Raw genomic sequence first — 72,089 nt, 5'->3', positions numbered from 1 at the left:
AAAACTCTCCAGAGATTGGGCATAGAGGGAACATAACTCAACATAATAAAAGCCATATATGACAAACACAGAGATAACATCATACTCAATGGTGAAAAGCTGAAAACATTTCCTCTAAGATCAAGAACAAGACAATAATGCCCACTCTTGCCACTGTTATTTAACATAGTACTGGAATTCCTAGCCACAGAAACCAGACAAGAAAAAGAAATAAAAGGAATCCAAATTGGAAAGGAAGAAGTATAACAGTCACTGTTTGTAAGTGGAATGTTACTATACACAGAAAATCCTAAAGATGACACCAGAAAACTGAGAGCTCACCAATGAATTTGGCAAAGTTGCAGAATACAAAATTAATTTACAGAAATCTGTTGCATTTCTATACACTAACAATGAACTATTAGAAAAAGAAATTAAGGAAAAAATCCCTTTTACAATCACATCAAAAAGAATAGAATACCTAGGAATAAACCTACCTAAGGAGATAAAAGACCTGTACTCAGAAAACTATAACACTGATGAAAGAAACTGAAGATTACACAAAAAAATGGAAAAATATATCATGTTCATGCATTGGAAGAATTAATATTATTAAAATGACCATACTACTCAAGGCAATCTAAAGATTCAATGAACTCCCTATGAAAATATTCATGACATATTTCACAGACAAGAACAAATAATACTAAAATTTGTATGGACCCAGAAAGTACCCCACATATCCAAAGCAATCTTGAGAAAAAAATAAATAAATAAAGCTGGAGGTATCATGCTCCTTGGCTTAGACTATAATACTAAGCTATAGTTATCAAAACAGCATAGTACTGGCACAAAAACAAACACACAGATCACTGAAACAGAACAGAGCCCAGAAATAAACACACAAACTTATGTTCAGTTAATCTAAAACAAAGGAGACAATATTATACAAAGGGGAAAACACAGTCTGTTCAATAAGTAGTGCTGGGAAAACTGAACAGTTACATGTAAAACAGTGAAATTAGAACATTTTCTCACACCAAATAAAAAAGTAAATTCAAAATGAATTAAAGACCTAAATGTAAGACCTGAAACCTTGAAACTCCTGGCAGAACACTCTCTGACATAAATTGTAACGATTTTTTGAGAGGATCTGTTTCCTAAGGCAGGAGTCCCCAACCCCCAGGCCGTGGACCAGTACAAGTCCACAGCCTGTTAGGAACTGGGCTGCACAGCAGGAGGTGAGCGGTGGGTGAGCAGCGAACCTTCATCTGCCACTACCCATCACTCCTCATCGCTCGCATTACCACCTGAACCATTGCTTGCATCACTGCCTGAACCATCACTCTCATTACTGCCTGAACAAACCCCTGCCCACCATCCATGGAAAAATTGTCTTCCATGAAACCAATCCCTGGTGGTAAAAAGGTTGGGGACTGCTCTCCTAAGGCAAAAGAAATAAAAGCAAAAATAAAGAAATGGGACCTAATTAGACTTAAAAGCTTTTGCACAGTGAAGGAAACCATGGACAAAATGAGAAGACAACCTACTGAATGGGAAAAATTATTTGCAAATGATGTGACCAATAAGAGGTTAATAACCAAAATATACAAACAGCTCATACAACTCAGTATAAAAAAATCAAACAACCTAATTAATAACTGGGCAGAAGACCTGAATAGAAAACATACAGATGGCTAACAGGCACATGAAAAGATGTTCAACATAGCTAATTGTCAGAGAAATGCAAATTAAAACCACAATGAGATATCCCTTCTCACCTGTCAGAATGGCTATCATCAAAAAGACAACAAATAAGTGTTGGTGAGGATGTGGAGAAAAGGGAACCCTAGTACACTCTTTTAGGGTAATAAATGGGTAAAACACTGTGGAAAACAGCGTGAAGTTTCCTCAGAGAACCAAAATTACAACTTCTATATCATCCAGCAATTCCACTCCTGGCTATATATCTGAAGAAAATAAAGCAGTAATTCGAAAATATACACATACCTCAATGTTTATAGCAGCCTTATTTGCAGTAACCAAGATATGGAGGCAACATGTCCAACACCATATGAATGGATAAAGAAGATGTGATATATGTATATATACATACATACACAATGGAGTACTACTTAGCCATAAAAAATAATGACATTTTGCCATTTCTAAAAACATGGATGCACTTGGAGGGTATTATGCTAAATGAAATAAGTCAGACAGAGAAAGACAAATACTCTATGTTATCACTGATATGTGGAGCCCCAAAAAACAGAACAAACTAGTGAATATAACAGAAAGGACTCAGACTCACAGATATAGAGAACAAACTAGCAGTTTTCAGTGAGAGGAGCAGTATAAGGGTAAGGTATTAAGAAGTACAGACTACTATGTATAAGATAAATAAACTACCAGGTTATAATGTACAGCATAGGGAAGATAAAAAATATTTTGTAATAGTTATTGAAGGAATATAATCTATAAAAATTTTGAAACACTATGTTGTACAGTTGGAACTAATATTGTAAATCAATGATACCTCAATATAAATAAATAAATAAATAAGAAAATATTTAAAAATAAGTTTACCAAAAAAAGTACTACTTTCTTGTCCCGAGGTTGACTTTAATTAGTTTCCTGAGTCTGGGCAAGTCACTTTTCCTGTGTCATCCATTCATTTAACACTTTTTCTTGAAGGCTTCCTTGTGGATCATGGGCCAGAAACAAGATGGACTGTGGAACAAACACACCTGGCCCTAGCCTTCATGGAACTGATTTTATAGTGGGTAAGACAGATACTAAATAATTGACTGAACACAGAAATAAATACATACACAGATTGTGTAAAGTGTAATAAAAAGGATTTGATGTGAAAGGATATTTAAGATTTGGGTCCCTGGTTTACTTCACCAGTCCTAGAAGAAGTCTTCTAGGAAGACTAAGGAAGCAAAATTTAAGCTCATACCCATAATATGACAGAATATTATGTGCAAAGAGCAAAAAGGGAAGTATAACAGGCTTAAGGGCTTCCCTGGTGGCGCAGTGGTTGAGAATCTGCCTGCCAATGCAGGGGACACAGGTTCGAGCCCTGGTCTGGGAGGATCCCACATGCCGCGGAGCGACTAGGCCCGTGAGCCACAATTACTGAGCCTGCGCGTCTGGAGCCTGTGCTCCGCAACAAGAGAGGCTGCGATAGTGAGAGGCCCGTGCACCGCGATGAAGAGTGGCCCCCACTTGCCGCAACTAGAGAAAGCCCTCGCACAGAAACGAAGACCCAACACAGCCATAAATAAAATAAATAAATAAATAAAATAAAATGAAATAAAAATAAATAAATAAACAGGAGCTGTTGTTTAAAAAAAAAAAACAGGCTTGAGGTTCTTAGTATGGCTGGAATGCAGTCAAAGGGGAGAAGGGTAAAGAGTGGAACTTAAGAGCTAGACACAGCCCAGAGGTCTGAGGTCTTATAAACATGTTAAGAATTTTGATATGTATCCTAAGTGAAATGAGAAAATTACCAAAAAATATTAAGCAGCAGAATGACATAATCAAATTTGTATTTTTAAAGTTTACTTGGGCTGCAGTATGCACAGTGAATTGGTAGAAATAAGATGCAGCAGTCAGAAAAAAGAGACTAGATTGTACACACTGAAATGTAGATAGATCTCTAAAAACCATAATATTGAGTGAAAAAGAAAAGACAAAATGCATTCCATAGCAAAATGTCATTTATATAATGATGGTCCGATCAGAACACATAAATTTTGGATACATATTAAACACCCTAAATTGTTGCTCTTGAAAGGCTGCATAGGAATGGTGAGAGAGGGAGGGGGTTAAGGGAATAAATAACTGAATAAAACAAAACAGGGGTCTCACATGGACCAGTGATGATAGAAAATTATGAGTATGATTAACAGGAAACCCTGTAACTGAGTTCCTCCTTTGGCATGCACATAGGGAGTAGTATTTGAGATGAATCTTAGTGGATGAGTAGGGTTTAGATAGAAAAGATGAAAAGTGTTATTTCTGGAATAGCATGAATAAAGCAAATATTTGCAAAATACAGTGAATGAGAAGAGAGTTTCAGTTTAGTTTGGCTAGAATATAATTTTAATAATAATAAAGGGGAGAGGAAAAAGATTGTAAATAGGTTGAGTGTAGATATTGATAACTTTGCAGCCCTAAAGAGTTGAACTTCTGTTTAGTGATAAATTGTACACCATTGATTTGTAAACAAGAAAGTGATTGAAAATTTAAGAGTGTGTTACATTTAAAAATTGCATAGGACAGATTGAACAGGGAGAGGGTAGGGGAGGAATTGAATGTAAAGACACCAGGTAAAAGATTCACATAGTAGTCTAGGAAAACTTAACCAGACAGAAAACTAACATAGAAGTCCAAGATAAAGATTATAAGGACTTAACCATAATTGGAAAAATCAGAAGTGAGACTGTGGAAATACCATTATCAGGCTTGGCTAAAAACAGGAGGTGTTGAGGTGAGGGAAAGGACAAAGCCAAAGAACTCATAACCAAGGGAATTGAAATCTCTTTAACAGAAAAGAAAATTAAAATATGTAGATTGAAATTCAAATTTGCACATGTTGACTATATAGTGCTAGAAGAATATCCAGGTAAATGTATTTAAAGGGTAAGGGAAATACAAGATGAGAGTTAATGAACCAGAGATGGAGAGGACAAATATGAGAGATAATAAAGAGTAATTGGTAAGATCACTGGAGTACATCAAACTTGCATTTAAATTGGTGGCAATGGGACTTCCCTGGTGGCGCAGTGGTTCAGAATCCGCCTGCCAATGCAGAGGACCCTGGTTCGATCCTTGGTTGTGGAAGATCCCACATGCTGCAGAGCAACTGAGCCCATGCACCACAACTACTGAGCCTGCGCTCTAGAGCCCGCAAACCAAAACGACTCAAGCCCACGCACCGCAACTACTGAAGCCCATGTGCCGAGAGCCCATGCTCCACACAAGAGAAGCCACCACAATGAGAAGCCCACGCAGCAATGAAGAGTAGCCCCCTCACCACAACTAGAGAAAGCCTGCACATAGCAACAAAAAACCCAATGCAGTCAAAAATATAAATAAATAAATAAATAAATTTATAATAAGTAAATAAATTGGTGGCAACAATTTTGCATTGTGTGTTATAGCCTTTTATAAACTGTTATCAGTTTATCCACTTAATAAATATAGGTTGTTTTAGCACCTATTAAATGTAGGACAACACCAGGAGCTGAAGATGAAGGAGTGAAGAATGAAACAGTCACTTTTATAGTTGGAGGTTTTTGCATTCAGTATTTATTGAGCACCTCCTTTGCTGTGCAGAAGGACTGGGCATGGGTAGATGAATAAGATATGCCCTGTGCTGTGTCATGAGTGCAAGCAGAGTGCTAGGGACATCGAGAGAAAGGAGACCCTAGAGAGAATACTGGAGCTGGACTTTGAGGAATGATTAGAAGTCCATCAAACAAAGTATATTCCTATATATTAACAGTTCCTTTCATTCCAGTCTCAACTCCATGAGTGTCAAATAAATAGCACATGTTAGAGGTGAGCTTTTTAGGGTATATTTTGAGCTATCCAGCAAGATGAGTAAAAGGCTAGTTTGGTAGCTCTGTCAATCCTTGTGTTCCTTTTCCTAATTTCACTGCTTTGTTTGAAGTATGTCTTTTTATTTAGCTCTTGGTGGAAGAACAAAGGTATCCCTTGAGAATATTGATTTTTCAAGAGTGTTAAGGGTGTGAGGTGTTGTGTTTGCCAAACAAAATACATGATTTCTAACACATTACGACTAATTCAGGCAAATATATTCTTCAAAGATAAGTTTTCATTTCATTCTGTCTCTACAGAGGTGGATTCAGTAAACAGGTTAAAACAAACGTCCTCTGTCAACTAATTTTTCAACAATGTTTTAAAGGGTGGCAAACATTCCTTTTTGACAAAAAAGCTTCCACTGTCTCATACGCTAATGAATATAAATGCACAAGAAAAACTTTTTTACTTAGATTCATAGTGTTTGATATTCATATACTCTAAAGGATTTAAATTTTAGCTGAATTTAAAACTAACAGTCAACATTTGAAAATAAAGTATTACTCCCCAAATTAAGTGCTTTAGTTTGCATATCATGCATCATGCTTCCTAAGAAAACAGGCATTTTATTTTCTACTTAATTATCTACTTCTTCCTGTCGATCAGTGTTGGTAGCTCATCAAAAATAAGTCAAATTTTTTTTTAAACATCTTTATTGGAGTATAATTGCTTTACAATGGTGTGTTAGTTTCTGCTTTATAACAAAGTGAATCAGTTATACATATACATATGTTCCCATATCTCTTCCCTCTTGCGTCTCCCTCCCTCCCACCCTCCCTATCCCACCCCTCTAGGTGGTCACAAAGCACAGAGCTAATCTCCCTGTGCTATGCGGCTGCTTCCCACTAGCTATCTATTTTACATTTGGTAGTGTATATATGTCCATGCCACTCTCTCACCCTGTCACATCTTACCCCTCTCCCTCCCCATATCCTCAAGTCCATTGTTTTCTACAGTGTTTGTATCAGTTTACATTCCCACCAATAGTGCAGGAGGGTTATCTTTTCACCACACCCTTTCCAGCTACTGGGCATATACCCTGAAAAATACATAATTCAAGAAGAGACATGTACCACAGTTTATTGCAGCACTATTTACAATAGCCAGGATATGGAAGCAACCTAAGTGCCCATTGACAGATGAATTGATAAAGAAGATGTGGCACATATATACAATGGAATATTACTCAGCCATAAAAAGAAACAAAACTGAGTTATTTGTAGTGAGATGGATGGACCTAGAGTCTGTCATACAGAGTGAAGTAAGTCAGAAGAGAAAAACAAATACCGTATGCTAACACATATATATGGAATCTTAAAAAAAAAAAAAAAGGTACTGATGAGCCTATTTGCAGGGCAGGAATAAAGATGTAGACATAGAGAATGCTGGGGCGAAGTGAGAATAGCTTTGACATATATACACTACCGAATGTAAAATAGTTAGCTAGTGGGAAGCAGCAGCATAGCACAGGGAGATTAACTCAGTGCTTTGCAATAACCTAGAGGGGTGGGATAGGGAAGATGGGAGAGAGGTTCAAGAGAGAGGGGATATGGGGACATATGTATGCATATGGCTGATTCACTTTGTTGTACAACAGAAACTAACACAATATTGTGAAGCAATTATACTCCAGTAAAGATCTACTAAAAAAAAATGAGTCAAGGACACCCTGCTTTGGTATCCATGCAAATAGGATTCAGTTATGTCCAATGAGTTTCCAAAACTTGCATAAGTCATTAATTTGAAAAACATGAAAATTAATGCCAGGGAATTTGGAGCTGATGTCAAAGACATTTAAAAATTAATCCCATTAAAACTTCAATTATTAATACTCAGAAAATGCCTAATGCAGCTAATTTTAACTTTGAACCATAATTTATACAATAAAAACACAACTTGTTAACTTCATTATTTTATTTCTAGTATAATTTTGACTAAAAGTTAACATTTCTTTAGATTAAAATATAACTATATTAGACAGCAAATATGACTCAAATTAAATATGCCAGTAAAGTATGCCTAATTTATCTCATTAAATGCTTTACTCCCCTCCAATTCATGTTTTGTTTGTGAACATATAAGTAGAGGCTCATTCTCTACATGCATGGGGCAATTTCTTCCATTTATTTGGAAAAGGTTTAGCTGTACCTGTCCACACAATTACATAATTATTTATCTTATGCCTTCAAATATTTAAAAACTTTTATTTATCAGTATCAAAGGCCAGTTGATCATCCATTAAATTCAAGGCCCTATACAAGTCATTGGGTATTGAAACATGTCAGTAATCTATGAACTTGATAAGCTCATAATATATAAAATATATTTTATTTGTATTAACAATTATCACTATAGGGAATTGATCACTTATGATGCTAAGTGTTTATTTCTTCCTTTTTATAAATGAAATAATCAATTATATTTATTACAGACATTCTCTTCTCCCATCTTTTTATAATTCCTCTTACATTTGTCTCTCTGTCCTATCACTCCATCAAAAATGCTCTTGTCTATATTAACAATGATCTCCACCTTACCAAATCTACTGTTGAATTGTCAAGCCTCATCTTTCTTGACCCAGTTGCAGCATATGACACAGTTTATAATACCCTCTTCTTTAAAATACTTTATTCAGTTCACTTATATTCCAAGCCTTCATATTTTCCTGAGTTTTTCTGTAATCCCCTGGCTGAGTCTTCCTCATCTCCCTGACTACTAACTGTTAAGATGATGCAGTTCTTTCAGTTCCTAAACCTTTTTTTTTTGTTTTGTTTCTCTTTCTATATTCACCCCCTTGGTTATTTTATTTACTGTTAGAGTATATATACATATACATATATACATTTGATGATTCTCAGATTCATATCTCTACTCTTGAACTCCAGCCGTGTATATCAACTATATATTTAATATCTCCACTTTTCTGTCTAGTAGAAGTTTCAAACTTACCATGTTCATAGTAAGCTTTTGTTGTTTTCTTTTACCTTCCCCTCAAAGAAGCCCTCCAGTTGTCTCCCTTGTCAGTAAATGACAACTTGATCCTTCTATTTCATCCAGTAAATTCCTTGGAAACATCCTTGACACTAAGATTTCTCTCAAATGTCACATCTAATCAATCTATTAGCTATACCTGCCTTTAAAAAGACATGTAAAATCTGAACTTTTCTTATCTCCTCTATTTCTACATATCTGGTCTAAAATGGAATCATCTTTCTTCAGGATTTTTGCAATTTGTTTCACTCTATTTTCATCTCCATCCTCTATTATGTTCTACTTTCAAATCAGTTAAGAGTTATTCTTCTAAAATTTAGTCAGATGATGTTGCTGATCTACTTAAAAGCCTCAGGTGGCTCCAGAGTTCATTCAGTTAAAACCAAAGCCACTGCAGTGACCTCAACTTCTCCCGCTCTGCCTCAACATCACTCTTCTCCAACCTCACACCAGGCTCATTCCTACCAGACATATACCACCTGTGTATTGGCTCTGTCCTTTCTGCCTGGAATGCTTATCCCCAGATATCAACATGCTCTACTCCTTACTTACTTCAGGTCTCTGCTCAATGTCTTGCTGAACCAGAGTCAAAGATAAATGAAGCCAGCAGTAGTTAAAGTGGTAAGGATATACTTCAATCAGTAAAAGACTATTACAATAGGGAATGGAGTCCAGTGTGAACTGAAATCAGCTTTGATTTGTACAGAGTTGACTGAGCATTTCAAAGGGAGAATGGGGGCAAAGGTGGTGATGGTGGTGAAAAGGGCCTCAGTAGAGTCAAGGAAGTTAAAAATTATAGAAAAAAAAATGGAAGGAGGGGTCAGTCTATGTGAAACTCCTCTGGGTTCGCTAACTGATGTTTCTAGAGTTTAGACTCCCACCCGCTCACAGAGGCTGGAAAACAGGGTCACACTCTTCAAGTGTTGGTTGGAAGGAGCAGTAAATCTTTTGGTAACATTAAGTTTTCTTAGGCAGGCACTTTAAGAGGGGCTAGATTCACCAAAGGGATGAGGCCTTGAGACTGTTAGAAGGTATGTTAGTGTTTCGTTTAAGTCTTTAGAGGCCAAGGTTGAGGCTTAGTCAAGAAGGGGGCTCAGAGGAACCTGGCTAGAGTTTGGTGAATAAGATAATCTTGCCACCAGTGCTGTCTTTAATCTAGGGATGATTATTATCCACTACTGAAGCAAGATACGTCTGAAAATTCTACTCCCTAAAGTTTCTACCTGGAAACTCTCTCAAGGAATGGGAAATCATTGTACTCACCTCATTTTTCTCCAGAAAGTCATGGATCACTGTCCTTAAGTTTCAGATGTCCTATCTTGAAACTATTATTTTGTATACCCTGTGTTTGTGTATATTTGTCTCAGGGAGGAGGGTAAATCCAGTTCCTGTTAGTCCATCTTTGTTCTACTCCTTGTTCTTAAATCTCTTTCATGTGATATTATTATAGCCAGTTCAGCATTCTTTTGATTTGGCATTTGCATGATATATTATTCCACCCTTTGGTTTTTTGCTTCTGTACCTGTAAACCCCACTCATGCCTAAGCCCCACCTCCACAACCAAGGCCTTTTCCTGGCTTTTTTTTTTCTCCTCTTTTTTGCTGTTGTGGTTCTGTTTTACCTTCTGGTTGTTGGTTCATCTATATTTTTATTTTTTCTTTTTTCTAATATATCTGTTAGTTTTCTAATATTATTTTATTTTTTACTCTTTGTTATTGTTCTACTCCATTTTTTTCCCTGCCACCCTGTGTGGTTTGTGAGATCTTGGTTCACAAGACAGGAGTCAGACCTGGGGCTCCTGCTGTGGGAGTTCAGAGCCCAAACCACTGGACTAACAGAGAACCTCGGACCCCAGGAAATATTCATCAGAGTGAGGTCTCCTGGAGGTCCTCTTTTCAGTAGCAAGACCCAGCTCTACCCAACAGCCTAACAATTCCAGTACAGGAAGCCTCAGGCCAAAAAACCAGTAAGACAGGAACACAGTCACACCCATCAAAATAAAAAATGAGATGACAAAAAATATGTCACAGATGAAGGAGCAAGGTAAAAACCTACAAGACCAAATATATGAAGAGGTAATATGCAACCTACCAGAAAAAGAATTCAGAGTAATGATAGTAAAGATGATCCAGAATCTTAGAAATAGAGTGGAGGCATGAATCAAGAAAAGAGAAGAAATGTTTAACAAAGATGTAGAAGAACTAAAGAAGAAACAAACAGAGATGAACAACAAAACAACTGAAATGAGAAGTACACTAGAAGGTATCAATAACAGAATAACTGATGCAGAAGGACAATGACGTGAGCTGGAAGACAGAATGGGGGAAATAACGGCCTTGGAACAGAATAAAGAAAAAAGGACAAAAAGAAATGAAGACAGACTAAGAGACCTCTGGGACAACATTAAATGCACCAATATTTGAATTATAGGGGTCTCAGAAGAAGAAGAGAAAAAGAAATGGTCTGAGAAAATATTCAAAGAGATTAAAGTGGAAAACTTCCTTAACATGGGAAAGGAAATATTCACCCAACTCCAGGAGGTGCAGAGTCCCAAATAGGATAAACCCTAGGAGAAACACACCAAGATACATAATAATCAAACTAACAAAAATTAAATTCAAAGAAAAAATAATAAAAGCAACAAGGGAAAAGCAAAAAATGAATACAAAGGAATCCCCATAAGGTTATCAGCTGATTTTCAGCTGAAACTCTGCAGGCCAGAAAGGAGTGGCAGGATATACTTAAAATGATGAAAGGGGAAAAACTACAACCAAGATTACTCTACCCAGCAAGGATTTCATTCAGATTCAACAGAGAAATCAAAAGTTTTACAGACAAGCAAAAGCTAAGAGAATTCAGCACCAAACCAGCTTTACAACAAATGCTAAAGGAACTTCTCTAGGTGGGAAACACAAGAGAAGAAAAAGACCCACAAAAACAAACACAAAACAATTAAGAAAATGGTAATAGGAACATAAAAATCAATAATAACCTTGAATATAAATGTATTAAATGCTCCAACTAAAAGACACAGACTGACTGAATGGATACAAAACAAGACCCATATGTATGCTGTCTAAAGAGACCCAATTCAGACGTAGGGACACACACAGACTGAAAGTGACAGGATGGAAAAAGATATTCCATGCAAATGGAAATCAAAAGAAAACTGGAGTAGCAATACTCATATCAGATAAAATAGACTATAAAATAAAGACTGTTACAAGAGATAAGGAGAGACACTACATAATGATCAAGGGATCAATCCAAGAAGAAGATATAACAATTATAAATGTTTATGAACCCAACATAGGAGCACATCAATACATAAGGCAAATGCTAACAACCATAAAAGGGGAAATCGACAGTAACAAAATAATAGTAGGGGACTTTAACACCCTACTTACAACAATGGACAGATCATCCAAACAGAAAATAAATAAGCAAACAGAAGCTTTAAATGACATTATAAACCAGATAGATTTAATTGATATATAGGACATACTACCCGAAAGTGGCAGAATACACTTTCTTCTCAATTGCACATGGAACGTTCTCCAGGATAGATCACATCTTGAGTCACAAATCAAGTCTCGGAAAATTTAAGAAAATTGAAATTGTATCAAGCATCTTTTTTGACCACAATGCTGTGAGATTAGAAATCAATTACAGGAATAAAACTGTAAAAAACACAAGTACATGGAGGCTAAACAGTGCGCTACTAAATAACCAAGAAATCACTGAAGAAATCAAAGAAGAAATAAAAAATTACGTAAAACAAATGACAATGAAAACACGATGACGGAAAACCTATGGGATGCAGCAAAAGCAGTTCTAAGAGGGAAGTTTATAACAATCCAATCTCACCTCAAGACAAAAGAAAAATCTCAAATAAACAATCTAACCTTACACCTAAAGCAACTAGAGAAAGAAGAACAAAGGAAACCCAAAGTCAGTAGAAGGAAAGAAATCATAAAGAGTAGAGCAGAAATAAATGAAATGGAAATGAAAACAACAATAGCAAAGATCAATAAAACTAAAAGTTGGTTCATTGAGAAGATAAACAAAATTGATAAACCTTTAGCCATCTCATCAAGAAAAAAAAGGGAGAGGATGCAAATCAATAAAATTAGAAATGAAAAAGGAGAAATCACAAATGACACTGCAGAAATAAAAAGGCTTATAAGAGACTAATACAAACAACTATATGCCAATAAATTTGACAACCATGAAGAAATGGACAAATTTTTGGAAAGGTACAATTTTCCAAGACTGAACCAGGAAGAATTAGAAAATATAAACAGACCTATCACAAGTAATAAAATTGAAACTGTAATTTAAAATCTTCCAACAAAGAAAGTCCAGGACTAGGTGGCTTCACAGATGAATTCTATCAAACATTTAGAGAAGAGCTAAGACCTATCCTTCTCAACTCTTCCAAAAATTGCAGAGGGAGGAATACTCCCTAATTCATTCTATGAGGCCACTATCACCCTGATACCAAGAGCAGACAAAGATACCACAAAAAAAGAAAATTACACACCAGTATCACTGATAAATATACATGCAAATATCCTCAACAAAATACTAGCAAACAGAATGTAACAATACATTAAAAGGATCATACACCACGATCAAGTGGGGTTTATCCCAGGAATGCAAGTATTCTTCAATATATGCAAATCAATCAATATGCCACACCATATTAACAAATTAAGGAATAAAAACCATACGATCATCTCAAGATGCAGAAAAAGCTTTTGACAAAATTCAACACCTATTTATGATAAAAACTCTCCAGAAAGTGGGCATAGAGGGAATATACCTCAACATAATGATGGCCATATATGGGAAACCCACAGAAAACATCATTCTCAATGGTGAAAAACTGAAAGCATTTCCACTAAGATTAGGAACAAGACAAGGATGTCTGTCCACTCTCACAACTCTTATTCAACATAGTTTGGAAGTCATAGCCACAGAAATCAGAGAATAAAAAGAAATGAAAGGAATACAAATTGGAAAAGAAGTAAAACTGTCACTGTTTGTAGATGACATGATACTATACATAGATAATCCTAAAGATGTCCCCAGAAAAATACTAGAGCTAATCAATGAATTTGGTAAAGTTGTAGGATACAAAATTAATGCACAGAAATCTCTTGCAATCCTATACACAAACAATGAAAGATCAGAAAGAGAAATTAAGGAAACAATCCCATTTTCCATTGCAACAAAGAGAATAAAATACCTGGAAATAAACCTACCTAAGGAAGCAAAAGACTTGTACTTAGAAAACTCTAAAACACTGATGAAAAAAATCAAAGATGATATAAATAGATGGAGAAATACACCATGTTCTTGGATTGGAAGAATCAATATTGTGAAAATGACTATACTACCCAAAACAATCTACAGATTCAATGCAATCCCTATCAAACTATCAATGGCATTTTTCACAGAACTAGAACAAAAAACCTTACAATTCATATGGAAACACAAAAGACCCCGAATGCCAAAGCAGTCTTGAGAGAGAAAAAAGGAGCTGGAGGAATCAGGCTCCCTGACTTCAAACTATACTACAAAACTACAGTAATCAAGACAGTATGGTACTGGCACAAAAACAGAAATATAGATCAATGGTACAGGTCTGAAAGCCCAGAGATAAAACCACTCACATATGGTCACCTAATTTATGACAAAGGAGGCAAGAACATACAATGGAGGAAAGACAGCCTCTTCAATCAGTGGTGCTGGGAAAACTGGACAGCTACATGCAAAAAAATGAAATTAGAACACTACCTAACACCATACACAAAAATAAACTCAAAATGGATTGAAGACCTAAATGTAAGACCAGACACTATAAAACTCTTAGAGGAAGACATAGGAAAACACACTTTTATATATACCACAGCAAGATCTTTTTTGATCCACTTCCTAAAGTAATGAAAATAAAAACAAAAATAAACAAATGGGACCTAATTAAACTTACAAGCTTTTGCACAGGAAAGGAAACCATAAACAAGATGAAAAGACAACCCTCAGAATGGGAGAAAATATTTGCAAATGAAACAACAGACAAAAGATTAATCTCCAAAATATACAAACAGTTCATGGAGCTCAATACCAAAAAAACAAAAACCCAACGAAAAAATTGGCCGAAGATCTAAATAGTCATTTCACCAAAGAAGACATACAGATGGCCAACAGGCACATGAAAAGATGCTCAACATCATTAATCATTAGAGAAATACAAATCCAAACTACAATGAGGTATCACCTCACACCAGTCAGAATGGCCATCATCAAAAAATCTACAAACAATAAATGCTGGAGAGAGTGTAGAGAAAAGGGAACCCTTTTACACTGTTGGTGGAAATGTAAATTGATACAGCCACTATGGAGAACAGTATGGAGGTTCCTTAAAAAACTAAACATAGAACTACCATATGACCCAGCAATCCCAGTACTGGACATATACCCTGAGAAAACCATAATTCAAAAGGACACATGTACCCCAATGTTCATTGAAACACTATTTCCAATAGCCAGGACATGGAAACAGCCTAAATGTCCAAGGACAGATGAATGCATAAAGAAGATGTGGTACATATATTCAATGGAATATCACATAGCCATAAAAAAGGAACAAAATTGGGTCATTTGTAGACATGTGGATGGACCTAAAGTCTGTCACAAAGAGTGAAGTAAGCCAGAAAGAAAAAAACAAATATCATATATTTATGTATATATGTGGAATCTAGAAAAATAGTACAGATGAACCTATTTTCAGGGCAGGAATAGAGACGTAGATGTAGAGAACGGACATGTGGACACATGGGGTGAAGGGGAGGGTGGGACAAATTGGGAGATTAGATTTGACATAAATACACTACCATGTGTAAAATAGATAGCTAGTGGGAACTTGCTGTATAGCACAGGGAGCTCAGCTCGGTGCTCTTTGACCACCTAGATGGGTTGGACTGGGGCGGGTGGGAGGGAGGTCCTAGAGGGGTGGGGATATAGGTATACATATAGCTGATTCACTTCATTGTACAGCAGTAACTAACACAACATAGTAAAGCAATTATACTCCAATAAAAAATAAAATAAAATTCATCTCTTGTAGACAGTATATAGCTGCTACATATTTTTTCCCTCCAATCTGACAATTTTTGCCTTTTAATTTACATGTTTTAAACCTTGTTGGTATTTTTGAATATATATTTGTCAATTTTTTTCTAGTCATTTTCTACTTGCTCCATGAATTCTGTGTAGTTGTTCATTTTTTTCTGCCTTGTTTTGAATCAGTTAATTTTTATTCAATGGTTTCATTTTATTCCTACTCTAGGCTTATTAGTTATACCACTGCTTAATTTTTTTTTAGTTATTGCCCTAGGGTTTACAATATACATCTTTAGTTTATTACTACCCAACTTTAAAAAGACATTATACCACCTTATTCACAATATAGAAAACTTACTTTTTTAACTCTGTCTCCCATTGTTTTCATTGAGTGTGACAACATTTTTATTTACATTCATTAAGAACATGTCATTATTGTACTATTTGCAACTTAAAAATCAAATATCATTTCAAATAATCAGGGAGAGGAAAAATATCTTTTATATTTACCTTCATTTTAATCATTTTTGAAATCATTATTTGTGTAGATTCAAATATCTGGTACACTCTTTGTTCTGCCTAAATAACATATTTTCACATGTACATTATGCAAGTCTGCTGACAACTCTATTAGATTTTTTTTATCTTAAAAGTATGTATTTCACTTTAATTTAAAAATAATTAATAGACTTTGTTTTTAGAACAGTTTTATATTTCAAGAACAATTTCAAAAATACTACAATGAGTTCTTATATATCCCATTCCCAGTTTCTCCTCATTAACATATTACATTACTGTAGTATATTGGGTACAATTAATGAACCAATATCAATACAGTATTATTAAACAAAATCCATAGTTTATTCATATTTTCTTAGTTTTTACCTAATGCCCTTTTCTGTTTCAGGATTCATTGCAGAATATCCAGAATATCGCATTGCATTTAGTTGTCATATCCCCTTGGTTGTGACTTCTTTTTCAGATTTTTCTTGTTTTTGATGACCTTAAAAGTTTCAAGAAATATTGGTCTCTTTTTTTTCTTCTATGGGAAGTAAAAGACTTTTGTTTCAGAATATAAATATATATATATGTATATATATCATGAAGTATATATCACATATTTTATTTCAGAATATATACATAATGAAGTAAGCACTCTAGACTTTTAAAATTAAAGTATTTGAATATGAAAAACAATGTCTTCATTCATTTGAAACATACTGAAAATTATACATAGTGTAGTTGATAGAGCATATATTAAAGTTGATAGGATAATATATGTCAGGTGATACAATTTGTCTTTAATGATGGAATGAAATAAACCTAGAGTTATGCCTTTCAACATTCCTTATATAATCCCTGAGAAACTACTATACAATGGATGCTAAATAATGTTTACCATTTAAAGTTATGATATATAGTATATGGTCTCAAGTCCTTCACATATAGTCTAAAAGAGGAAATATACATAGACCTATGATTATGACAGAGTATAGTGATTCCACATTAGAAGTTAAGTACAAAATATAGTGACAACCCGAAGGAGGAAGTAACCAACTTTATTGGAGGTGAAAGAATCAAGATTAAACTTTAAGGTCTTGAAGGATAGATAGTTGGTTATTAGGCAAAAAGTGAATGAGTATTTAATGCAGAAGATGCAGCTTGCACAGAGTGAAGTACAATATGTTTGAAAAATTATAAGTAGTTTGTTGGAACCATATTAGTGAATTTGGATTTTAACACCATTAGGTATTGAGGTATTGAAAAATTTTAGTAGGGGATCGCATAGTTGATTTACTCTTCAGGAAGTCCACTAATGGAAGATGACTAGGAGGTAAAAGATACTAGAAAAGAGAGCTCCCCAGGAACCAAGTGCAGTATTCCAAGGAAAAGATGTAAAAAAGCCTGAACTAGAGCCCTGGTGCTGGGAATCAACAGGTGAAGATAGATGTGAATCTCCTTAAAGCACCTTAAAAGGTAAAACTGACAGGACTCAGTACTTTATTAATTGTGTAAAGCTGAAAAAAAAATAATCTAAGATAACACCCAAGTTTGTCTCAAACTGAATGGTTGGTAGTTCTAATAATTAAGAGAAGGGACCTGGGAGAAGTAAAAGGGGGAGGAAGAAGAGACATAAGAGGGAAAATAATGAGTTAGATTTTTGATGTGAAACACTCAGCTCATGTGAGGTTGACATTGTGTATACAAGCCTGAAGAGCTGATGCCGAGTCAGGATTAAACATATAACCTTAAACTCTTACAGAAGTTACCTATTTCAGTCTCCTATCTGATGTGCTCATATTCTCTACCTTAGCTCAGTTTACCTTATCTATGTAGGTGAGCATTTGCTATCTAGTTTCAGTCCCAATGCTGTTGAATGGCTAGAGCTAGAAGACACAATAGCACATTGGAAAGTGATTTTCGAAGCACTTCTTTTTTTTCAAAGTTGGAGAAAGGAGAACATCACTAGACTCTCTGTTCATCCATTTTTTCTAATTTCATCTACCAGTGACATCTGAAGCTCTGAGGAATAAGGGTGTCAGGATTTATTAAGCATAAGAATACATGATGCTATGACAGCTCTATATCAACTTTTAGCAGGTATGTTGCTGCCCTGTAAGCTGGAGCTACACAGGATTTGGTTCTCTCCCAAGTAGAAAGCAGATTAAGCAATTTTCAGACTTGGGCAGATGGTCGTGTTGATTACAACATTCGGTTTCCATGCCAGTCTCTCATTGTTGTGACCTAAGTTGCTGGCCAGCATGCCCTTGCTGCAACTCTGGATTCCTGATCTTCTTCCTGTATCCTCTTCTTTCAGTTTCTATGAACTTCCAGATGTTTTGTTTTCTGCTTTGTTTCTCTGAGTTTGTGTGCTCTATATTCATGTCATCCTTCCCTGAACTGACCTAGAGAACATGGTGCTCACCCATACCTAGTCTCCACCGTAGTACTCAGGTACTGCCTAGCAGGCAAGCGCTCACTAGGTCAGTTCTCTACTTAGGCCACACCTCATGAAAAGACTATGATACCAATTCTAAGAGAAGCTGAAACTAGATGGTAGTGAAGAATGGGAATATGGGTGCAGTAATGTCAGTTGTTAGAGCCACAATTGCTTCTGGGTCACCACATTTCTATTTCATTTTTCATATTGCCCATGGAAGTATTCAGTTCTACTTCTTTTGTCTAATATATAATTTTCCAGAAAAAAAAATCTACTACCTCTAAGAGAAATTATCTGCAGAAGTCATCGTATGAGTTGAGAGAGGTCTGACCCCTAGGGGAATACATTCCAAGTTATATTAATAAAACTGCAAATATAAAATGCAGAAATCCATAAACCCAGAAGTTTGATTTGGTATAGTAATATCATCAGAGTCACCTGTGGGTATATATTATACTGTATTATTTGTTAAATTATAACATTTTGCTGAACATGCATGCAATGCAGGATACTACCTTCTTACTCAGACATTCCTCTCACTTAACTTCTTTCTATGTCCATCATATTTAGCTTTTCCTAAAGTTTTTGGTTTTCCTAGTGTCCCTCTTCCTAAATTTTGCTCCAAATTAAATATAAGATGCAACACGTATTCCGCATTTGAGGTCATTTTATTCAAAAACATATACAATTAAATTATAGTATTACGAAGTGTTGAGGTATTTAATAGTTTTAGTAGTATTAATAGTTTTAGTATTATCATGTAATTTCCAAAGCATGTTCATACCTTTTCTTTTGTTTGATTCTTACAATGAAAAAAGTGAAATCTAGAGAATTAGAGATCACTAGGTCTACTAGGGCTGAATTCTCTGGGGAAAGACATCTGTTATGCATGTTTCCTGGAAGTCTAAGCCTAGCTGCCTGGAATAAACATACTTGGCTATTCTCTTTTCTTTTCCCCATAATAGGGTCAGTGAGATGAGATCTTATTTATAGAGGAAAATGGTTCCAGGTAATTGAGTAGGTGGTTATAGTGGAGTTTGCTTGTAACCTTAGCCAAAGGTTTCACGTTTTATTCTTGAAGAGAGAGAGAGGGGGATACAGAGAGAGAGGGAGGGAGATTGATTTCTTGCATTATTTCTTCCTACCTATATCTTCCTACCAAAAAATTGACATTATCTTTCCCTTAAACCATATTCTCATTTGATTCAGATATTAATTAATGTTTTCTTTTTATAAATTTCAATCAATTCTCATATGTGCTTTTTAAGGGACTGTTTTTGTATTGTGACTGATTTATATGTGTTACTAATTGTGATGAATAACCTGTCAAGAACCATTCATATACAATACATGACAGGCAAGCAAGACATTTTTTAAGTAAAAGGAAATCTGAGCAATCGATAACATTTTAACATTTAGTGGCTTATGTAATATTTGGATGAAGACTGTGTGTGTGTGTATGTATGTGTGTGTGTCTTATACACATATGCACACATATACATATACATACACATATACATAAATGTATATGTGTATTAATCTAAAGCCCTGACACTATAATCATCTGTTAAATCATTTGGCTTATGAAATTCTTTATGCACTATTATGCCTCTAATTCTAAAATCTCAACATCAGTGAAATATAATTAAGCAAGAGGGTATTCAGTAACTCAACTTAGTAGTCAGGGGTTGGATGGCACTGAATGTCAGTGGAATGTCATTCCAGCAACATCTGAAAAAGTCCTATTCTTTGAACCTATGTCACAAGTGGGCAATACTGTTTATGGAAAATTCAATCTCAAACAAGAAGTTTGACAAAAGAGAGAAATAAAAATGATCCACTTACCATTGGCATATTCCTGATAGTCTTTTTGTATACAAATGTAGCATATGAAAAATATTACACATTCCTGACACACAATTGTAACTCAATAAATTAGAGTTAGGGAGGAGGATTTCACAGCAAGTGTGTATGGTCAGGCCACTCAAGATGGCTGTTCTCTCACTCTCTGTACATCTCCTGCCCAACCAGTGCCTGCTTCACTTATACCCTACTCACAGGACTGATCTTCCTACCTCCCTGCCCCAGGCCCCAGCTAGTGATTGTTCTTATCAAAGGGGTGGCAAGGGGCATGACCCTCTGCTGCTTTCCCTGGTAACTAATAAGCCAACCTGACCTAACTCCCCCTAAAACTGGCAATCTCCCCTTCCACCTGGGAGCAAAGACTGCTGCCATGTGCTGCTGGCCATTCATTGCACACAGTGGGGTGTTGCTCCAAGACTTTGCTTCAGGCAGGTAAGAGGTCCCATCCATTAAACCAGTGATGTCTCTGTTGCTGACTCTGGGCTCTTTCTTCAGTCTTAAAGCTGGACAAGTGCAGGCCTTAGAGGCCTGTGGTGTGCAGCCCAACAAGGAGCACAGGACTGTGAGTTAGATGAAGGTAAAATCTCAGTTTCAATGTTTATTAATTATACAACTTTGGGCAATTTATTTAATCCATCTAATGTCTTATTTTTTCCTCTGGAAAATGATACTAATAATGTCAGCCTCACGGATTTATTATAAAAATGAAATATTGAACATAAGTCATTAAAATCTTTGGGTCATAAAGTGTCTCTTCCATCATCATCATCATCACTATCACCATTATCAGTATTTTTTACCTTTCTTTTTTGATCAGGTATAGTCAGAAATCAGTTAAAAATGAAGAATACCAAAATTGAGATACTTAAAAAGGGCATTATTAGAAAGCAAGATCAAGTTACCATGCCAGAGTCAGAAACATAGGAAGATTAGGATATAATGTAATCAAGGAGATAGAAAAAGACAGACTAGGAATATGGGTGAACACTGTTGGAAAAGGTAAAAAGAAAATAAAGTGGGGACTCCACAAACTATAGGCAATGGCCATTGGGAGGCATAAGGCTTACATATCTAAAGTATTTATATGCAAAGACTATAATTCCCTTTTTGGTTCAGGCATATACCTTCAGTCGCTTTGTCTGCCTTCCTAACTAGCTAAGTAATTTTTAGAAGCAGTAATATGAAATTACAAAAAGGGTAGAAAAATTAATTGCAGGAAATAGGAGGGAAGGATACTCTAATGAATGAAGACAACTTGTTCATTCAGTAGTGTTCTACATTACATGTTACAATACTAATATGTAAACTCTAGTTGCTAGTACTTAAGCTTAGGGTTTGGAAGAGAGGTGTACATTTTATTAATATTCACATATATTATTCATATATATATGAAAATGCCTCACATACTACTAATGTATTCATTTTGGCCTATTTATATGCAAATGTAATATCTAAAGCTTGCAAATATATATGGTATAATACATAAACATATTCCTTGAAAATAACCATATGGCCTGTTCTTTTCATTGACAATATGGAGTGGATAAGTCATTGAATTGAGTAAGCTGTTTTCTCTGAACAAAAAGACACCAGTAGGGTACATACTCCCAAATCTACACTATGGTGCATAAATAATTTAGATAGTTCTATGCTAACCAAAAAAATGGCCGTAGTTCTAACCATTCAAAACCAGACCTCCTAGAGTTAATCTCTAGGACATTACTTCTATCATGTATTCCTATGAAAATTTAGCACTGAGCCAGGCACTTTACAGTTGTGTGATTAAGGGAGAAATGTACCCTTAAAGTAGGAAAATAGTACAATTCAGCCAAGGTAAGAATTTTTCCTTTTTCTGTACATCTTTCTTTTGAAAGTATAAGCTGTATAAAGGTGCCTTTAACTGCCTCTATATACCCTGATTCTGATGCACACTTAATGGAAGGTGAGAATTAACTGGAAAAGTCAATCTACTCAACAGCCACCTTTCTTCCCATGGAGAGTATTAAGTCCCATACAAAGTGACTTATTATTTTCATTAAATACAGGTGACTATATCTATAAACATGCTTCCTTTCTGTTAATAAAAGGATGTTAGAATCCCAAAAGAATCTAAGGTCATTGCTTTTAATAAATACAGCAGCCTGTAATGATCTATTTATAGATTTATCAGTGATTATAAAATGGTTAAAAGCTTTGCTCAAATGACACGAAGCGTGAAAGTAAATCATCTTAAGATTCACTTTTATAAATTGGAAAAAGAATCATGAGAAGTTTTTACAACATTTGGAATGGTAGTAATCACTAAATAAAGCTGAATCATTCGGCTTTTACCAGATTAGAAACATATTTTTTAACTCAGGAAATATTGAATAATAGTTTTCCAAACACCATATTCATTTCTCAGTGGAACACTATATCAAGTCGAACTGTTGTTAATTGTACACGATGATATGTTGATGTTAAAAAAAAAAAAATCTTGGGTGTTCACAATGAAAGAAAATGAAGCTGCAATTACTTCTTTATAGTGAGTTTACATCTTCTTTCACAGTATTGAAGAAATAGGAAATAGGAAAATAATTGTCTTGAATGATAATATTCCTCTTGTGAAAAGATCAAAATAACATGAAGTAATTGATACAATTAAATTTCCCATGGCTTTGCTTTGAAATTTGAAAATCTCAACTCATAAACAGCTTGTAAATAAATAATCCAGAAATCTGTTCACCTCCCACAGCATACACGAAAGAAATACACCTCATTTTGAAAGCAAAACATTTTTTTTATGTCCTACAAAAGGTTAAACCTTTAAGCAGTGTAATGGATCACTGTGGGAAGCTTTACTCGGAGATGCATAAAATGAATGCATTTTTATCAAAAAGTTGTTTATGAAATCTCCTTCAGCCTGAATGTACATCTGTGTAGGTTATTAAGAAGTCAAAGCATCTAATGGGCCACTGGCATGAAGCTAAGTTTTAGTCAGCATTTTCTATTCTATGCTCAACAAATCACCATAAATCCAGGAAGAAGTAAATTGTTAACACCTCTAAACTCTACCATTGCACAGTAGAGAAATGCAATCGTGAAAGAGTCTCATATTTAGGTGAGTAAATTAAAAAGGTTTAGTTTAGATAGGATTTAGATTTAACAGCTCCTTCCACACAAACTGAAACATATCACACTATCTCAGAGTTCATTTTATAGCATTAGAAAATTCATTTCAGCAGTTTTAACAACAGCTTCTGCAGATTAGAAAGATGTTTTAACCAAGTTGCCTAGAAGCAAGAAAGAAGGAGACTGGAGACTTATATGTTCTCTCAGAGTATTTTGATTAAGGTTGTAAATATTTATCAATCATTTATTTAGAGGTTTGCAACATTTGCATTTATTCATTTGAGGGAATGATAAACTGAACAATGTGTGAGTCAAGAGTTTCCTTTTTGTAGACTGTTGAAAAATGACCAACCTGAATATAAAAGGAGAACTTGGCCAGAGCAAGCAGATGGCAGGAAACAACCTGAATGTCCCTCCATTGATTAATCGAAAGTTTTAATATGGGACAAAGTTCTGGAAGCAGCAGTATTGAAGGCTTCCTGGCTTAGCCTCTGGCATTTCTTTTGAGGAAAGAAGAACAGTTGTGTTCCCATGTTAGTGCTTACTTCTCAAGAAAGAATGCAGGGAGACTAAGTGATGTTGGCAGTACCCACCCCAACCTTTACCTACTTTATGTATGTATAGTGCTTATTTAAGGGTGTTTGCAATTCCATCAAAAACGTGGGAGTGTCTGCTACTTTGATGGCTATTAAAAAGCTATGATGTTAATGTTACAGAAAGAGCATGAAACTGAATCCAAAGTTACTTAAATTCATATACCTACAACCAAATAAAATTGAATACATTCTCAGAGAATTCCTAAAGCAATGGTTCTAAACCCTGGCACCAAATTGGGATCACCTGGAATACTTATCTAAACTGTCAATGTCCAATGCCCTTCTTGCAACAATTCTGAAATCACTTGTCTGAAAGAGAAGCCCAGCAGCAGTCATTTAAAAGCTCCCTGTGGGAAAAGGATTTGACCTGAGCTCTCTTGGGCATTACATAGAATGAACAAAGTTCTAGACCTTATAAAATATGTGGTGCACCTGAATGTCTTTAACCTTCATTCTATTTTCTCCCTCTTCCTTTTCTTTGCACAGGAAATAAACACCTGAGAAATGTATGTGGAATTTCATAAAATTTTGATCTTCCCTCCTGATAACTACGCATTTATTTATGTGTCTGAATAGTCAGAAAGAAAACAAATAGATTTTCTCATTATTCTCTGCAATATCTGAATTTAAGTACAGAGTGGAAGCTTTGCAGTAGTAAGTGACTATATTAGCTGCAAAACACCATGCTTTTCTCAGGCACATAACCTCAGCAATTAAATGTATCTATGCAAAAGATTACACCAATTTCAGGAGGTCCACCTTTATTTCTTAGGGTTTCTTTGTACAAATCTTACAAAAATTGTTCATTAAAAATAACCTTTGTTCCAAAAATCTGCTATAAATATCCTATGATATTTCATATCTCTGGACTGGTGGGATAATGAAGACTCTAATAACTGGAAGGATGTCTGCCCACCACTGAGGGATATTTGAAGCCACAAATATCTGAAAGGATATCTGATTTACTTTGAGATTTTTTTCTTAAAGAATGCAAGAGCATGAATGCTATGGAATTTTACATATCAGCATAACAATATGAATTTATATTGTAAGATATGCTTTACCTATTGGAAAATAAACCATCAGAATGCTCATACATGGCCTGAATTAGAAGATACTTGTATGGGTGTGAATGTTAGAGGGAAGGTGATCTGTTTTCCTGGGAAATTGACCCTATTTTCATTAAGAAATGTTCAACTTTATCTTTGATAATACGTTTTGCTTAGAATTTTACTTTACCTGATGTTAATACAGTCATTAAATCATTTCTATGCTTATTGTTTGCATAATATGTCCTTTTTCATCAATTTACATTCAACATCTCTGTGCATTTATATTTAACATGCCTCATTAAATTAATCAATTTTTTTTCTCTGTACATGACATTGGATAATTTCTTTTGATCCATCTTCAAGCTTACTAAACATTTATCTGTCATCTCTATTCTATCGTTAAGTAAGTCCTGAACTTGTTTTATGTAATTTCAGATAAATATTTAGCAAATCTAGAACTTGGTTCAATTTTATTTTTTTCTATTTCCCAGCTGAGATTTTTCTTTGTCCATTATGAGCATATTTTCTTTGACTTCCTTGAGCATAAACATGATAACTGTTTTAAAACCTTTGCTAATTCCAATATCTAGGCTATCTCAAAGTTTCTGTCCATTGTTTGTCTTTTCTCTTGAGAATATATGTTTTCTTATTTGTTCATCTATTGAGTAATTTTGAATTATATCTTGGACATAGTGAATTATATGTCATAGAAAACTCTAAATTCTTTTATGTTTCTCCAAAGTATGTTATTATTATTTTTTAAATAAGCAGTTTATGGGGCTGAACTAAAACTGAAAATTTTGGTTTCCCTGTGGTAGGTGGCAGCTTAAATATTATATTTGTTCTTTTACCCTTAGCTGGTCGGTTTATAGTCTGCACTGCCCATGAAAAGTTCAACATTCAGGGAAAAGTTTCTACATGGAATTTGGGGTGTTCCCCTGCAGTGGTATCCTTTCTAGAATTTACCCCTATAATTCTAGGGACTGGTTATCTTAAAACCTATTGTCTAGTTCTTCAAGGCAGAAATACTGAAGGATTCTACCGAAATTTTAGCTGGTCCTCATGGCACTGATTGGAACATGGCTAAAACTTGTAAAAGATGTAAATTCATTTATTCCTTTTCTTTCCTTCAAATGCCAACTTCACTTCACTTGCTATTTGCATTTCTATATGGCTTTAGGTAGATAGGTTTTTAAAAAATATTTTCCCAGATTTTTAAAAATTGAGATATAATTGACATATAACATATTCGTTTTAGGTGTAAACATAGTAATTTGATATATGTATACACTGGAAGATGATTACTACAATAAATTTGGTTAACACCACGCAGTTACAATTTTTTTCTTGTGATGAGAACTTACTCTCTTAGCAACTTTCAAGTATACAATATTTTTTTCTCAGGTTTTATGGTTGTTTCTGTAGGAATTTAGTTCAGCTGTAGCTGCTTTTCCATATCTGGGAGTTTATGTTAAGGATATTGTGTCAATTAATCAGAGAGCAAGAACATAGTCAGAGCATATAAAAAATTGAATTGGATAGGAATGAAATAAATTAAACTTGAAGAATCATGTATTTGTGAGGTCCTTTCACGAGTTTCTCAGAAAGAACTACTTAAGAGTTTTCAGTTTATCTGGGATCATATTATCATTATGAAAATAAAGCAATGGGTTTGGGGCCTTGTTATAGAGTAAAACTAATAATAAAATTATTAACCACAATTGGCACTATTAATGAGTTGCAGTCTTCCTTTTGCCTCTGCATGCATGTATACTAGGTTAACTTAAATCATAGAAATAAAAGGGCACCACCAGACAATTATTATAAGTGAGAACAAAATTGTAGTTATGTAAGCAGTGATTGTATTGGATATGACCATTTCCCTATCAGTTTGCCCTATAATTAAGGTGAATTTTCTTTTAATTTACTGTTTATACAAATCTTATTACCTCATTCTTCAAAAAGAAAGATAGAATATTTCAAGATTTATTTTAAAGGAAGATATACTTACCATATCAGGGACTACCATTGTTAGTATCTTCCTTAACACAATATTACTATTTAAAAATCACATCCTCAACTAATATAAAAAAGAACATAGAGAAAAATATTAGCTAACTGATAGCAAAACAAAAAAGAATTTTTTAAAATTTATTTATTTATTTTTTAACATCTTTATTGGAGTAAAATTGCTTAACAATGTTGTGTTAGTTTCTGCTGTATAACAAAGTGAATCAGCTATATGTATACATATATCCCCATAACCCCTCACTCTTCCATCTCCCTCCCACCCTCCCTATCCCAGCGCTCTAGGTGGTCACAGAGTACCAAGCTGATCTCCCTGTGCTATGCAGCTGCTTCCCACTAGCTATCTATTTTACATTTGGTAGTGTATATATGTCAGTGCTGCTGTCTCACTTCGTCCCAACTTACCTTTCCCACTCCCTGGGTCCTCAAGTCCTTTCTCTACTTCAGTGTTTTTATTCCTGTCCTGCCCCAAGGTTCAGGATTTTATTTGGTCTTTGGGGCTATATTACAAGCTTGACCAAAAACTGAGCCAGCATCTTTATCTGCTGCTGCTTTCATCCTTAGGAATGTTCTATTTATTTATTTTTTTTTTCTTTTAATTTTTTTAACATCTTTATTGGAGTATAATTGCTTTACAATGGTGCGTTAATTTCGGCTTTATAACAAAGTGAATCTGTTACACATATACTTATGTCCCCATATCTCTTCCCTCTTGTGTCTCCCTCCCTCCCACTCTCCCTATCCCACCTCTCTAGGTGGTCACAAACCACCGAGCTGATCTCCCTGTGCTATGTGGCTGCTTCCCACTAGCTATCTATGTTACGTTTGGTAGTGTATATATGTCCATGCCATTCTCTTACGTTGTCCCAGCTTACCCTTCCCCCTCCCCGTATCCTCAAGTCCATTCTCTGCTAGGTCTGGGTCTTTATTTCCCTCTTGCCCCTAGGTTCTTCATGACCATTTTTTTGTTTTGTTTTTTAGATTCCATATATATGTGTTAGCATACTGTATTGGTTTTAATCTTTCTGACTTACTTCACTCCGTATTACAGACTCTAGGCCCATCCACCCTCTACAAATGACTCAATTTCGTTTCTTTTAATGGCTGAGTAATATTCCATTGAATATATGTGCCTCATCTTCTTTATTCATTCATCTGTTGATGGACACTTAGGTTGCTTCCAGGACACTCTAGGTCCTGGCTATTATAAATAGAGCTGCAATGAGCATTGTGGTACATGACTCTTTCTGAATTATGGTTTTCTCAGGGTATATGCCCAGTAGGGGGATTGCTGGGTCGTATGGTAGTTCTATTTTTAGTTTTTTAAGGAACCTCCATACTGTTCTCCATAGTGGCTGTATCAATTTACATTTCTACCAACAGTGCAAGAGTGTTCCCTTTTCTCCACAACCTCTCCAGTATTTATTGTTTGTAGATTTTTTGATGATGGCCATTCTGACTGGTGTGAGGTGATATCTCATTGTAGCTTTGACTTGCATTTCTCTAATGATTAATGATGTTGAGCATTCTTTCATGTGTCTGTTGGCAATCTGTATATCTTCTTTGGAGAAATGTCTATTTAGATCTTCTGCAAATTTTTGGATTAGGTTGTTTGTTTCCTTGATATTGAGCTGCATGAGCTGCTTGTAAATTTTGGAGATTAATCTTTTGTCAGTTGCTTCATTTGCAAATATTTTCTCCCATTTTGACGGTGTCTTTTCATCTTGTTTATGATTCCCTTTGCTGTGCAAAACCTTTTAAGTTTCATTAGGTCTCATTTGTTTATTTTTGTTTTTATTTCCATTTCTCTAGGAGGTGGGTCAAAAAGGATCTTGCTGTGGTTTATGTCATAGAGTGTTCTTCCTATGTTTTCTTCTAAGAATTTGATAGTGTCTGGCCTTACATGTAGGTCTTTAATACATTTTGAGTTTACTTTTGTGTATGGCATTAGGGAGTGTTCTAATTCATTCTTTTACATGTAGCTGTCCAGTTTTCTGAGCACCACTTATTGAAGACACTGTCTTTTCTCCACTGTATATTCTTGCCTCCTTTATCAAAGATAAGGCGACCATATGTGCATGAGTTTATCTCTGGGCTTTCTATCCTGTTCCATTGATCTATATTTCTGTTTTTGTGCCAGTACCATACTATCCTGATTATTGTAGCTTGTAGTATAGTCTGAAGTCAAGAAGTCTTATTCCTCCAGCTCCGTTTTTCTTTCTCAAGATTGCTTTGGCTATATGGGGTCTTTTGTGTTTCCATACAGACTGTGAAATTTTTTGTTCTAGTTCTGTGAAAAATATCATTGGTAATTTGATAGGGATTGCATTGAATGTGTAGATTGCTTTGGGTAGTACAGTCATTTTGACAATGTTGATTCTTCCAATCCAATAACATGGTATATCTCTCCTTCTCTTTGTATCATCTTTAATTTCCTTCATCAGTGTCTTATAGTTTTCTGCATACAGGTTTTTTGTCTCCTTAGGTAGGTTTATTCCTAGGCATTTTATTCTTTTTGTTGCAGTGGTAAATGGGAGTGTTTCCTTAATTTCTCTTTCAGATTTTACATCATTAGTGTATAGGAATGCATGAGATTTCTGTGCATTAATTTTGTATCCTGCTACTTTACCAAGTTCATTGATTAGCTCTAGTAGTTTTCTGGTAGCATCTCTAGGACTCTCTATGTATATAGTATCATGTCATCTGCAAACTGTGACAATTTTACTTCTTCTTTTCCTATTTGGATTCTTTTTATTTCTTTTTCTTCTCTGATTGCTGTGGCTAAAACTTCCAAAACTTTGTTGAATACCAGTGGTGAGAGTGGGCAACCTTGTCTTTTTCCTGATCTTAGTGGAAACGGTTTCAGTTTTTCACCATTGAGGATGATGTTGGCTGTGGGTTTGTCATATATGGCCCTTATTTGCTGAGGAAAGTTCCCTCTATGCCTACTTTCTGGAGGATTTTTATCATAAATTGGTGTTGAATTTTGTCAAAAGCTTTTTCTGCATCTATTGATATGATCATATGGTTTTTTTCCTTCAATTTGTTAATATGGTGTATCACATTGATTGATTTGCATATATTGAAGAATCCTTACATTCCTGGGATAAACCCCACTTGATCATGGTGTATGATCCTTTAATGTGTTGTTGGATTCTGTTTGCTAGTATTTTGTTGAGGATTTCTGCATCTATTTGCATCAGTGATATTGGCCTGTAGTTTTCTTTCTTTGTGACATCTTTGTCTGGTTTTGGTATCAGGGTGATGGTGGCCTCATAGAATGAGTTTAGGAGCATTCCTACCTCTGCTATATTTTGGAAGAGTTTGAGAAAGATAGGTGTTAGCTCTTCTCTAAATGTTTGATAGAATTCTCCTGTGAAGCCATCTGTTCCTGGGCTTTTGTTTCTTGGAAGGTTTTTAATCACAGTTTCAATTTCAGTGCTTGTGATTGGTCTGTTCATATTTTCTATTTCTTCCTTGTTCAGTCTCAGAAGATTGTGCATTTCTAGGAATTTGTCCATTTCTTCCAGGTTGTCAATTTTATTGGCATATGGTTGCTTCTAGTAATCTTTCATGATCGTTTGTATTTCGGCAGTGTCAGTTGTTACTTCTCCCTTTACATTTCTAATTCTGTTGATTTGAGTCTTCTCCCTTTTTTTTCTTAATGAGTCTGGCTAATGTTTTATCAATTTTGTTTATCTTCTCAAAGAACCAGCTTTTAGTTTTATTGATCTTTGCTACCGTTTCCTTCATTTCTTTTTCATTTATTTCTCATCTGATCTTTATGATTTCTTTCCTTCTGATAACTTGGGATTTTTTTGCTCTTCTTTCTCTAATTGCTTTAGGTGTAAGGTTAGGTTGTTTATTTGAGATGTTTCTTGTTTCTTAAGGTAGGATTGTATTGCTATAAAGTTCCCTGTTAGAACTGCTTTTGCTGCATCCCATAGGTTTTGGGTCATCATGTTTTCATTGTCATTTGTTTCTAGGTATTTTTTGATTTCTTCAATGATCTCTTGGTTATTAAGTTCTGTATTGTTTAGCCTCCATGTGTTTGTATTTTTTACAGATGTTTTCCTGTAATTGATATCTAGTCTCATAGCATTGTGCTCGGAAAAGATACTTGATACAATTTCAATTTTCTTAAATTTACTAAGGCCTGATTTGTGATCCAAGATATGACCTATCCTGGAGAATGTTCCATGAGCACTTGAGAAGAATGTATATTCTGTTGTTTTTGGATGGAATGTCCTACAAATATCAATTAAGTCCATCTTTTTAATGTATCATTTAAAGCTTTTGTTTCCTTATTTATTTTCATTTTGGATGATCTGTCCATTGGTGAAAGTCAGGTGTTAATGTCCCCTTCTATGATTGTGTTACTGTCGATTTCCCCTTTAACAGCTGTTAGTATTTGCCTTATGTATTGAGGTGCTCCTATGTTGGATGCATAAAGATTTACAATTGCTATATCTTCATCTTGGATTGATCCCTTTATCATTATGCAGTGTCCTTATTTGTCTCCTGCAATAGTCTTTGTTTTAAAGTCTAGCTTGTCTGATATGAGAATTGCCACTCCAGCTTTCTTTTGATTTCCACTTGCATGGAATATCTTTTTCCATCCCGTCACTTTCAGTCTGTATGTGTCCTTAGGTCTGAAGTGGGTCTCTTGTAGACCGCATATATACCAATCATGTTTTCGGATCCATTCAGCCAGTCTGTGTCTTTTGGTGGGAGCATTTAATCCATTTACAGTTAAAGTAATTATTGATATGTATGCTCTTATTACCATTTTCTTAATTGTTTTGGGTTTGTTTTTGTAGGTCTTTTCCTTCTCTTGTGTTTCCTGCCTAGAGAAGTTCCTTTAGCATTTGTTGTAAAGCTGGTTTGGTGGTGCTGAATTATTTTAGCTTCTGCTTGTCTGTAAAGGTTTTAATTTCTCTGTCAAATCTGAATGAGATCCTTGCTCAGTATAGTAATCTTGGTTGTAGGTTTTTCTCCTTCATCACTTTAAATATGTCCTGCCACTCCTTTCTGGCTTGCAGAGTCCTGCTGAAAGATCAGCTGTTAACCTTAAGGGGTTTCCCCTGTGTGTTATTTTTTGTTTTTCCTTTGCTGCTTTTAATATTTTTTCTTCGTATTTAATTTTTGAGAGTTTGATTTATATATATCTTGGCGTGTTTCTCCTTGGCTTTATCCTGTATGGGACTCTCTGTGCTTCCTGGACTTGATTAACTATTTCCTTTCCCATATTAGGGAAGTTTTCAACTATAATCTCTTCAAATATTTTCTCAGTCCCTTTCTTTTTCTCTTCTTCTTCTGGGACCCCTATAATTTGAATGTTGGTGCGTTTAATGTTGTCCCAGAGGTCTCTGAGACTGTCTTCAATTCTTTTCATTGTTTTTTCTTTATTCTGCTCTGCAGTAGTTGTTTCCACTATTTTATCTTCCAGGTCACTTATCCGTTCTTCTGCCTCAGTTATTCTGCTATTGATCCCTTGTGGAGAATTTTTAATTTCACTTATTGTGTTGTTTATCACTGTTTGTTTGCTCTTTAGTTCTTCTAGGTCCTTGTTAAACATTTCTTGTATTTTCTCCATTCTATTTCCAAGATTTTGGATCATCTTTACTATCATTATTCTGAATTCTTTTTCAGGTAGACTGCCTATTTCCTCTTTATTTGTTAGGTCTGGTGGAGTTTTGCCTTGCTCCTTTGTCTGCTGTGTGTTTCTCTGTCTTCTCATTTTGCTTAACTTACTGTGTTTGGGTTCTCCTTTTCCCAGACTGCAGGTTCATAGTTCCCAGGCTTTTTTGGTGTCTGTCCCCAGTGGCTAAGTTTGGTTCACTCGTTTTTGTAGGGTTCCTGGTGGAGGGGACTAGTGCCTGTGTTTTGGTGGATGAGGCTGGATCTTGTCTTTCTGGTGGGCAGGTCCACATCTGGTGGTGTGTTTGTGGGTGTCTGTGGCCTTATTATGATTTTAGGCAGCCTTTCTGCTAATGGATAGTGTTGTGTTCCTTTCTTGCTAGTTGTTTGGCATAGGGTGTCCAGCACTGTAGTTTGCTGGTCATTGAGTGGAGCTGGGTCTTGGCGTTGAGATGGAGATCTCCGGGAGATTTTCACCATTTGATTTTATGTGGAGCTGGGAGGTCTCTGGTGGACCAATGTCCTGAACTTGGCTCTCCCACCTCAAGGACCCAGCCCTGACGCCTGGCCCAAGCACCAACAGCCTATTATCCACATGGCTCAGAGTAAAAGGGAGAAAAAGAGAAAGAAAGAAACAAGAAGATAAAATAAAATAAAATAAAATAAAATGTTATTAAAATAAAAAATACTTATTAATAATTTTTTTAAGTAATTTAAAAAAAGGAAAGAAAAAAGAAGAGAGCCACCAAACCAAAAAACACATCCACCAGTGATAACAAGTGCTAAAAACTATATTTAAAAAAAAAAAAAATGGCCCTACATTTCTGCCCTATGACAGAACCCTACGGCAAATGGTAAAAGCAAAGCTATACAGACAAAATCACACACAGAAGCATACACATACACACTCACAAAAAGAGAAAAAGGGGAAAATATGTATATATCATTGCTCCTAAATTCCACCTCCTCAGTTTGGGATGATTCGTTGTCTACTCAGGTATTCCACAGATGCAGGGTACATCAAGTTGATTGTGGAGATTTAATCATCTGCTCCTGAGGCTGCTGGGGGAAATTTCCCTTTCTCTTCTTTGTTCGCACAGCTCCCAGGGTTCAGCTTCGGATTTGGACCCGCCTCTGCACGTAGGTCACCTGAGGGCGTCTGTTCTTTGCTCAGACAGGACGGGGTTAACGGAGCAGCTGATTAGGGTGCCCTGGCTCACTCAGGCTCGGGGGAGGGAAGGGTTTGGATTTGGGGCAAGCCTGCAGCGGCAGAGGCCGGCATGATGTTGCAGCAGCCTGAGGCGCGCCGTGCGTTCTCCCGGGGAAGTTGTCCCTGGATCTCAGGACCCTGGCAGTGGTGGGTTGCACAGGCTCCCAGGAGGACGGTGTGGATAGTGACCTGTGCTTGCACACAGGTTTCTTGGTGGCTGCAGCAGCAGATTTAGCATCTCATGCTCGTCTCTGGGGTCCGTGCTGATAGCTGCGGCTCGCGCCTGTCTATGGAGCTCCTTTAAGTGGTGCTCTTAATCCCCTTTCCTTGTGCACCAGGAAACAAAGAGGCAAGAAAAAGTCTCTTGCCTCTTCAGCAGCTCCAGACTTTGTCCCAGACTCCCTCCCGTCTAGCTATGGTGCACTAGCCCCTTCAAGCTGTGTTCACGCAGCCAACCCCAGTTCTCTCCCTGGGATCTGACCTCTGAAGCCCAACCCTCAGCTCCCAGCCCCAACCCGTCCTGGCGGGTGAGCATACAACCTCTCAGGCTGGTGAGTGCTGGCCAGCAGTGATCCTCTGTGCAGGAATCTCTCCACTTTGCCCTGCGCACTCCTGTTGCTGCGCTTTCCTCCGTGGCTCCAAAGCTTCCCCCCTCCGCCACCCACAGTTTCCGCCCATGAAGGGGCTTCCTAGTGTGTAGAAACCTTTCCTCCTTCACAGCTCCCTCCCACTGGCGCAGGTCCCATCCCTATTCTTTTGTCTATGTTTTTTCTTTTTTCTTTTGCCCTACTCAGGTACGTGGGGAGTTTCTTTCCTTTTGGGAGGTCTGAGGTCTTCTGCCAGCATTCAGTAGGTGTTCTGTAAGAATTGTTCCACATGTAGATGTATTTCTGATGTATTTGTGGGGAGGAAGGTGATCTCCATGTCTTACTCTTCCACCATCTTCTAGCCATCTTATTAATTATTGAACAGAAACTATAAAATAAGAAATGAACATAAGCTTTAAAATAAGTGAGAATCCAATAACATATCCATTCACATTAGGCTCTGATGGTGGTACATAAAGAAAATTTCCTTTAATTAATCAGATGGTGATGAAAATTGTGGGAAAAAATAGAATGGCATAGAACCTGAGTGGTAATTTGTAATAATCTAATTCAGAAGATCTTTCTTAAGTTCCAATAGTGATTGTGGTAGGCAAAATAATAGTCCCCCAAGGATGTTCATAACCTCATTACCAGAACTTGTGAATATGTTACATTACCTGGCAAAGGAAATTAAGATTTCAGTTGGAATTAAGGCTGCTAATTGGATGATCTTAAAACAGGGGTCATCCTCAATTATCTAGGTGGGCACAATATTTTCAAAATAGATTTGTATTAAACATGAAGTTTTCCAATTCTTTTTTCATTCAAGAGAATATCTTCATTTTTTATTTTTGGTATTTTCCTCACCCACCTCATATAATGTACTTATCTTAACAACTATTTATTGAATTCCTACTGAGGATTAGCACTGTGCTATTGGAAGAGACAAACTGTGAATTCATTTCTGTTTTATGTTAAAATAGCAACGAGCAAAGGCATCTAATGTAGACTTGGTGATAGTGATGTGTGGGATCCATTGACACGTTTGGGGTGTATGACTGTCCAAAATGTGATCCTTTGAAGAGTCATTAGAAGATGAGACATGAGTCCTAAAAGACCAAAATAATGTACAAAGTGAGACAGAGTGATGCATGGGAAAGATTATAAAGATCATTCTAGTGAAAAACTGTATGCATGATGTACAAGGTAAGTGGGGGAAATGGCATGTGCAAAGGATCCTAAGAAACATGCTGAGAATTGCAAGGAGTTCAATTTGACTGAAGTGACATGGGTAATGGGAGAAAGTTGCAGAAGCTGAGTCAGGAGAGCAAGAATGTAAAGAGCCTTATGGACCAACTGAGATAATTTTGGACCTTAGGAAATGAAGAACTATTGCAGTCTTAGATCCAGGAGACACTGTATTGATCAGAGTTCAGTCAGAAATACAGATGTAACACTAGGTATTTCAACATAGAGAACTTATCATAAGGAATTGGTTCCACAGGTGTTGGATAGCTGAATGAATAAGTGGGAACACTAAAATAATTCAAAGATAAAAACAGGGCTTCCCTGGTGGTGCAGTGGTTGAGAATCTGCCTGCTAATGCAGGGGACACGGGTTCGAGCCCTGGTCTGGGAAGATCCCACATGCCGCGGAGCAACTGGGCCCGTGAGCCACAACTGCTGAGCCTGCGCGTCTGGAGCCTGTGCCCCGCAACGGGAGGAGCCGCGATAGTGAGAGGCCCGCACCATGATGAAGAGTGGCCCCCACTTGCCGCAACTAGAGAAAGCCCTCGCACGAAACGAAGACCCAACACAGCTAAAAATAAATAAATAAATAAATAAATAAATAAATAAATAAATAAATAAATAAAGTAGCTATTAATTAAAAACAAAAACAAAAAAAACAAATGTATTCTAGAGATGATAACAACTGCAGGAATAAACTACCATTTGTATGACTTTTAAAATACATAAAATAAGTTAGACTGTAGAAATTCAAATTAGGGAGGGGCATTTGAATTTGGGACTCAGAATTCTGAGGAGGAGGCATGGTCTGGCTGCTGTTGTACCTTAAGTGGGCACAATGAGCCAGATATTAAGTGGAAAGAAGCTGGACACTGGAAGAGATTGACAGGCTGTTACTAGGGCAAAGTACTGTTCCTGGGACAATCCTGGCATGATCAGCAGCAAATTTCCATCTTCCTATTGGTAGAACTTGATAACAGGGAATCAGCTGGCAAAGGAGATATGCAGTTTACATAGTTCCAAACCCCGAGTCATAAAGCTGAGTATGGAAGGGGGGATTTAGTGCTAAGGGACAAGAGCTTAATAATTGGCACAATTCACTTCTTAGCCCACTCAATCTCCAAATACTATGCTATATGGAAATTATGGAAGTTCCAACCATATGGTTTCCATCTCTGGGTAATGTTAATTTCTCCTTTAATTCTATCACAATCCTACCTGAATAGTCTCTAACCTAAAGGTTAATTTACATTAGGTAGTTAACAACAGCAATATTTATATTCAATAATAAGGGGAAGAAAGATTATATATGTATTCCTAACAAACAGTAAGACTCTGTTCACTTGTTACTGTTCTGATTTCTGTAAAAGTCACAGGACAGTTTATAAACTCCTTCCATATCTCACACACTCTCTGGCCTCAACCAATTTCTCAGCTTGTAGTGTTTTTTATTGAGTCTGATGACTCGAACTTATACTTCTGAGATGTTTGAATTTTCTGTGGTCTTTTCTTTAGAGTTTTGTGGTTTTCAAAATATTTTTACTATTGAACATGTGTTCCTTACCAGAAGCTATATTTTAAGTAGTAGCATGACAGCAAGTAAGGCACTGTGTAAGTGCACAGATGTCCAGGCTGGCATTTCAGGCAGGAAGGACAATCCAAACGCAGAATTCATGTTCCAATGAGGGTAAATTGCTACCTCCTCCACGAAGGAAGAGGTCTAACCTGCTGCTAGGTGTCTGTCTTGTGAGGAAATGGTGCCATTTAGGGGGTCATCTCTTTGGTTTTGATCAGGCACTTCACAATAACAGTAGCAGAGTAAGTCATAGTGAGGGAAATTCCATGTTATTGAAACCATGTATAGTTCTCATGTTCTTCCACCAGGATGCCTGGGAAAGAGACTGATGTCTTCATGATTATTGAGAGTCTCTCCTGCATGTAATTGATTCTTTGTGGGGAGGCTTTACATGGATCAAAAATACTTCCATGCTTTGTGTGTATTCCAAGAGGTCATCTGCATACCTCTTTCCTAGACCTCCTGGTTATCAGTCTTCTAATTCTGATCTTTCCAAGTTCCTGACCATCTGACCAAACTATTAGCCACTGTCCTTAAACCAGTCTCTGCACACCTCTCAGCGTAGACAAAGACAACCAAATATACTGTTAGATGTTCTGACCCTGAGAGGGATTTCCTTCACCTCTGTCTCTTGGGAACACTCCTGATTGGGGCTGTAATGCTATAGCTGTTCACTCCCAGCTAGTGCCAAGAACTTGCCTAGTCCTACATTTATGCTGTATAAAGATCACTCTGGCACAGTTCAGAATGGACTGTAGGCAGCTACTTGCACTTTCAGTGTGTGAGATGATGGTATCTTGAATCAAGATAATGGTAAAGAGGATTAAAATATGCATCATGAGCTGAAGATCTTGAGAATGAAGAATTCTGTATATATTTGATACTGCCTACCTGATTATTAGTACTTAGAGGGTGGCGGGTCAGTCTAATTTACCTTAAAAACTTCCTCCAACGTAATATCAAGTGCTTTATATATTGATCACCACAGAAAATTCTTACTTTGGATGGAATCTCCTTTTAAGTTTCTCCCAGTACTCGGAGCAAAGCTGCCATTAAAAATGTTAACTGATGTGAAGAACAGTGCTTACTTTGTTTCCTTTCTCTTACAAGACATGACTTACTTCCTGGTTTTTAATATTCCATACAAAAGCCCAAATTTACCTAATCTATACATTCCATTATTGTGTAGGCTTTAACATGTAAGTCTAAAGAATTGAATTATTCCTGAATAATCTGAAGCCTGGGGTAATTGAAAGGGGATGCATATGAGCTATCTTTCGCCACAATAACATTGTGTAATGATCACAATACCTCAGTAGCATGGAACATTAGAATTTATGGCATATGTCCAGACTGATCAGAGAGGTAGCTCTGCTGATCCTGGATGAGCTCACTCAAATATCCAAGGGTTGGCCAGGGCAAATAAGATCACTGGGATCTGCTCCATATGTCTCTCATCCTTCATCAGAATAGTCCAGACAAGTTCTCTTGGAGATGAAAGGGGTACAAGAGAGAGCAGGAGAGCAAGCTCAATTTCATGTGCACTTTTCTGTCTTCTGCTTGCATCGTTTGCTAAACTATCAATGGCCAAAGCAATTCTCAGAGCTGAGCCCTGAATCAGAGTTGGAAGCAAGGATTGCAGTGTTACCCATCAAAGGATATGGACAGAAGAAGGAGCCAGAAGTAAGAGCTACTTCTGCTATTGACCACTAGGCATAGGTGTTAGAGGCGTGTCATAAAAGTTTTCTTTCTCACTCAGGAGACCCTACATCTGGGTAAACTGACAGGGCCAGGGAAGCTGAAGCAACTCATGATAACTTAGGAGTCCACACAAGAAGTCCAGAAAGTAGGATCCAAATGGGTGAGACTCTCATTGATCTCAGGAAGACTGCCAACCTATAGCTGCCCCATATTATTTGAGGACCAGGGCCTAGAATTCGAAACAGATGAGGCATTCTTAAACAAAAGAATCTTTGAGCGCAGGAAGCTCCTATTTAATTAATTTGGATAAATATTCTGATTTCCATATGTATTATAATTTATACTTTTTATTTATTCTTAAATTTTCTAGAAAAGTTTTTTTTTTTTTTTTTTAATCATCCAACTTAATCTGGTTAATCTAAGGAGAAGGTATTTGTTTTTGGATAATTAAGTGTGATGGTGGCAGCATATACTCAGCTAGCCATCTGGGAAAACCTAGTAGAATTGGGGTAGTTAGGAGTACATAGTGGAAAGTTTCTAATGCAACTTGTTTGCCAGTAGGAGTATTTCTCTCTCAACTACCATTGAGCTATATTAAAAGTAATTAGTTTCTTTACTTAAAAATTTTTATAGTTTGTAACCATAAAAAGGAATTATGAGGCTAATTTTTCAAGAAAAAGATTAGTGAGTAGACTGTGATAAAGAAGATATAATTCTAATTTGCCATGCAGTTTAGTTGTTAAACTTTTACCACTGGGAAATGTGTTCTTATTTTTTGATGATGTTAAAATTTTTGAGATCAACCTGGCAGCTCCAGGAAGGACATATCATTCAGATAGAACAGAGTCAGAATAATGAAGTTTTCATATAAGTACAGGAAGAAGATTGATATCTGAATCAATGTGGCTATAGTTAAACAGGAAATATGGACCGACTCTGCAAAAGCAGAATTAACGGTAATTATTAAGCTAATGGTTCACACTCACAGCTGAATCTGAAAATTGCAATGCACAGTTATTGAAAGATTTCTTCAAAGACTTTCAACAGTAGTTATCTCTATTGAAGTGGAAGAGTTTTTTTTTAAAAGAAGAACAAAAATATTTCCTAACACTGGCTCATGAGTTCATTTTTCTCTTCTGCCAAAATATGCACTGAATACATTTAGTAGAATTTAATCTCCTGCCTATATTTGATTCTTTCAAAGAAAAATGGAAATAATTTTAATTAGGTAATGTAATCACCATAATAGTTGCAATAATAATTAGAATTACATAGCTCCCAGCACTCCAGATTATTTCATACACTCCCAATAGTCTTATCTTGTGCTGGACCATAGCAGACATGACAATTATTTTTCAATATAATAGAAAATTATAAATATGCGTGTTTTATGACTATGCTATATGTGTTGAGAACTTGTGTTCTAATCATAGGTTTGACATGTTAACTGAAATAGTACAATCCTCCTGCCTTTCCTGACGAGAATTTAGCAATTAACTTCATTTTTGTCTGAACTTGAGCTTTGACTTTACTGGTTGTAAAATAGGGTAACCCTTTTTGTCTGATCTAGGGAAAACTTTGTAAAAATATTTTAAGATTTCAATGCGTGGTATGTAGCATTTTTAGCCAAACTCCTCTAAAGGAATGCAATTGCTTGTTCATGTCTAGCCTTTGTTTTTTTCTGTTACAATTGCTAGAAATAGTCACACTCACAATGAAATATAATTGGATAATTATTCTTTGAAGATTTATAAAAACCCTCACCAGTCTGTCCTAAAGATTAATGTGGTCTACAAACATTTCAAGCCATCATTTTAAATGTCAAGCTGCTAATGTTTCCAGTGAGTTGAGTGATTAGTTATGTCGGCTACCCGATAGCAGTTTTACCCTGAAGAAACCACCTCAAGAGCTTATTTGTAGGAGGCAAGAATGCTCTCTCCTGGGGACACACTGCAAAACCTGGAGGTAAAGGCTGAAACTATTTTCCCAAGGGATATATGTGAGAGCCAAAGCTCTCTTTTTCTCCCAAGTCCTTTCCAAGTTCTGAAACACAAAATAGAAAAACAAAACCACAGAAAAAAATTTCTTATGATTGTCTTGTTTCCATTAGTCTGTTCAATATCTGTGATTTTTTTTTTCTGGTGTGGACACCAAACCAAAAACATTTTGAGGGGAAAATAATATTCGAAGATGGAAATTTTATGTGACCTCTTTAATATAAATGACAAAGAACAGTATGAGAATTTTGCATGTTAATACCAGTATCCACAAGTCCATGTCCTACTACCTGCTATTCCTTAAAGCCACATTTACAAACATTTAAGAATTCTAAGATTCAGATCCGGAGCAAATAATTTTAGCGCTAGCTGATTCACTTACAAAAATATCCATTTGCCTCTGAAAATGTTTTTGGTTTGGATATCTTTCATAGGGCAATCACACCAAATCAATGGTAACAAAACAATTTGGTTAAGAGGATGTGACCTGAGGAATTCCTCAGAAGTTCAATCTTTTAAATAAATATAAATAAATAAATATATATGTATATAACAGTCTCAGAGATTAATGTCATTGAAATAATTGCATTTCTTCATTTACATAGACTTACATTTAGTGTTATTCTGTTGCTTTTGTTCAAACAAATTCAGATCTTCAGTTCTCTTACTATTAATGACTTATTCTTCCAGTGATTCTTTTACAATTCATTTTCCTCCCTAGCTTCATGTTATGCCATTATAGCATTCAGCAACTAATTTTATTTTTTCAATCATACTTCCTCCGTTCACATCCTATCCAGAGGAGACACATGTGAAGGGATAAGAGGCTACTATGTTCTGGTGGATGCTGACATCCTGGCTTGCCTGCTAGCTGTGTATGACCTTTCTTAGTCTCAGTTGTCTTTTGTGCAATTGGATGTACTGACAGTTCACAGAGATTTTATGAAAGATACAAGACATTGTACTTTGGAAAATACTTTTTGAAAACCTATGGACGTGAAAGGTGGGGTATTCTTAAAGCGTTTCATGCCAATGCCAGCTAAATGGCTGTGTCTGAGACCTCTTTTTTTGGTGATCTTGTCTTTTTTTAAAATTAATTAATTAATTAATTTATGGCTGTGTTGGGTCTTCGTTGCTGTATGCAGGCTTTGTCTAGTTGCAGGGAGCCGGGGCTACTCTTCATTGTGGTGCTCGGGCTTCTCATTGAGGTGGCTTCTCTTGTGGAGCATGGGCTCTAGGCTCGCAGGCTTCAGTAGTTGTGACACGCAGGCTCAGTAGTTGTGGCTCACGGCTTAGTTGCTCCATGGCATGTGGGATCTTCCCGGACCAGGGCTCGAACCCCTGTCTCCTGCATTAGCAGGCAGATTCTTAACTACTGTGCTACCAGAGAAGCCCGGTGATCTTGTCCTAATATTAAAAATCAGTTATTATTAAATCAGCTTAAGGAAGAAACTTTATAAAATATAGGTGGGTCTCATGTTAAGGAAAGTTTAGAAATTGCCATTACTTACTTCCTACCCCGGAATACATACTAGTTACAATTTAAAATGCGTTTTTTTTGTTTTTTTGCTTTTCTTTCAAGATAAGTCTTCCTTAAAAAGAAACAAAGTACATTTCTGTTCAAGAGTACAGTGATATTTGCATTGCATGTATGCATGCACACATGCATGCACACACATACACACACATGCACATTTCCCTGTGATCCACAGAACTTACACTCTAATGGTCAGTAGGGCAGATTTTTTTCATTTGGGTGAAGGGTCCACCTGGTGTATGCTGATCTGTAGGAGTCGAGTGGCATCTGTTTCATCTCCATGTGAACATTAGTTTGAAGTAGACATCCATAATGTGTATCAAGGTGTTATAAAGAAACTGTATGTGCCCTTTCTTTATGTCTTGTTTATTTCTATAATTCATTAAACAAGAAAGCCAAATACTGTAGTGACTGGCAGTTGTGTCTGATTCCAGCTGGTACCTAAATTGATGCTCTGCCAAATGTGTCATCTTGTATATATGCATTAGGATCAAGGTCAGTAGCATACAACAGATGATTTCTTAAATGTGCTAATACTTATCAACTGACTTTGGAAAGCATAGCCAAGCTATCCTTCATTAAGTATTCTATCCTTAAGCAGTGTGGCATAAAATAGGTTGAACAGACCAGTTCCCTCACATAACCTGCCACATTCCACTGGAGGTTGACAACAGCTCATATAGGGCACCTGGCCAGTTCCCAAGCAGTCCAGCATGTTGACTAATAGCTGCCATATTTGACATTTGTGAAATGTCATCTAGCGATACCCACCCATAAAGGGAAACCTGTATAAAATTACTTAAATCTAGCACTAAATTCCAAATAATCTAACTATTGAAATCTTTAAATGTTTTAATCATGTAAATATTCATAATAAAATGAATATTGGTTCATAAAATTCATTCATACGATTGCTTACTATTTTGTCATATTTTCCTGATATAAATTTGCTGATTTGAGGCTATAAAATCTACAGCACTATATAAAGGAGCATGCCTAATTTGTGGAGGTACAATAACCACCACATTAAGAAACATTCTTAATATCTTTCCATAAAGTTTGAACAACTCTGAGCATATGGAGGAAAACTGAAGAACAGCAGCCTCAGATGGCTCAGCTGCTTGTCCAGATGGTGAGAAACACATGTAGCTGACTGCAGTCAGCTGCCCTTCACAACCATGGTTGAGGTGAATATTCCAGGCCTCAATCCCTAACATGTTATTATCAGTTATGTATCTTAGGTGTATGTAAACGTCCTCATAAACCCTCCCTTTTCTGAGAACTACATTTGGGTATTCACATACCGTAGGATATTAAGGAAGCTACTGCTTTTGAGCATGAGTTTGCATTGAGAACATGCTATCATAAATAAAATAGAAACTATTCAAAGGTGCATTAATCCCAAGCTTTCATATGAATAATCTTACAAAGACCATAATAATAATAATGGTGACAATATTTCTTGATATTTACTCAACTTTATAGTGTATAATACACTCACACTATTTTATGTGTGAAATAAAGCAAATGCTAGCTTAGAAAATAGAAACTTATTTTCACAAATCTGAGATTGAAACTATTTCAATTTCCTATTACTGCTCAAAATGTTATTGGAAATATACAATTATATAGAAATATTTGTATCAGTATTTGGTAGTTGAGGGCTTTCCTCACACATATTTCCCCACATATCTTTGTGTAAGGGAATGTGGATGTGACAGTAAGCAAAATACTAGCTCTAGCCAATATTTATTGAGCACTTCTTTGGTGCCATGCCTTGTTATAATGGCTTTGTTTATTATATTAATCCATTTAAATATATGATATATACTTAATTTAAGCTGTCTATGAGTTTATTTAAATATATGCTAAATAAGTGAGCTACTTATTTAGCTACTCTTTGCTGCTTCCTAGATATAATATTTTATTGTTCTAAATACATTTGTTCACCTTTGTACATAAATGCTCATATGTATGTATGTGTTCACACTTGCACATCAGGTTAAACTAATTATTTGTTTAGTTACAGTTTTCAAGTTCTTAAAATTTAAGAAAGTTCATGTTTAGAACTACTACTGAAAAAAGGGAAATGTAATGAGGAGCTTTCTCAAAAGATTACAATCTAGGTAGAAGACAAAACACATTTACTCCTATAATTAACATTTAAAAATATGAGTATGTTGTCACAATCTCACTAGTATCACTACTGTTAGAACTATTTGCAAATGCATAGTTAAAATGACCATTTACCTGTGACACATTTGTATCTCATTAATAGAGATCTATATTAATTAGGATTTCTTTTTCTAAACATTGTGATTACCTCACTTGTTATTAGGACCCACCTCCATTTTCTAAATGAAATTTAGGGTTTAGTTCTAATCCTTACTTTCAACAATTGTCTTGATCATTTCAATATTTATGTCAATGACCCTTTGCAATCATTGTCTTTCTTGATCCCACTGACCACCCTGTATCAATAGGATTACATTCAAGACTTCACTATCTAATTGTATTATGCTATTCCTAAGTTCTCAAATTTGTTATCAGTGTCTTATATCACAACGCCCTCAATATCCACCTCTTCCATAACCTCTTACCCACTCTAACTTTAAACTAGGGACTACTTCACATATACATGTATATCTTCATTGTACATTTTCTCCTATGCTTCATTACCATATTCTAACTACATACTGTATATTTCCACCTAGATAACCTGTGGCTCTTTCATTTATCTGAAGTTTAACTCAACCTTCCCTCTCCAAAATAGGAACTTTATTTCAAAACTCTCTAAGTGTTTTACCTCTTTACTAGGTCATCTTAGATTATTCTGAGAGTTCTTGTGCAGTCTTCATACTCAAAAACAGTCACTAGTTCACAACTTCCTTCATGATAACTCTTGCATCTTTGCCATTCTCTAAGTTGCAACACCACCATCTGAGTTCAGTATCACTTTGTCTGACTTATTTCATTAACATTCTAATAGGTCTCTAGTCTCTCCCTCTGCAATCTATTCGAAACTCTGTTGGCAATTTAATCTTCTTAATATACTTTTCCACTGAAGAAAACCTTCAGTGACCTTCTACTCTAGCCAGGCTGATTTATTCACTGTATCTTCAGCATACCATATACTTTATTCATATGTAGGCCTGTCATTGGTTAGATCATTTCACTATCCTTAAATGCCCTTTCTTTTTCTCTTCATCCATTTGCATTTTATTTATCTTTTATTCCTCAGTTGAGGTCCATTTCCTCATGTCACAGTTCATTAAACTTTTTCTTCTTTAAATAATGTGTTATCCATGGAGTTACCATGCAAGTGTTCCATGTGTCTTACACCTATTAGAGCAGAGAGGTTGAAGGGCTCTCACTTCTGTTGAGCATCCACTACTGAATGTCAGACTGTGATTCAATCAAGCACATTCTATTTTCATTATTCCACAGAAGCCACCTATTTAATATATTCAATAAGTTAATTTGGTGCTGAAGATATATATTGTCGTGTGTTATAGACTGAATTTTGTCTCCACAAAATTCATATGATAAAGTCCTAACCCCCAGTATCTAAGAATGTGACAGTATTTGGAGACAGGACCTTTAAAAAGGTAATTAATATAAAATGAGGCCATTTGATTGGACCCTAATCCACCCCGACTGGTGTCCTTATAAGAAAGAGAGATGAGAAAACAGACAACACAGAGACTGAGGGGCAACCATGTGAGGACACAGGGAGAAGCTGACCAGGAAGGAGTCCTAAGAATCAAACCAAACTGTTATACCTTAATCTTAGACTTTTAGCTTCCAGAACTGTGAAGAAATAAGTTCCTATTTTTAGTGCCATCCAGTCTGTGGTATTTGTTATGGCAGCCCTAGCACATATATATACCTTGCATAATTACTTATATTTGATATTCATTTATTTGAGGTTTTATGAAAAATATTATCTATTATAGTCCACTCATATGTTAACATAAATATATATAAATATCAATATAATAACATGCCATTGAAAATCAAATTTTGAAGAGAAGTTAATAACATCGAATTTGGTGGGCATACATCATGCTTTTTAAAGAATATCTAAATGATCATAAACAGCTAAACCTTGCATCCAAATATCACCCTGAAAAGTAACATCTAAAGTGAAATAGAAATATATTCAGTACTTTAAATCTACGTCATTAAATTTTGCTTGGTAGTATATTTAATTCCTTTCCCCTTAGAAGCAATAATTAAATTCCTTCAGTCTTTTATATTCTTTTGAATTCAAATGCATCTAAACTGCCACAAATGCTCAGCAAAATCCTTTCCTGTGTTTATTCAAAATCTACACTAGACAGAATAGAAATTGTTTCACTGATGGTCCACTTTCTTCCTGAAATAAAGAATGATTTTCGTAGTCACTGTGTAGGTTAGAAATGTGCAGATGTACTTTTTCTTCCAAGGCTACAACTACTGCTGTGAGAATTTGTATAAATGCTCAACATGTCAAAACAAATTTAAGTGGAAGCAAATATACCCACTATTGGGGTTGACACCCAGGTTGACCCATTCTCAGAATAAGTAACACCTGGAGTAGTAATTTTAAATATAGTCTTAAAATCCATTGGACTTCAATTAATCTTATTTCTATAAAAGTTATTATTTTTTACAATTGTAAATTTTATTCTTTTTTATGATTGTGAATACAAGTTTAAAAATATGTTTCTAAAATGGGACTTTGCTTTGATGAGAATACAAAAAAATTAAATGCAAATTTATTTCTGCTTTACTCTGTTTATGTACCTGTATTCTCATCTTTATTCTCACAAAGTGAAACTTATAAGGATTCCAAGGTGTTATAGGTTGGATTCCCTGAGAAAAATGTCTCCGAGACAGAAATTTGTGTGCAGGAAATTTAATGGATTAACACTTATAAGACAGTAAAGAAAGCAGTATGAAGCAGTGGCAGGAGTTGAACTGAGATGTAGTCACAACAATGACCTTAGCTGAACACTTGGAAAACTCTGGAGCCAAGAAGGCCTTGTAGACTCCTTCCAAACTGTGCAAAGAGAGCTGGGCCTTCTACCTCCACATTGTACAGATATTGGATATATATACCTGTGAAAGGAGGCAGGGCTTTGGATGAATTGACCCTCTTTAGCTGATGGCAATTCTGGAGAAAGACTCAGCTAAGACCTATCAACTGTTAACATTTCCATCAAGTGGAGGAATGAATTCCTTAGTCATGAAGGTGAGACATCATGCTTACAACCACAGCATTCTCTATTGAAAAATTTTAATTTGATTCCATATGTATTGGCCAAGTGTGTTCAGGTAAATAATTTTATTCTTTTTTTTTTAGCATCTTTATTGGAGTATAATTGCTTTACAATGGTGTGTTAGTTTCTGTTTTATAACAAAGTGAATCAGTTATACATATACATATGTTCCATATCTCTTCCCTCTTACATCTAGCCAGACTCATCAAGAAAAAAATGGAGAAGACCCAAATCAATAAAATTAAAAATGAAAAAGGGGAAGTTACAACCAACACCACAGATATACAAAGGATCATAAGAGATTACTATGAACAACTATATGCCAATAAAATGGGCAACCTAGAAGAAACAGACAAATTCTTAGAAAGGTACAATCTCCCAAGACTGAATTGGGAAGAACAGAAAACACAAACAGACCAATTACCAGTAATGAAATTGAAACAATAATTTAAAATATTCCAACAAACAAAAGGCCATGACCAGATGGCTTCACAGGTGAATTCTACCAAACATTTAGAGAAGAGTTAACACCTATCTTTCTGAAACTATTCTAAAAATTTTCAGAGAAAGGAACACTTTCAAACTCATTCTATAAGGCCAGCATCCCCTAATACCAAAACCAGAAAAAGATATCACAAAAAAGGAAATAACAGGCCAACATCACTGCTGAAAATAGATGCAAAAATCTTCAATGAAATACTGGCAAACCAAATCCAACACCCCATTAAAAACATTATTGTACATCATGATCAAGTGTGATGTACCCCAGGGATGCAAGAATTTTTCAATATCTGCAAATCAATCAACGTGATACACCACATTAATAAATTAAAGAATAAAAACCATATGATCATCTCAATAGATACAGAAAAAGCTTTTGACAAAATTCAACATCCATTTATGATAAAAACTCTCCAGAAAGTGGGTATGAAGGAAAGATACCTCAACATAATAAAGGCCATACATGACAAGCACACACCTAACAAACATCATACTCAACAGTGAAAAACTGAAACCATTTCTTCTAAGATCAAGAAAAAGACAAAGATGTCCACTCTTGTCACTTTTATTCAACACAGTTTTAGAAGTCCTAACCACAGCAATCAGACAAGAAAAAGAAATAAAAAGAATCCAAATTGGAAAGAAAGAATTAAAACTGCCACTGTTTGCAGATGGCATGCTACTGTACATAGAAAATCCTAAAGATGACACCAGAAAACGACTAGAACTCACCAATTAATTCAGTAAAAGTTGCAGGATGCAAAATTAATATATAGAAATCTGTTGCATCTCTATAAACTAACAATGATATTTCAGACAGAGAAATTAAGGAAACAATCTCCAGGAATAAAATATCTAGGAATGAACCTACATAAGGAGGCAAAAGACCTTGTACCCTGAAAACTATAAGACACTGATGAAAGAAATCGAAGATGACACAAACAGATGGAAAGATACACCATGTTCTTGTATTAGAAGAATCAATATTGTTAAAATGACCATACTACCCAAAGCAATCTACAGATTCAATGTAATCTCTATCAAAATACCAATGGCATTTTTCACAGAACAAGAACACATAATTCTAAAAGTTACATGGAGAGCTTCCCTGGTGGCGCAGTGGTTGAGAATCTGCCTGCCAATGCAGGGGACACGGGTTCGAGACCTGGTCTGGGAAGATCCCACATGCCGCGGAGCAGCTGGGCCCTTGAGCCACAATTACTGAGCTTGCGCATCTGGAGCCTGTGCTCTGCAACAAGAGAGGCCGCAATAGTGAGAGGCCCGCGCACTGCGATGAAGAGTGGCCCCTGCTTGCCACAACTAGAGAAAGCCCTCGCACAGAGACGAAGACCCAACTCAGCCATAAATAAATAAATAAATAAACAAAGAAACGAATAAATAAATAAATAAATAAATAAATGTTACACGGAAACACAAAAGACCCGAATAGCCAAAACAATCTTGAGAAAGAAAAACGGAGCTGGAGGAATCAGGCTCCCTGACTTCAGACTATAGCACAAAGACTATATCGCAAAAAACTGATAAATATACAGTTATCAAAACAGTATTATACTGGCACAAAAACAGACACATAGATCAAAGGAACAGGATAGAAAGCCCAGAAATAAACCCGCACACTTATTGTCAATTAATCTACAACAAATGAGGCAAGAATATACGATGGAGAAAAGACAGCCTCTTCAACAAAAGGTGCTGGGAAAACTGGAGAACTACATGTAAAAGAATGAAATTAGAGCGTTCTCTAACACCATATACAAAAATAAACTCAAAATGCATTAAAGACCTAAAGGTAAGACCAGCTACTATAAAATTCCTAGGGGAAAATAATAGGCAGAACACTCTGACATAAATTGCAGCAATGTTTTTCTGGATCCATCTCCTAAAGTAAAGGAAATAAAAGCAAAAATAAACAAATGAGACATTTTCAATCATGTAATAAATGCTAGAAGAGGCTGCAACAGATGGTGTAATTATTACATAATTAAAAATTATAAGTCTCAGATGATCAGGGAAGGCTCCTTGTATGAGGTGAAGTCTAAACTAATTTTTAAATATTAGTAATTGATCAGTTAAAGAAAGTGGACAGGGTATGTCAGGGATCAGGAATAGCATATCAATTCATAAAGGAACATGAAAAATATAAACAGCCTATACAGATATAAATACATTTGAGATTGCTAACAGAAAGGCAGGTAATAACTTGGAGCTGCCAGCAATCATGGTGCCCAGTGAGTATCCATGGAAATGAAGTCCACACAAAGGAGAGAAGAGCTGAGAGGTAGAAGGAGAACAATCTCTGATAGTCCTATTGCTGACCCTCTAATCGATGTGCCTGAATCTAGCTTTCACTATTTTTGAGACTCTTCATTTCCAAGGTCTATAAATTCCCTTTTTTGCTTAAGCTAGTGAGAGGCAGGTTACACTTGCAATTAAGAACCTTGCTTAATAAAAGCTATTTGCCCTCTTGCATTTGATTTAAAACATGTTGAGAGATCCATGTTTTATTCTCATGTGAGCCTTCATGCTTCCAAGAACAACACCTTGCACTGTTCATGCATTACCTCTACACCCCAGAGAAATGTGATGAGGTATCTTTGTGGATGAAAAGAGAACAACTAAGGATTTAGTTATTAAATGAAGCAATGAAAAATATCCTGTATGGTTGATTTAAATTTGGGCATACAAAGAAAACATATTCATATTTTTATAAGTAAGATTATTGTATCAGGAAATTTTCAATTAGTCTAACTTCACATTTTTTATTAAAAATACTTTTAATTCTGTACTTTTGCTAAAAAAGCAATTATATCCTGGAAATAATATAGTCTTAAAACCAGCTAGCATACACTTTTTGTGTACTATGTTAGAATAACAAGCACTTGAACAAACTGTTCATATGAGATTTTCCTCTGTAGGTTAATTAAAAATCAAGTAATACAAAGTACAGAATTTGGGAATAAGGTGACACCATAAACAGGTATATGCTTTCCTGTCCCCAAATTATCACAAAATGACCGACAGTAGGCTATCATCCTCATTGTTGTCATCATCAGCATATACTAAACTCTTCCTTTTGTGCCAATAATTATGCTAAATACCTATATACACATTAGCTTAAAATTACCAGGTGTGATAGGTAATATTATTATCCTCCCTTTTTATATGGCAAAACTAAGGTTTATGTAAGTTCAATAATTTATCTAAGGCAACATAGCTAGTAAGTGGTAGAGTCCAGCTCCAAACACATTTCTATTTTTCTCCCTAACCAAGTTTTTAACCATCACATTAACATATCAAATCTGTTTTGAAAACAAGAAACGTGGCATCTACATATAAGGAATTTCTTCTATATGTAACGCAGACATATTTTGAGTTAAGGCAGGAAGAATTATTAACTTTCACTAACCTGTTAATACTCCATACTCAGAGGCAATAGGCAATGGAGGTGGGTGGCCACAGAAAGCAGAGAACTCACTGGGAAATTCCTCCTGGTCTTGGTTATTACATTTAGCAGAAGCTGGGCAGATAAACAAAAAAAAGTTACCGTGTTTGGATTTTTCTTTAAGAAAATGCCCACTGCCTCCCCCTTTCCCACCCACTCAGTTATATATAAGTAAAAAAAAAAAAAAAGATATTACAGATCCAGTTTTACTATTTAAAATATTTGACTTAAAAATTAACTTGTCTTGAAAAACTTGTTTTGTATTGAATTAGTCAGCAGTTGACACAATAATGCTATGTAACAAAGTGACCACCACAAAATTCAGTAAAATAATAATAAGCATATATTACCCAATTTACAGATCTGGAGGTTTGCTATTTATCTGCTATTTAGCTAAGGCAACTTTGCTGCACGTGCCTCATTCACAGGCCCAGGCTGGAGGGATAGCAGCTGTATGGGCATGTTATTTTTATGTAAAAGGTCAGATGCTGCCAGGCTGCTAGAGAAACACGACACCCCTTAATGTCAAAGTTCAGAATTTGTATGTCAATTCCACCTACACTCCATTGGTCATAAAAGTCACATGGCCAAGCTTAAAATAGATCAATGAAGCAGAAATGTATTTGTCCCACAGCTGAAAGAGAAGAGAGTAAATATTAGATGACTAATATTGAGTTCAAGCTATATCATTCACTCATTTCAAACTAAATAAACAAACAAAAATCATCCTGTTTTTCAATCACTCTCTTCTTTGTTGATTCTATATATTTTGTTATGGTAACCTTGTACCTGGAATCCCTTTAACTTCTCTTTCTGCCTGATAAGTTCTTCCTCTGTAAGATCATGCTCAAATGTCATCTCATCTGCAAAGACTTTCCTTGTAACCTGTATATGTAAACCGATATTTATATGCATTGCTATTAAAGGAGACTAACACAGAGATGCACATTTTAAGGATTTAAAGTAGGCTTTTTCTTTCTTTCTTTCTTTCTTTCTTTCTTTCTTTCTTTCTTTCTCTTTCTTTCTTTCTTTCTCTTCCTCCCTTTTTTCCTTCTTTCTTTTCTTTCTCATTCTCTCTCTTTCCCTTCTTCCCTCCTTCTCCTTCTTTATCTTTCTATCTTTCCTTTAATATCTTGAAATAGACATTGATACTGCTCACTAATGTTTCTTCATTCTGGGCGCATGGTAGAACTACAATTAATCCTCCATCCCTAGAAGTTAAGCATGGCCATGACACTTGTGTTGCCCAATGAACTGTGTACAAAAGATCAGTGCATCTTTCAGGCAGATGACTTTAAGAGCTGATGCACAATTCCCCATCTTTCAATGTCACAGTGGCCACCAACAAATCCAGATGATGGGGCTTCCCCCACTCCACATGAGTAGAACATGGAACAGAATCCCCCACTGACCTATGGCATAGAAGTAAACGACTACAAAATATACTTCTGTTATTTTAAGACACTGAGATACTGGGTCATCACCACAGCATAACCTAGACTATACTGATTGATACAAGCTATTCTCCAAAGAACTATTCTTATCAAAATTTATTTTGACATTACGATAGTCTATTTCCATAAGGACACCATAAGCCTTGGTGCTCATATAGCACTGTGAATACATAAATAAAGTTTGAAATACATAAATTGGCAGGCCCTTGAGAATTTTTTTTTAATTTTTAAAATTATCAAATGTATATAATCACTAATATATAAAACCCTGTTCAAATTAAGATAAATTTTAAGTGAATTAATCATTAATTATCTTGTGAATATTTTTGTATAATGTTTTTAGGTAACCAATTCTATATAAATTTGTTTTTAAGTCAACTGAGTTTAGGTGAAAGGGCTTGTTATTCCAATTTCTTGCTAATGCTTCGATACTCTGTTGGGAAGCAGATAGCCATTTTACAATTAGTTGACTTTACCTCAGCAATTCATCTATCCTAAGATAGTAAGTAAATCTAGTGTTATATCTGTTTTGAAGTGGTTTAGAGCTGGTAATCCCCAGATTCATTATAAAATATACTGATTATTCCAAATAGTGCAAAGTACAGTCTGATAAATATTTAAGCATATCTTAATGTCCAGAATATTGAGTTGCCCTTAATTAAAATAGAATACATTTAGATTTAAGCTTTCATATATGCATATGATTACTTCTTACAGAATATCAGAAGAAGCAATAAAAGAAAATATGTATTGAAGTAAATGCATGTGCAGGGGAAAAAAATATCTGAAGAACAAAAGCTAGTATCTGGAGGATGAATGCAGTACCACATAAATTGCAAAAGTTTCAAAAGCCAAAATGCTATATTATATTTGCAAGGTTATAGGAGATTAATTTGCAGGACTGGGCACATTGCCCTAATGTGCAGTGATTTTCAGTAACTTCCCTTCAAAAAAAAAAAAAATTCTGCATGTATTTGCCTTAAGGCATAAATATGATTTTAGAGGACAGTGCCTACTTTGTTAGGTATTAGTAGTATGGGAATGTGTAAGTCTTTTAACTGCACTGAAGAACTACATTTTCTTGAAAGTAGGAAATCAAGGAAACACCACCCAGAACTCATAATTACTATATCTGTTTTTAATTCCTTAAAGAAAGAGAATGTGAATAAAGTCAATATCTCTAGTTGAATTACCTGAGATAATGTATGGAACTATATAGCACTGTGCTGGCACATCATGGATGTTTTCACTAGGTTTGTGAAGAACTTTGTTAAGTGCTACTAGTTTGAACTTGTTTACTTATTTTTTCTCATTAGATGTAAACTTTTAGAGTGAAAAAAGCACATTTGACTGAACTCCAGTACCCACACCCAGGGAGTTGACTAATATCTATTTTGGTTAAGTGAATTGGAGAATGAATGGATAAGTAAATAAAAACATGAATTCATGGCATTAATCAAATAGTACTTGCCAGGAAGGCAAAAGAATTAGACCAGGGTGAGTGAATAAAGTTCTTGGGAAGCATTTGATAAAATCTGATTTACAAGTACTTAAAAGGCCATCTGCCTAATGAGGATCATTACTTCTCTTGGCTGGTGCTTGTTGATTGAAGTATATTCATAATAGTTTGTTTTAAATATATTGGATATCTGTAGAGAGGGGAGATCAAGATGGCAGAGTAGGAGAATGCTGAGTTCACTTCTCCCCACAAACATATCACAAATATATCTACAGGTGGAGCAACTCTCCCTGAAAACAACCTGGAGACTGGCAGAAAGGTTTTCTACAACCAAGGATGTAAAGAAAGATCCACCTAGGGTTGGGTAGGAAGAGAGGAGAAGTGATCAGGTTGAGACCCACACCCCTAGCAGGGGCCACAGAAGAGGAGGAGGATATCACAGGTTTGGAGATCCTCCCTGGAGAGTGAGGGTTTTGAGCCACATATTGGGCTCTCCAGCCCCGGGGTCTTAGACCTGGAAAACAAGTCCTCTTAGCTGGTGTGAAAACCAGTAGTACTTACCAGAGGGCTGTAAGAAACCAGGACTTTGCTCATGAAGAATACACACACACACTTGCTTAATCCTGGCAACAAAGCAGAGAAAACAGATTAAAAATGGTCTGGGCCTATGGCTAGTTTCCTGCAACCACCTCAGTGCGCACCCCAGTCTCACCAGACCCCTGCTCCAGCCCCCTTGTTCCAGCACAGCTCTCCATGAGTGTGAAGGCTGCTGTTGCCAAGGAAAGTGTGCACACTTTTAGAACTGACTCTGTGTGGACTTGACCCTGCCTATGAACAGGATCTAGGCAGCCATTACCAGCATGCATGCAGGGAAGCAGCAAATTAAAAACAGCCTGGGGTTCTGACCTACTTCTTGCTGTGACCGTCCCACTTGCTCCAGTCTACTCTCCACTGGGACAAAGGTGTCTTGCCAAGGAGAATGCAGGCATTTGGGAAGGATAGAGCCATCTCAGACCAAGCTCTGCTCTGAGCAGGGCGAGGGCAACCACTGCCAGCATGCATGTGGGAGGGGTGGCTTGGGAGATATCTTAGGCTCTGACTGTCTTGCCAGGCACCCGTTCTGGCCCCTCTTGCTCCAGGGTTGCTCTCCACTGGAGTGGGGCTGTCACTGCCGGGAGGGTGTGTGCAGTTGGAGGGAGTGGAGCCAGCTAGTACTTGGCCCTGCCTCTGAACTGTGTGAGGGTGACTGTTGCTAGTGTGAAGGCAGCATATTGGAAATGGCCTGGGGCTTCTGACTGGCTTGCCAGGATTGTCCAATACACACCCCACCTCACTCTGGGAACCCCCTCCATCACCTCTTGCTCCAGCACTGTTTCTCACTAAGGCAGAGGTACTATTGCTGGGGGTGGGGGGGCAGTGTGCATGTTTAGAAAGAATGGAACCATCCTCAACCGACTCTCAGGGCTTCTGCTCCAGCACCTCGGGCCCTGACTCCACCCCCAAAGGAGCAGTGACTGCCATTGAGTACAGATGAAGCCCTGGCTCACACCTGAATCTGACTATAGCTTTTCTATCTCCAGCCTTACTTTCCACCAAGGTAGTAGCTGCCAAGAAAATCTGAGGGAAGACATAACCCATGCTCACATCAGAACCAATACTCTCACCAAAGCCACTGGGTACACACACTTAATAGGGATGTTCCCACACAAGGATATCCCTCAAAAATGGGATACGTAACTCTCACCTAATTTCATAGAGACAGAGAAAGTTGTAAAAAATGAGAATACAGAGAAATATGTTTAAAAAAAAGAACAAGAATCTCCACCCTGAAAAAAAACCCTAATGAAACAGAGATAAATAATTTAACTGATAAAAGCTTCAAAGCTTTATTAATAAGGATACTAACTGAACTTGGGGGAAAAAAATAAATGAACACAAAAAGAAACAGAGCTGAAGAACACAATAACTGAAATAAAAATATACTAAAAGGAATTAATAGCAGACTAAATGGTACAAAAGAATGCATAGGCAATCTGGAAGATAGAACAGTGGAACTTATCCAATAAGAACAGCAAAAACAAACAAGCTAAAAAATGAGGATAGTTTAAGAGACCTCAGAAACAAACATCAAGCTTACTAACATTTCCCAGGGAAATGAGAGAGAAAAGGGTCAAAAATATATTTGATAAAATTATGGCTGAAAACTTCTAAAAGATAAAGGAAACAGATTTCCAAGTACAGGAAGGGCAGAGAGTCCTTAAAAAGATGAACACAAAGAGATTCACACCAAGACATAATTAAAATGGCAAAAGAGAACATTTTAAAGATTCAAAAGGAAAGCAAAGGGTCACACACAAGGAAACCCATAAAGCTATCAGCTGATTTTTCTGCAGAAAATTTTCTGGCTGTAAGGGAGTGGCATGATTTATTTAAAATCCTGAAAAGGAAAAATCGGAAACCTAGGGTACTCTACCAAGCAAGGTTATCATTCAGAGTTGAAGGAGAGATGAATAACTTTGCACACAAGTGAAAAGTAAGAGTTCATCAATACTAAACAGACAAGAATGCAAGAAGTATTACAGGTCTTCTTTAAGTGGAAAAGAAAAGACTACAACATGAAGTAAGAATTTATAGGAAAGGAAAAATTCCACTAGTAAAGATTGTGAATCAACCACTTAGATAAGCTAACACAAAGATTAAAAGACAAATTATGAAATCAACTGTAACTAAAATAAACAGTTAAGGAATAGACATGAAGATGTAAAATAAGACATCAAAACCACAAAATGTTGGGAAGGGGAATAAAAAAATGTAGGTCATTTAGAATGTGTTCGAATTTAAATGGCTCTCAGTTTAAAACAAGTAGATATAGTTATGGGTCAAGATATATATGAACCCCATGGAAACCAAAAATCAAAAAGTGACAATAGGTATACAAAAACTAGAAAAAAACAAGCACAGCATAGCACTAAAGAAAATTATCAAAACATAAAGGAAGAGACTAAAAGAATAAAGAACAGAGAAGAACTACAAAAACAACCAGGAGACAAGTAGCAAAATGGCAATAACTATATACTTAAGAATAATCACTTTAATTGTTAATGAACTAAGTGTCCCAATCAAGTGACATAAGGTGGCTGATTGGATAAAAAAACAAGACCCATCTATATGTTCCCTGCAAGAGACTCACTTCAGAGCTAAAGACATACAGAGAATGAAATGAGGGGATGGAAAAATATATTCCATGCAAATGGAAATGAAAAGAAAGCTGGTGTAGCAATACTCACATCAAACAAAGTAGACTTTAAAACAAAGTCTGTAACAAAAGACAAGAAAAGCATTGTATAATGATAAAGGGATTAATAGATAAAGAGGACATTATATTCATTAACATAAAATGCACCTAATATAGAAGAACCTAAATGTATAAAGCAGATATTAACAAATATAAAGGGAGAAACTGACAATAATACAAAAATAGTAGGGGACTTTAATATCCCCTTACATCAATGGAGAGATCATCCAGACAGAAATTCAATAAAGAAACAGTGGCCTTAAAGGGCATATTAGCCCAGGTAGACTTAACAGATATCAACAGGACATTCTATCCAAAAACAACAGAATACACATTCTCAAGTGCACATGGAAGTTTTTCCAGGATATGCTAGGCCACAAAATGAGTCTCAGCATTTACGAGGAGAGAAATTAAATCAAGATTCTTTTCTAACTGCAATGATATGAAACTAGAAATCAATTACATTAAGAAAAATGGGAAAAGAAAAAACAATTGGAGACTAAACAACATGCTAGTAAAAAACCAAAGGGTCAATGAAGAAATCAAAGAGGTAATCAGAAAATACTTTGAGACAAATAAAAGTAAAAACACAACGTCCAAAATCTATGGCATGGAGCAAAAGCTGTTATAAGAGGGAAGTTTATAACAATTCAGGCATAACAAGAAACAAAAAATCTCAAACAACTTAATTTACTATATAAAGCGATTAGAAAAAGAAGAATAAACAAAGCCCAAAGTCAGCAAAAGGAAGGAAATAAAAGATCAGAGTAGAAATAAGTAAAATAGAGACCAAAAAAAGAATAAAAATAGAAAATATCAATGAAACCAAAAGCTGTTTCTGTTTTGAAAAGACAAACAAAATGTACAAGTCTTTAGCCAAGCTCATAAAGAATAAGAGACAGTGGACACAAAATAAACAAAATAAGAAATGAAAGAAGAGAAATTACAATGTCACAAAGATCAAACAATCATAAGTTATATGCCAACAAATTGGCATAGAAGAAATGGATAAATTACTAGAAACATACAGTCTTCCAAAAGTGAATCCGGAAAAAATAGATAATCTGAACAGACCACTCAATAGTAGTGAAATTGAATTTGTGATAAAAACAACTCTCAGCAAACAAATGTCCAGGACCAGATGGCTTCACATGGTAAGTCTACTGAACACATGAAGAATTATGGGCTAAAACCTATCCTTCTCAAACTCTTTTAAAAAACTGAAGAGGAGGGAACACTCACATATTCATTCTACAAGGCCACAATTGACCTGATTCCAAAACCAGAAAAAAACACTACAAAAAAAGAAAATTACAGGCCAATATTTCTGATAAATATAGATGCAAAAATCCTCAACAAAATATTAGCAAACTGAATTCAACAATATATAAAAAGGATCATACACCATGATCAAGTGGGATTTATTCCAGGGATGCAAAAATGGTTCAATATCTGCAAAGCAATCAATATGATACACCACATTAATAAAAGGAAGGATAGTAATCGCATGATTATCTCAATAGATGTAGAAAAAACATTTGACAAAATTCAACATTCATTTATAATAAAAACTGTCATCAAAGTGGGAATGGAGGGAATATATCTCAACATAACAAAGGACGTATATGACAAACCAACAGCTAACATCATGCTCATTGTTGAAAAACTGAAATCTTTTCTTCTAAAATCAGGAACAGGAAAAGGATGCCCACCCTTGCTAAATACTCTTAACATAATATTGGAAGTCCTCACCACAGCAATCAGGTAAGAAATAGAAATAAAAGAAATCCATATTGGAAGGGAAGAAGCAAAACTGTCACTATTTTCAGATGACCTGATATTGTATATAGAAAATTCTAAAGTCTCCAACCAAAAACTATTAGAACTAACAAATGAATTCAGTAAAGTTGCATGACAAAAGATTAATATACAGAAATCTGTTGCTTACCTGTATACTAATAATGAACTAACAGAAAGAGAAATCAAGAAGCAATTCTGTTTCAAAAGCATCAAAAAGAATAAAACACATAGGAATAAAATTAACCAAGGAGATGAAAGGCCTATACTCTGAAAATTATAAGACATTGATGAACAAAATTGAAGATGACACACACAAATGGAAAGATACACCATGTTCATGGACTGGAAGAATTAATATTGTTAAAGTGTCCATACTCCCCAAAGAAATCAACAGATTTAATGCAGTTCCTGTCCAAATACCCAGGATATATTTCACAGAACTAGAACAAATAATCCTGAAATTTATATCGAACCTCAAAAGACACCAAATAGCCACAGCAATCTTCAGAAAAACAGAATAAAGCTGTAAGTATCACCCTCCCTGATTACAGACTATAGCACAAAGTTACAGTAATCAAAACAGTATGCTACTGGCACAAGAACACACACAGAGACCAATGGGAAAGAATAGAGAACCCAAAAATAAACCCATTAACTTATGATCAATTAATCTAAGACACTGAGGTGAAAATACACAATGGTGAAAATACAGTCTCTCTAATAAGTGATATTGAGAAAGTTAGACAGCTACATGTAAAAGAATGAAATTAGAACATTTTCTCACACCATATACAAAGATAAACTCAAAGTGGGTTAAAGACCTAAATGGAAGACCTGAAATCCTAAAACTCCTAGAAGAAAACAGGCAGAACACTCTTTGACATAAGCTGTAGCAATATTTGTTCAGATCTGTCTCCTAAGGCAAAGGAAAGAAACACTACACACACACATACACAAACACACACACACACACACACACACAAATAAATGGGAACTAATTAAACTAAAAGATCTTGCAGAGCAAAGGCAGCCATTGACAAAACAAAAATACAATCTACTGAATGGGACAAAATATTTGCAAATGATAAGTTTGATAACGGGTTAGTATCTAAAATATATAAACAGCTCATATTTAAAAAGCTCAATATCAAAAAATTAAACAACACATTTAAAACATGGGCAGAAGACCTGAATAAACAGTTTTCCAAGAAAACATACACATAGCCAACAGACACATGAAAAGGTGTTCAACATCACTAATCATCAGAGAAATGCAAATCAAAACCACAATGAGATATCATCTCACACCCATCAGAATGGATATCATCAAAAAGACCACATATAACAAATATTGGCAAGGTTATGGAGAAAAGGAAACCCTAGTACACTATTGGTAACAATGTAAATTGGTGCAGCCACTGAAGAAAACCATATGAAGGTTCTTCAAAAAGTGAAAATAGAACTGCCAAATGAGTCAACAATTTTATTTCTGGGTATTTACCCAAAGAAAACAAAAACACTAATTTGAAAACATATATGCACACCCATGTTCATTGCATTATTCTTTTCAATAGCATGGATATGGAAGCAACTTCAGTGTCCATCAAGAGATGAATGGATAAAGAAGATGTGATATTTATACACAGTGGTGTATATATATAATGATATATATACACACATACGTATGTACGTATATATATAATGGTATATATGTACATATGTATAATTATATATATAATGGAATATTACTCAGCCATAGAAAAGAATGAAATTTACAATTTGTAACAACATGGATGTGCCTGGAGGGTATTATGCTTAAGTGAAATAAGTCAGAGAAAGAGAAATACAGTATGTCATCACTTATATGTGGAATCTAAAAATAAAAGAAATAAGGGCTTCCCTGGTGGCGCAGTGGTTGAGGGTCTGCCTGCCAGTGTGGGGGACGTGGGTTCGAGCCCTAGTCTGGGGGGATCCCGCATGCCGTGGAGCCGCTGGGCCCGTGAGCCACAGTTGCTGAGCCTGCGCGTCTGGAGCTTGTGCTCCGCAAGGAGAGGCCGCGATGGTGAGAGGCCCATGCACCGTGATGAGGAGTGGCCCCCGCTTGCCACGGCTGGGGAGAGCCCTCGCACAGAGGCGAAGACCCAACACAGCCATAAAAAAAAAATAAAAGAATAAAAAATAAAAGAAATAAATGAATATAACAAAATATAAACAGACTCACAGATTAGAGAAAAAACTAGTGGCTACCAGTGGGAAGGATGAGGGGAGGGGCAAGGTATGGTTAGGGTTTAAGAGTTACAAACTACTATGTGTAAAATAAATAAGCAACAGTATACTTGTACAGCACAGAGAATATAATCTATATTTTATAATAACTATAAATGGGATGTAATCTATAAAATATTGAATCACTATGTTGTACACCTGAAACTAATATAGTACTGTAATAAAATTTTTATAATTAAAAAAATTAAAAATAAACACAATGATTATGTAAAGAATAGCAATTTAATCTAAATTCAGATATATGGTTGTATAGAGACTGTAAGACTCACTTATGAGACCTTCAAATATTATTGTCCAAATAAATGATTTTGATAAAATACTTGTTTCTTATCACATTCCATATTTGTAACTATTTCCTTCTGGGGCCTCCTAACATTATTCAGAGTAAAAGCTAAATATCTTTTAAACAATCTACATGGTTGTATCAGTCAGTTTTCTCCAGAGAAACAGAACTGATAGGATATAGATAAATATATGGAAAGAGATTATTATGAGGGATTCACTGACATGATTGTGGAAACTGAGAAGTCCAATGATCTGCTCTCTGAAAACTGGAGTCCCAGGAAAGTTGCTGGTGTGGTTCAATCCCAAAGATTGAAAAAGAAGAAACGAGGGCTGGTAATTTAAGTGCAATAAAACTTTGCAGGCCCCAGAACCAGAAGCACTAATCACCAAAGCAGGAAAGATGGATGTTCCAACTCAAGAAGAACATAAATTCACCCTTCCTCTGCCTTTTTGTTCTATTTAGTACCTCAACAGATTGGATAATGCCCACTTGTATTGATAAGGGTGATTTTTTTGCTCAGTCCACTGACTCAAATGCTAATCTTTTTTTTTTAATTGACGTATAGTTGATTAACAATGTTTCAGGTGTACAGCAAAGAGATTCAGTTATATATATATAATATATATATATTCTTTTTCAGATTCTTTTCCATTATAGGTTATTACAGGATATTTTTTATAGTTCCTTGTGTTATACAATAGGTCCTTGTTGTTTATCTATTTTATTCAAATGCTACTCTTTTCTGGAAGCACCCTCACAGACACACCCAGAAATAAAGTTTACCAGCTATCTGTGTATGCCAGTTAAGTTGACACATAAAACTATCACAATGACCCAATACAATTGGCAAAATTCCCCAAGTCCCCCCCTTAACTCTCTAAAATTTTCCTATTCCCTTTCTGACCCAACTTTCCAGACTCTATTGTTGTCCAAGAATTCCTCAGGCATGCTTCCCACTTGCCTTGGAGATTTTGTCCTTGTTATACTTCATGAGATATCTGATCTTCCCCCAGATACCCATCAACTACTTTAAGTCTATACCTAGATGTCAACCTCTCTGTAATAGCTCAAACCCTATTTAAAATTGCAACTTCTACTATACCTCCTTCTTATGTTTTTAATCAATTTATCACTTTCTGATATGTTATAAATATATTATAAAATCATCTGACCCTCCCCCACTAGAATGTAAGCTCTTAAAGGCAGGAAATTTTTGTCTATTCTAGTCACCATTGGATCCTCAAGACTTAGAAGAGTGTCTGCACATAAATATTTGAAGAATAAAGGAATGATTTTGATAAGTACTTTACTTGTGAACATTTTGCCCATAAGTGGTTTAGAAAAAAAATCACATTCTAATCAACCCTTTAATGTAAATATAGAAAAAAAACTAATAATTTTGTAATCATATATGACTAATGGTCAAAGAAATACTCAGAATATTTTGATTAATTTTCATGTTCATTAGTTTCTAAAAGACTAGAAACATAATGATTAAATAGAGTAATACCTTAGATGTAAAATTTCTAAATTAGATCAGTATAAGTATTATCCATGCATTACTGAAGAGCACAGGCTCCGTGAGAAATTGGATTTGAATCGTGGTTCTTCTACCACCTAGAATTTCAGCATAGAGTGGGATTTTCTGAAATGTTGGAAATGTTCAATATCTGGTCTGTCCAATACCACAGTTACTAACCACATGTGACTACTGAGTACTTGAATTGTGAGTAATATGACTGAGGATCTGAATTTTTAATTTGATTTAATTTTAATTAATTTATATGTGCATTTATATTGTTACATGTGGTTAACAACTACTCTATTAACCACCTCAAGTTCAGATATAGGATTTCAGATATTTTTTATCTTCTCTAATATTCACTTTTACCGCAGGCAAATGAGATTTAAAATAACTGTTAGTACTAACATAGGAATTAAGTAAAATAAAAATATTAGTTACATTGTACTGCTCGACACATAGTGGGTGCTCATGAGGATGCTGCTGTTGTGACTGTTATTTCCTAATTATTATGATGGCTTTACTGAAATCTTAGAGCTTGTTGTTCCCTGACTCCTTGGATTTTCTGACTCTAGTCTTTGTGAGGTGACCAGCCAAAACTTGACCCCATGATTAAGGCTACTTTAACCCTATGTTCTCAGTGCTCTATTTGTTTTAGTTAATGGTTCAATTTAAAACTCTGAGAAAAAAGTATAAAGGAAATTCTTTAAAAAGAAAGTAGGCTAATTATTGGGAAATGACATCAAGCAGAGTGGTTTGCTTATTACAAAGATTCCCCAGCATTGTTCCAGTTTGTTTGTTTGATTGTCCATTCCCCCATCAGTATCTGCGTCCTCTATCTTCCATGTGCTAACTTTAGTTGAGAAGATATAACCATTTCTACTTTTTATAGTATTTATTATAAAAACAATAAATCCATATGCTTTATAAAATGATTTATGTCTCACACATAAATACTAATTTCCTCATGCTGAGGGCATTTCCATTTATATCCCGATTTGGAATGATATCTAGGTGAAGATACTTAAAACGCCTAATGAGTTTCTGATTCTGAGAGAGCCATTTAATCTTATTTAAGTTAACTTAATATATCCCTTGAGAAAACAATAAAGTTACTTAAAAATAAAGGCTATGGTTTGAGAATCACTTTATAATACCATTTTGAAAAAAATTTCCTAAAATTCAATGATTTTTATTCTTCCACAAATTCATTTATATACATATATATTTTTCCACTTCATAGCTCATAGTTTCTGATTGGTAATAGTTTGATGGCATGTTGTTAAACAAGATCCATTTTAATAACATAAAGTCATAACAGAAATGCCCCAATCTGAATTAATATAACAGAAATAAAAGACATCCTCTTTCAACAAATTTGTTTAACAAGCTTTTGTCTTTAAATCTATCCTCTCTTCTTATTTGTCCTTTTTACACCTAGAGATACAGGCAGAGTCTCATTTATTAAGCTGATTTTTTAAAATATGGAAGCCATTTTTGCAGACTCCTCAACATCAGACAGTTAAGTTAAATACACATATACATAAACAATACATATTTGACGTTGATCTTTTGGATGTCTGTTCAATCAATGTCCTCCTTTGATTAATAGACAGACACACATGCACACACACACAGTGGCCCCTACAACCATGTTTATATCATATTTGTAGAATAGCTATTAGCTCATAGTATTCACCCTTCATTAAATTGTATTTAATAAGTGAGTAAACCGATTCTGACCTCCTGGACACAGCTGACTGGACCAAGATACTTAGTTAAAGTTGGTTGATCATTTTTAAAGATTGTAATTTTAATCACTAACTTGGATATCCTGCTGTAAGGTCATCATTTTAGTTTCACTCCTGGGGCAGCTATTTGGTATGATGTACACTAAAAAGTAAAATTATCTTAAGTGCAGAGAGGAAGAATGAAGATGATACAAAGTAAGAGAATAGTCCCATGAGCTAGTTCTGTATTCCTCCAACACATTTCAGTTTGCCTTGTGCTAGCTCTTATGGAATCCTGTATTTGTTACCAAAGATAAGAGAAAGATATTACCTTTACCTTTTGGAAACCAAAGTCATCTCCAGTGATGCCATACTTCATTTGGCCCTTTACAAAATAACACTGTCACTGTTCTTTCCATTAGTGCCCTCCTCCTGCCCTCCTCCATGTGTGCTCACCCATATTTTTGTGGGGTTCATGATTTATTTAACCTCTAAATTCTTGTATAACTTGAAGGTGCAATAAATGTTGAACCATTTGGAATCATTAACCAAGTATAATAAAGGCTGAATTAAATGAAACAAAAGATGAATATACTGAAATATACTATTATTCAGCTAAATGTATTAATGCATTTGGAGTTCTCTCTCAGGCCTATCAGCACTGGGGGCTTACCCACAAAACAGTGGACTGGCATAAGTCCTGAGACCCCCAAGACCTGCAACCATCTGCCAGAGGACACATTTCTGCCCACCAGTGGGCCAGCAGCCACTGAACAAGGCAGGGTCTGGCAGCCAACTGGGCCCAGCCTTGCCTACCAGCACACTCACAATAGTTGGCCCTGCCACAGCAAGAGGGCTCACACACTCTGCAAATATGCCATCCCTAGAGCATACAGCTCTGGTGACCAGAGGAAAGTGTGCTGCTGGGCACCATATAATGTCTCCCACATAAAACTACTTCTTCAATATGAGGAATAGTAAATTACCTGCCTAAAACACAGAGAAATAAACAAAGAATTAGGCAAAATGAGGAAATAGAGGAATATGTTCCAAGTGAAGAAGTAAACCAAGGGGAGAAAAGCAATATACTCAATAAAGAGTTCAAAGTAATGATTATAAAGATGCTCAATGAACATGGGAGATGCATGGGTGAACACAGTGAGAAGTTTAACAAAGAGTTAAAAAATATAAGAAGGACCATAACGGAACTGAAGAATACAATAAGTGAAATAAAAAACACACTATAAAGAATCAACAGATTAGATGACACAAAGGAACAGATCAGTGAACACCCAAGCTAAACAGGAAAAACAAAACAACACTTTTTTAAAAGGAGGATGGTTTAAGAGATCTCTGAAACAACATCATGCATAATAACATTTGCATTATAGGGGTCCCAGAAGGAGAAGAGATAAAGGAGTAGAGAATTTTTTGAAGATATAATGGCTGAAAAGTTTCTTAAACTGGGAAAGGAAAGAGAAATCCACGTTTAGGAATCACAGAGAGTCCCAAACAACCTCAGACCTAAGAGACCTAAAACAAGAAATGTTATAATTAAAATGGCAAAAATTAAAGATAAAGAGAGAGCCTTAAAGGCAGCAAGACAAAAGCAGCTAGTTACATATAAGAAAACTGCCATAATAATATAATATGACTTTTCAGGAGAAAATCTGTAGATCAGAAGAGAGTGGCATGATATATTAAAAGTGATAATATGGAAAAACCTATAACCAAGAATACTCTACCTGGCAAGATTATCATTCACATTTGAAGGAGAGATAAAGAGTTTTACCAATGAACAAAAGCTAAAAGAATTTAGCACCACTAAATCAACTTTACCAGAAAAGTTAAAGGGACTTCTCTAAGCATAAAAGACAGCAACTAGAAATATGAAATTATGGAAGAAAAAATTCTTATAGGTAAAGGCAAATATACAGTAAAGGTAGTAGATTAACCATTATTAAATCTAGTAGAAAGTTTAAAAGACAAAAGTAGTAAAACCATGTATATACACAGAAAGTAGTTAAGGAACATACAAAACAAAATGATGTAAAATATGATGTCAAAAACATTAAATGTGAGAAGGAATAAAAATTCAGTGTTGTTAGAATGCATTCAAATGTAAGAGATCATCAAATTAAAATAATCATATATGTATATATACATATATATGTAGCTATATATGAACCTCATGGTAGCAACAAACCAATAACTTATAATACATACATGCACACAAAAAGAGAAAGAATCCAAATGCAACACTAGAGTCATCAATTCACAAGGAAAGGAGGAAAAGAACAAAAAGAACTACAAAAACAACCAGAAAGCAGTTAACAAAATGGAAATATGTACATACCCATCAATAATTAATTAAATGTAAATGGATATAGTGCTCCAATCAAAAGAGATAGAGTGGATGTTGAACACTCCTTGCATCCCTGGGATAAATCCAACTTGATCAACGTATATTTGCTAGTATTTTGTTGAGCATTTTTGCATCTATGTTCATCAGTGATACTGGCCTTCAATTTTCTTTGTGACATCTTTGTCTGGTTTTGGTATTAAGGTAATGGTGACCTCATAGAATGAGTTCATAACTATTCCTTCCTGTGCAATTTTTTTGGAATAGTTTCAGAAGGATAGATTTTAAGTCTTCTTTAAATGTTTGGTAGAATTCACCTGTGAAGCCATCTGGTTCTGAAATTTTGTTTTTTGGGAGTTTTTATACTACTGATTCAATTTCATTACTGATAATTGGTATGTTCATATTTTCTATTTCTTCCTGGTTCAGTCCTGGGAAAAGAATTTGTCCATTTCTTCTAGGCTGTCCATTTTATTGTCATATAGTTGCTCATAGTATTCTCTTATGATTCTTTGTATTTCTGTGGCGTCAGTTGCAACTTCTCCCTTTTCATTTCTGATTTTATTGATTTGGGTCCTCTCCTATTTTTCTTGATGAGTCTGCCTAAGGATTTATCAATTTGGTTTACCTTTTCAAAGAATGAGCTTTAGTTTCATTGATGTTTTCTATTGTTTTTTAGTCTCCATTTCATTTATTTCTGCTCTGATTTATATGGTTTCTTTCCCTCTACTAACTCTGGGTTTTCTTTGTCCTTTTTTTTCTAGTAGCTTTAGGTGTAAGGTTAAGTTGTTTATTTGAGGTTTTTCTTGTTTCCTGGAGTAAGCTTGTATTGCTATAAACTTCACTCTTAGAACTGCTTTTTCTGTGTCCCACAGATTTTGGCTCATTGTGTTTTCATTTTCATTTGTCTCTAGGTATTCTTTTATTTCCTATTTGATTTCTTCAGTGATCCACTGGTTGTTTAGTAGCATATTGTCTAGCCTCCACATGTTTGTGTTTTTTGCAGTTGTTTTCTTGTAGTTGATTTCTAGTCTCATGGTGCTGTGGTGGGAAAAGTTACATGATATGATTTCAATTTTCTTAAATTTACTAGGACTTGTTTTGTGGCCTCACATGTGATCTATCCTGGAGAATGTTCCATGTGAACTTAAAAAGAATGTATATTCTGCTGCTTTTGGATGGAATGCTCTATATGTATCATTTAAGTCCATTTGGTCTATTGTGTTATTTAAGGCCTGTATGTCTGTATTCATTCTCTGTTTGGATGATCTGTCCATTGGTGTAAGTGGGGTGTTAAAGTTCCCCACTATTATTGTGTTTTTATTATTGTGTTTTTATTATTATATTGTGTTTATTATTGTGTGTTTTTATTATGGTGATTTCTCCTTTTATGTCTGTTAATATTTGCCTCACATATTGAGGTGCTCCTTTGTTGAATGCACATATGTTTACAAGAATAAAAACACATGGTCATCTCAACAGATGCAGAAAAAACTTTAGATAAAATTCAACATCCATTTATGATAAATGCTCTCCAGAAAGTGGACATAGAGGGAAGATAACTCAACATAATAAAGGCCATATATGACAAACCCACAGCTAACATCATACTCAATAGTGAAAAGCTGAAAGCATTTCCTCTGAGATCAGGGAAAGGACAAGGATGCTCACTTACATGACTTTTATTCAACATAGTTTTGGAAGTCCTAGCCACAGCAATCAGAGAAGAAAAAGAAATAAAAGGAATCCAGTTTGGAATGGAAGAAGTAAAATTGTCATTGTTTGCAGATGGCACAGTAGTGTATATAGAAAATCCTAAAGGTGCCACCAGAAAACTGCTAACACTCATCAGTGAATATGGTAAAGTTATAGGAAATAAAATTAATATGGAGAAATCTGTTGCATTTCAATACATTAACAGCAAAATGTCAGAAAGAGAAATTAAGGAAACAATCCCATTTACCATCACATCAAAAATAATAAAATACTTAGGAATAAACCTACCTAAGGAGGCAAAAAACTGTACTCCAAAAACTATAAGATGCTGATGAAAGAAATTGAAGGTGACACAAACAGATGGAAAGATATACTGTGTTCTTGGTTTGGAAAAATCAATATTGTTAAAATGACCATACTACCTAAGGTAATCTACAGATTCAATGCAATCCCTATCAGAATATCAATGGCATTTTTTACAGAACTAGAACAAATTATTCTAAAACACATAGGTCAATGACACAAAAAAGAGAGTCCAGAAACTTACTTACCCATATGCAGTCAATTAATGTATGAAAAATGAGACAAAAGTATACAATGAGTAAAAAACAGCCTACTCAATAAATGGTATTGAGAAAATTAGACAGCTACATGAAAAGAATCAAACTGGACTACTTTCTCACCCTATATACAAAAATAAAGTCAAAATGGATTTAAGGCTTAAGTGTAACAGCTAAAAACATAAAAATCCTATACGAAAACATAGGCAGCACATTCTAGACATAGGTCTTAGCACTATGTTTACATCTCCTCCAGCAAGGAAAACAAAAGCAAAAATAAACAAATAAGACTACATGAAACTAAGATATCTTTGCAGAGTGAAGGAAACTTTCAACAAACAAAAAGGACCCTCCTGTATGGGATAAAATATTTGTGAATGATATATCCAGTAAGGATTAATATCCAAATTATACAGAGAACACATACAACTTAATTATACAAAGAACTCAAACAATCCAATTAAAAATTGAGGAGAGGTCCCAAGTAGACATTTGTCCAAAGGCACACAGATGGTCAACACACACATGAAAAGATGCTCAACCTCACTAATCATTAGGGAAATACAAATCAAAACCACAATAAGATATCGCCTCACATGTGACAGGATGTCTATTATCAAAAGCACAGCAAATAAGAGATGTTGGAGAGAATGTGGAAGAAGGGAATCCTCATGCACTGTTGGTGACATTCTAAATTGGTAAAGCCACTATGGAAAACTCTATGGAGGTTCTTCAAAAAACTGAAAATAGAACTGCCATATAATTCAGCAATTTTACTTCTGGTTATTTTCTTGAAGCAAATGAAAACACTAATTTGAAAAGACATATACACATCAATATTCCTTGCATCATTTTAATATATAGTGGGCATGATGTGGAAGCTACCTAAGTGGCCATAAATAAATGAATAGATAAAAATGATGTGATACCATATGCTAACACATATATATGGAATCTAAAAAAAAAAAGGTTCTGAAAAACCTAGGGACAGGACAGGAATAAAGATGTGGATGTAGAGAATGGACTTGAGGACACAGGGAGGGGAAGGGTAAGCTGGGACAAAGTGAGAGAGTGGCATGGACACATATTCACTACCAAACGTAAAATAGATAGCTAGTGGGAAGCAGCTGCATAGCACAGGCAGATCAGCTCAGTGATTTGTGACCACCTAGAGTGGTGGGATAGGAAGCGTAGAAAGGAGAGGCAAGAGGGAGGAGATATGGGGATATATGTATATGTATAGCTGATTCACTTTGTTATAAAACAGCAACTAACACACCATTGTAAAAAATTATACTCCAATAAAGATGTTAAAAAATAAAAAAATTTAAAAAAAATAGCAATAGCAAAAAAAAAAGATGTGGTATAGAACTAGTCCAGAAGGTGGTGGAGGAGTAAGACGTGGAGATCACCTTCCTCACCACAAATACATGAAAAATAGATCTACATGTGGAACAACTCCTACAGAACACCTACTGAACACTGGCAGAAGACCTCAGATTTCCCAAAAGGCAAGACAATCCCCATGTACCTGGGTAGGGCAAAAGAACAAAGAAAAAACAAAAGAATAGGGACGGGACCCACATCTCTG

General features: G+C 35.6%; 1 long non-coding RNA gene across 1 annotated transcript; it reads right to left on the bottom strand.

Moving 5' to 3' along the window:
• Positions 1-34,989: 34,989 nt before the first annotated feature.
• LOC130708951 (uncharacterized) lies at positions 34,990-52,457 on the bottom strand. The gene is made up of 3 exons (XR_009009337.1): positions 52,379-52,457; positions 51,993-52,103; positions 34,990-35,130 (listed from the first exon to the last, which is right to left on the bottom strand). It is a non-coding gene; the product is annotated as an uncharacterized LOC130708951 (long non-coding RNA).
• Between the last annotated feature and the right edge of the window lie 19,632 nt (positions 52,458-72,089).

Source organism: Balaenoptera acutorostrata, chromosome 9 (genome assembly GCF_949987535.1).
Source record: "Balaenoptera acutorostrata chromosome 9, mBalAcu1.1, whole genome shotgun sequence".
NCBI lineage: Eukaryota > Metazoa > Chordata > Mammalia > Artiodactyla > Balaenopteridae > Balaenoptera > Balaenoptera acutorostrata.
Note: the sequence above shows the minus strand (reverse complement) of the source record. Positions and strands in the feature narration are given on the sequence as shown.